The sequence below is a fragment of the Haliotis rubra genome, unplaced genomic scaffold (genome assembly GCF_003918875.1).
Source record: "Haliotis rubra isolate DU_JTF1 unplaced genomic scaffold, ASM391887v1 Scf5, whole genome shotgun sequence".
NCBI classification, from domain to species: Eukaryota; Metazoa; Mollusca; class Gastropoda; order Lepetellida; family Haliotidae; genus Haliotis; species Haliotis rubra.
In genome coordinates, this window is record NW_025767190.1 from 4,289,746 (window position 1) to 4,361,834 (window position 72,089).

The 72,089-nt window shown below is 41.2% G+C and overlaps 2 protein-coding genes across 2 annotated transcripts; one reads left to right on the forward strand and one right to left on the reverse strand.

Annotated features, from left to right (window-relative positions):
• The first annotated feature begins 7,197 nt into the window (after positions 1-7,197).
• Positions 7,198-35,397, forward strand: LOC124291684 (transmembrane protein 178A-like). Its single transcript, XM_046728735.1, has 4 exons — positions 7,198-7,517; positions 30,125-30,223; positions 30,902-31,057; positions 33,659-35,397. Exons 1-4 carry the CDS (start codon positions 7,322-7,324, stop codon positions 33,892-33,894), a joined length of 687 nt encoding a protein of 228 aa, XP_046584691.1. The 5' UTR covers positions 7,198-7,321; the 3' UTR covers positions 33,895-35,397.
• Positions 35,398-64,282: 28,885 nt separating this feature from the next.
• On the reverse strand, positions 64,283-69,318 carry LOC124291796 (achacin-like). The gene is made up of 6 exons (XM_046728865.1): positions 69,280-69,318; positions 68,587-68,975; positions 67,362-67,460; positions 66,509-66,715; positions 66,110-66,224; positions 64,283-65,441 (listed from the first exon to the last, which is right to left on the reverse strand). The coding sequence occupies exons 2-6, from the start codon at positions 68,790-68,792 to the stop codon at positions 64,761-64,763; spliced, it is 1,308 nt and encodes a 435-aa protein (XP_046584821.1). The 5' UTR covers positions 68,793-68,975; positions 69,280-69,318; the 3' UTR covers positions 64,283-64,760.
• Positions 69,319-72,089: the final 2,771 nt, after the last annotated feature.

Genomic DNA, 72,089 nt, shown 5'->3' on the forward strand with positions numbered 1-72,089 from the left:
GAACACTATCCAAAATCAAAGCGTACCAAAGGGTCGGTGGGTCATAAAATTAATTTCTGGCGAATTAAGGTCATTTAGTGCTTCTTATATGATTTTTTCACCACACTGGACTTTGTTTTTTCCACATGAGAAGGTGCCAGGTTTCAGGAAATAACACCTCAGACGTTGAGAAGACCTAGAATGAAGGCCTATCATGTAAGCTCGTTGAGGGGAATGTTTGCTTCAGACGAGCCCTCAAGCGGTTTAGTCGCGCTTGTTATTGCCGAGAATTTCTTTTTTTCATGTATTTTGCTATGGCAATTGCGCGATAAAAAAACAATATATGTTCGACTGGTTATCGTGCAACAAGACATCACCGGGCTAATAATACCGTATGTGGGCCGGAGTGGGTTGTTTTTCAAATTAAGGCTCACGTTGTGTTCTCCAGCTTATTTTGTTGGTAAATATCAATGTAGAAGCACAAAAATGAAATAATATATATACTTAAGTTCGTTAAAACAGTTCATTTTTGTTGTGCCATTACCCATAGACCTCATATCAGCAATATGTTATAGATACACGCGTAGCAATGAGTTTTTGATTTTATGAAGTCGACTCCCTTGGTTCTAATTTGGACCCGCGGTGTTCAATGGTACATTTACTGATAAACTTTGTGCCCACGTGGAGTAAAACATATCACCGATATAACCTGAGGTCACATGTAAACTAAACAGGTATTTGAGATTACGTAGAGTACACCAGGATAGAAAATTAACCTTGAGTTACCATGGAATTAAATATGCATTCGAATTTATCTTGAGTTTACACTGGAATATGACGAGCATTCTAGATAACCTCGAGTTCGCAAAGAAATAAAACATGCATCCGAGATTATTTTCAGTTTTCTTGGAAACAAATCACGCCTTCGAGGTGATCTTCGGTTTACAACGAGCAATCTAAATCACCTTGAGTTCACAGGGAATTATAACATCCATTCTAGATAACGTTATAATTACATGACATTAGTTTAATTAGTGTGACACTTATTTGAAATTGCTTGATTTTCACAGAAATATGACACGAATTTTTAAAGTTCGCCTATACAACAAATGCGAGATCTTATTTAAGTGTAGTTCGCAAGGAATCAATCAAGCATGCGGGTAGTCTGTCTCACAGTCCCTGAACCACATTGTCTTTACCCCCGTCGAGCCCTTGCTGCAATGCTAAAGCTGTAAATGAAGTCGAGATTTCCTCAGGTTCAGGCTGAACTACCCATCTCACAGAGGCTGATTTGCAATTTAAAGTGAGAGAGTCAGTGAGTATGACTTTACGACACTTTTAACAACATTCCAGCAATATCACGACGGGGGACACCAGAAATGGGCTTCACACATTGTACCCATGTGGGGAATCAAACCCGGGTTTTCAGTGTGACGAGCGGACGCTTTAACCATTGGGCTACCCCACCCCTCATTTTCAGTTTAATAGGAATTATTTGTTTCTATGAAAATTCAGAGACTAAGTGTTAAACCGGGGTTCTAGTCGATAAAAATCTGAAGCAGACAAACATGGTTCCGGTACATCTCTGAACTGGTTTGGTACATCAGGAACTAGTTCCAATACATACAAAAAGCGCTAATGTAATGCGATGATGTTGCATGCGTTCGCTGACGTCCAAACTCTTTGTCCGTCTTTTGTACTTCCGGAACTTTGAACCGAACTATGTTTTGTGGAATGAGTTTGGGATAGGGCTGTTTCATATGCAACGACTGACTGACTGAGTTTGGTTTTACGCCGTTTTTAGCAATATTCCAGCAATGTCACGGCGGGGGACACCAGAAATGGGCTCCACACATTGTACCCATGTGGGGAATTGAACCCGGGTCTTCGGCGTGACGGGCCAACGCTTTAACCACTAGGCTACCCCACCGCCCCCATCATATGCAACGAATCACAGTTTAGTTTACAACATTATGTTATACAATGCGCTGCTGATATTTTCTAATATTTATTTTTGTAAATTTCATGGCCGTATCACATTAAGATAGGCGCCCAAGGTCGCCATAATGACTTGACTGTTATGATTTACAAACAGCGTTCAGTGAAAAAGGGAAAACTAGCGTCAAGGTCAGAGTGTTCTTCAAGGTCATAGAGGTGGCGGCATCGTTCAACACACTTCGATCTTTGTAGTATTACAATAATTTGTAGTTTATCATAATTTGAAGTTTTAGAAAATGTCTTCTATAATCTGTTCATGCATTTCTTCTCTTTTAAACTGCATTTGTATTTTTTGGAGCAAGGATAATGTTGTATTTGCTGTTGTAGGAACAGAGGTGACGATCGGTCTGCTCATTGTCAATGTTCAACTGAATCTTAAGATTTATTGATATGTGCTTCTTTTCTTCGTAAATGAATCAAGTTAAACTTTGACAGGAATGCCATTTTCCCAGCCCGATTGTGATTTGTCCACGATAACGCAACATTGCTTTACACAACACAGTCTATTGGCGACTGATTACGCTTGACCTTAACTGACCACAAACCACATTTGGGACTGTCCAGCACCCATCACCTACAAAACTAAGGCTGGTTGGGTCAAAGTGAGACAAGCGTCTAGCCAGTTGTAGATCTAGATCGGCTTCTTTTGCCCAAACGGTTTCTTGTATAATAGTGTGCACTTTAAACCTTCCCTACAGGCCTGTCTTGCATGGAAATGAAAGATCGATTCAATAAGTTGCTATAAAGAAGCATGCATTTACCCTCGGAAAAAATCAAATCGACCATCCACAAATTAGGACCAAATAACACTGAAGGTAATTCAATAATGGCATCAATTTGTCTCAAATAACACAATAATTTTCCAAAAGCCCCTGCTGCGCTTCAGACGGCGATGTCAGAGACGGTAGACCAATGCCAGATCGCCCTCAAACAGCGTCTATCTACCGTTCCTGTCTTGTGCGATCACCCTTCCCTCCCAGAGGTACGGGGCCATGAGCCGACCTTTGACCTATCGACCACACATGACCTTTAATGGTGTGATTGACGTCCCCGACGTATCAATGACATTCTACGCCCCCGCGTGCGCATCTCAGCGCCTGGTGTACCTCATACGTCATAAGACGAAGGACCAATGCAATTTCGGATGAGAGCTTGCCAACCCTATTTGAGCGGCAGTACCACCTTGGGCTTGTTACAGGGCAGTTGTTTATTATCTATGTATTGCAATAGTGTTTCTGGGAAATAGTATCTGTTTTAATGTTTTTATACGTGACCTTTTGCAACCATTGTCACCTGTTCCTAATAGTACGGCGGATCTATGTCAGTAGATTCGAAATGCTTTCTCAAACAACATGCTGATATAGAACGGAGAGGTTGGGTTGTGCTCGAATATGTCATGGGGACAGCTTGGAGATGAAATGTTGTGTTTTATTGATTTTTGCTGTGTAGGATTTTGGTTTGTACAACAACCTGAATCTTGAGGAAGATAAACCCGACCACGTCGCCGTTAGAGGGTTGTTATGTTAACGCGATATTTGTTTGCTTTCGCAAGTTAACGATAATCTGTGAGAACTGCTTATTGTGTTTTGAGATATATTGTTTTCTATTCGATTTTCATGTTAAGGTTATGTGTTTTTAGAGAAAACGTAAAACCACTGGATGAAAATCACGGTTATTGCGTAGCTGCATATATGTCACGTTTACGGTTTATATTTATTTGAATGCGTACAATTCGATTAAAGCATGAACCGTGATGTAAGTAATGAGTTATATTCATATTTACGAACACCTATAATAAGATATATGTTCCGTCAATAAATGTAGGAATAAATGATCATAAATGTATCATGTCTGATTTCTGATCATGTCTGATTCTGCGACGGGGACAGGGGGTCATGACCAATCGTCTAATTATAAAGCACTGCAATTCGTTGTACTATTAGAGTTGCCTCCCTTGAGCACGCCAGGCACCTATTATCGTAGATTCGAATCCAGGTTAGTCACGGTATGTTTCTAACTTTCTAGGTTTGCCTGCACCATATTCGAGCTCGAGGGTATCACCAAAGGGGTTAATCTGTAAAACCTATGTCACATAGGGTTTCCTTAAACATCTAGCCGGCATGTCATCGTCTAACTGGAATACTGTTTAAAATGGCGTTAAAACCAATTCCCTCACTCACTCATTTTGCGGCATAACGTTACAAGCGTTGTGATGGGTGGTACAGCTGTCAATGACGCAACCATTTGGAGTGCAGGGTTTCGTCCCTTGGGCGAGACACATTTCGCTTATAGAGGATTGGAATTCTTTATGAACCCTGATGAATATTTTTATCATTTAGCAACACTATCTTCGTGTACGTAGAGTTCGGCTACACAGTTAAGACCCGCATTCTCATCAAGCTGATGATGCCGTGATATAATAGACATACTGGTCAACGCAGTGTTAGATCAAACTCACTCATTACAATCCCTGCAATTTCTTTTTAGAATATGTTTCACAATCTGTCCCTTGTACAAAAAAGCGTTCATCGTTGCCCATAATATCGACCACTGTGCTAGACAAGGTTCTCTTCAAATCTCATTGATGTGGCTTGTTTATAGAAGTGTTGATTATAATATATTATACGTCTCTGGGCCATCTTTGAAAGCAGAGCAAATAAGAGAACTGTACCGCAGAACCACATTAATCCTAGCTCAGTCAATTGGATACCTCACCCACTTTACCGCTATAGCCTTATACATGAAAACAGCTTCATAAGTCTAGGAGCGCTCATTGTACATACTCCCCAGGAAGTTTATATCACAAATTAAATGCATACTGGGACTGCATGTTTGACTATTGATATCTAGTGAAACATGCATGGTGGGTGTTCTGTCGTGTGTCTTTATTCTCTGATTGGCAGACAAACTCGAAGAACCACATCATCAACAGACGTACACAACATACTGACCAACGACGGTTAAACTATCAGTATCTCTATAGACAAATTGATATTCTTTAGTGAGTTAAAAATGATTTTAAAATGATTAATCTGAGTGAGTGAGTTTAATTTTACGCCGCTTATAGAAATATTCCAGCAACATCACGGCGGGGGACACCAGAAATGGGTACCCCACCGACCCAGATTTATCTGAATTTGATGAATCAATAAGATTCAGGAAAAACATCCTCACTAATTTCAAAAAAATAGTGAATGACTCATCTCTGATTTTCAATTGGTAAAACGTGTCAGTTCTCAATATATCAGTTCTGAGTTATGCCAGTTCCCATGCAAAGGGATGTGTCTAGTTTGTATCAAAGCCTAGCTTCCACTGGAAATGACCAAGATGAAAACTTTACTTTGCTATTGGCTCGTGGGCATTCCTGCCTCAGAAGGTGACGGATGTTCAACGGTGTCTCTCAACATTAGTATATATTTCACATCAATAATAAAATACAAAACTCTGGAACAACAAAACCGATTTCACAACCACTCGTGTTCAGTAATTCCATGATGTGATTGAACTATCTATTACTATCAATGACATGCTTGACCCAGACGTTTTAGGGTCATGGGGTACTACGGTTTGATTTCTGTGAAACATATCTCTTTGCTGAGAGTACGATGTTTGAGTTCGAATTTTCTGACATCTATATAGACGGTGCTTGTCTGTAAGACATAGATTTCGACCTTGTCGCATTTGTTTTCACAATTGAAAGTAAACTCTCGAATACTCGATTTTTTCTAAATAACGCTTCTGGCGACAGACCTTTATTGTCCTTGTAGACCTCCACTGGAACTTCTGACAGCTCGATACTGAAGGCCGATCAATAGGATCGTTCGGGTACCTCTTCATTGCGGGCTACTGATATTATATCACCGTCGAGGGTATTGTTTTAATCAAGCATTATCACACTGGTATTTATACGTGTGGCTTAAGTAAAGATTAGCGATGTCATAAAGTAACAGTAATGGACAGTAATGTCGAATTTTTGAACGGCATTTAGAAGTGATACACATAAAGGGGCGAATTCACGTATGTCAGCTTCTTTATTTTGTGTATTTTCTTAATCCTTCCTCGGGTGATGACAGTAATGTCATTATAAGTATTATGAGAAAAAAGATTTGAACCAAACCACATATCAGCACATGCATAAGAATCTCACTGACATTTTAACAGTAAGGGTTTGAGTTCTTCACTGCTCGCTCATGGTAACTGACACCTATTGAACAATGGGGAATTAACACTTATACAATCAGTGTCAAGTGATTCTAGACATCCACGCGTGTCTACATGGTAATTAGCCCTTTGAAGCAAATTTTCATTCAGAAAACAGTTGTCGTGTTGCTTTCAAAAGTCTTAGACGAATAGACACCTGAGCAGCTGAATAACTACACGTTTGCTTTTACGACTTATGTTACTCAGTAGATGAAATATAGTTGTATAGTGATGAGACTCGAGTCTTAACCAGATCTACGAGGTTAAACATGTTATTTTATGCAAATCGAAGAAAGATTAAAATATGTACAGTAGGAAATGGCCTAATATTGCTAAATGACATTTCTCCGAGAACCGTGTATGCACCCATATTAAATACTGGCTAAAAAGAAAGAAAAACCAGTTTGTTTGTGATATATTTAATATGGGTGTCATAGTTGTGTTTCAGCGAGTGTTTTCAGCCTAATATTGTTTTGATAGTATTTGATACATATATCAGCCTAATATTCATTTGATAGCAGTTTCCAAAACATCCTATGTCCATCAGTTGTCACCTGTTACTGCGTCTGACTTATCTTGATTAAAGATGTATATGTAACATTTATAAAAAAACAACTCTCAAAAGCATAAATATAATTGTATGATACTAAACGTTGTTTGTTTTGTTTTTTGTTTGCTTTTAAAAGTACATTAGAGACCCATTTATAAGCATAATCAAATCTTGTACACATTATTAGCATTATAATAGAGTAAATCTGTATTGTATTGATGCCAGTCTGTAACGTACCCAACAAGCCATGGCGAATGTGATTGCAGGTAAACACAGGCTTTTAGATGTACACAATGTAATTGTTATCGAGCCCCGTCAGTCAGCAAAGATTACTGCTTCAATAATGCACACTGCGCTAATCTAAGATCAGCTTGACAGTGAGATCGGGGCTTCCCCAGGGCTTGGTTTGTTCCGATTGTGACGTCATCAGGCAAGCGGCAAGGTGAATGGAATTCTAAAAATAGCATCAAACCGGTTACTTCTGAACAGGTTGAAACCGCGGCGCGCCGCCCGAGCAGATGTCCTTGCCACAGGAACGAAATTGACCGACATTCAACGAAACCCAGAAGCTTTCCTCATCGATACAGTTTCAAAATGACCAACCGACAATTCAGCTTTCTTATTTTTGTCCTGTTCCTTCTCCTAGCGGCTCTAACACTGACTCTGATCGGAGTGTTGACGGAATACTGGTATTATGTGGAAGCTGATTCGAACCTTAACGAGACTATGCAGCAACACTGGAATTATAACTATGGACTATGGAAAAAATGTTACACTGACATTCCTCGAGGTAGGTGGATATTTATACATGTGTCAACATTAATGTACATTTGATTTAAAAAAATATTAATTAGGTCACATGTCGAATATAGGACAGGTGCTGTTCATATAAGCTTACGAGACCGGACCTTTATATTTTCATAAGTTATTCATGTTTGTGTACCTGCGTAGAATAATCGTCAACATAGGGTGTGTTTATATGACAATACTAGTATGTGAAAGTATTAATTCAAATATGATACTGGTTATACTACACAAAAGACCACGTTTTTTCCGAGTCATGCATTCCTGCCTTGAAAATTTCGTGGTCGCCATGGCAACCAGGTAGATATCGCAACTATCAACAGGGCGAGTTGACAGTGCATATTTAACACTTATGGTCGAGGGAGTGTTATTGCTACTTAAGTACGAAGTTGATATATTCTAGAAACGTAGGTGATCGTGCGAGTATATATCGATTTGTTTACATGACATGTCTGTCCCACACACGTGACCTAATGCTTGGCTTGTACGTGACGATAAAGTAGTATTGAATTTTCTCGTATGGCCTCAATCTCGTCACTGTGTGTGTACTGTAAGCGAGGGATTTTATGCTTGTGGACAGTGTCCTGATCAAACTTTAGCCAAAGTGATAAATGTAAATAAACAAACACACATCAAATTGAATGTTTATCTTGGCATCAGTTTATGATAAAATCGCAGGCTAATATCCATTTTCTTCAGTAAGATTGAATGAAAACGAATGGTATGTTGAAGAGGTGCTGGGACATGCCAATCAGAGCATTGCTATCGGGGCATGGCAATCAGGGCGTGAATATATCCCATAAAACACGGTAATAAAATGCTAATGCATAGAATAAATATTACAAAAAATGTCAATGTACTCGTGAAAACATGTCAGTGTGTCAGCCCAGTGGTATCCATGTGTTAGCCCAGTGGTATCAATGTGTTAGCCTAGTGGTATCAATGTGTTAGCCCAGTGGTATCAATGTGTTAGCCCAGTGGTATCAGTGTGTGAGCCCAGTGGTATCAGTGTGTTAGCCCAGTGGTATCAGTGTGTTAGCCCAGTGGTATCAATGTATTAGTCCAGTGGTATCAATGTGTTAGCCCAGTGGTATCAGTGTGTTAGCCCAGTGGTATCAATGTGTTAGCCCAGTGGTATCAATGTGTTAGCCCAGTGGTATCAGTGTGTTAGCCCAGTGGTATCAATGTATTATCCCAGTGGTATCAATGTGTTAGCCTAGTGGTATCAATGTGTTAGCCCAGTGGTATCAATGTGTTAGCCCAGTGGTATCAGTGTGTTAGCCCAGTGGTATCAATGTATTAGTCCAGTGGTATCAATGTGTTAGCCCAGTGGTATCAATGTGTTAGCCTAGTGGTATCAATGTGTTAGCCCAGTGGTATCAATGTGTTAGCCCAGTGGTATCAGTGTGTTAGCCCAGTGGTATCAATGTGTTAGCCCAGTGGTATCAATGTATTATCCCAGTGGTATCAATGTGTTAGCCCAGTGGTATCAATGTATTAGTCCAGTGGTATCAATGTGTTAGCCCAGTGGTATCAATGTGTTAGCCCAGTGGTATCAATGTGTTATCCCAGTGGTATCAATGTGTTAGCCCAGTGGTATCAATGTGTTAGCCCAGTGGTATCAATGTGTTAGCCCAGTGGTATCAATGTATTATCCCAGTGGTATCAGTGTGTTAGCCCAGTGGTATCAATGTATTAGTCCAGTGGTATCAATGTGTTAGCCCAGTGGTATCAATGTGTTAACCTAGTGGTATCAATGTGTTAGCCCAGTGGTATCAATGTGTTAGCCCAGTGGTATCAGTGTGTTAGCCCAGTGGTATCAATGTGTTAGCCCAGTGGTATCAGTGTGTTAGCCCAGTGGTATCAATGTATTATCCCAGTGGTATCAATGTGTTAGCCTAGTGGTATCAATGTGTTAGCCCAGTGGTATCAATGTGTTAGCCCAGTGGTATCAGTGTGTTAGCCCAGTGGTATCAATGTGTTAGCCCAGTGGTATCAATGTGTTAGCCCAGTGGTATCAATGTGTTAGCCCAGTGTTAGCCCAGTGGTATCAATGTGTTAGCCCAGTGGTATCAATGTGTTAGCCCAGTGGTATCAATGTGTTAGCCCAGTGGTATCAGTGTCTCAGCCCAGTGGTATCAATGTGTTAGCCCAGTGGTATCAATGTATTATCCGAGTGGTATCAATGTATTATCCCAGTGGTATCAATGTGTTAGCCCAGTGGTATCAATGTATTATCCCAGTGGTATCAATGTATTATCCCAGTGGTATCAATGTGTTAGCCCAGTGGTATCAGTGTGTTAGCCCAGTGGTATCAATGTGTTAGCCCAGTGGTATCAATGTGTTAGCCCAGTGGTATCAATGTGTTAGCCCAGTGGTATCAATGTGTTAGCCCAGTGGTATCAGTGTCTCAGCCCAGTGGTATCAATGTGTTAGCCCAGTGGTATCAATGTATTATCCCAGTGGTATCAATGTGTTAGCCCAGTGGTATCAATGTGTTAGCCCAGTGGTATCAATGTGTTAGCCCAGTGGTATCAGTGTGTTAGCCCAGTGGTATCAATGTATTATCCCAGTGGTATCAGTGTCTCAGCCCAGTGGTATCAATGTGTTAGCCCAGTGGTATCAATGTGTTAGCCCAGTGGTATCAATGTGTCAGCCCAGTGGTATCAATGTGTCAGCCCAGTGGTATCAATGTGTTAGCCCAGTGGTATCAATGTGTTAGCCCAGTGGTATCAATGTGTTAGCCCAGTGTTATCAGTGTGTTAGCCCAGTGGTATCAGTGTGTTAACCCAGTGATATCAATGTGTTATCCCAGTGGTATCAGTGTGTTAGCCCAGTGGTATCAATGTGTTAGCCCAGTGGTATCAATGTGTTAGCCCAGTGGTATCAATGTGTTAGCCCAGTGGTATCAATGTGTTAGCCCAGTGGTATCAATGTGTTAGCCCAGTGGTATCAGTGTGTTAGCCCAGTGGTATCAATGTGTTAGCCCAGTGGTATCAATGTGTTAGTGAAATATGTTAATGTATCAGTTAAAGTGTGTCGACATATTAGTCATAATAGAAATCTTTCGATGTATTATAGACTAATGCTTAGTCTCTGAATATATATAATTTTGATAGTAACAAACAATCCCATTTAAATTGAAAAGGAGCCCCAGGGAGACCAGAGATCCTGAACCTGAGGAAATCTAGACTTGCTTCATTTAGGACTTTAGCACTGCAGAGAGGGCTAGGCAGTAGGGAAAATAATGTGGTTCAGGGACTGTGAGACAGACTAGATGTATTATTGAAACGGCCTGTTTCAGTCAAAAATGTCGATGTAGTAGTCAAACGTGATCTTGTGTTTGTCAAATATTGTCAATGTTTTGATGAAGCTTAATTATGGATGACACACAACGTGTAAATGTATTAGTCAGGCATGATAATGGTTTCGTGAAAACAAATGTACTTTTGAAACATATTATCAAAGACAGAATATGTCGTAGCTTTCATGTATAATAATGTTCTAGACAAAACATGTTGATGTATAAACCAGACATATTCAGGTATTAGACAAAATATTCAAAGGATTAGCCAAAATAGTTCAATGCAGTAGACACACTATTTCAATGTGTTAGTCACACAATAGTGTATAGGTGAAAACAAATCAGTACATGTCAGTTTAGTAGACAAAGTATATCAATGTATCAGTGACAACTTATAACTCCACTGGTCAAAACATATACTTCAATATATATACATAAAACCGTTCAGTATATATGCAAAATCATGTCAATGAATTTTATGCTATTTCATTAGACACTCGCCAATATTATACACGGAAGTATAACAAAGAACAAGTCTATTATGGCCAAGTATACTGCGAGGACAAAGTCCAATCGAAACACACAACAACATGTCAATTCCTGCATTTATGCCATCGAAAATGTCAGTACTACACTCGTGTTTGAGAATCTCATGTGGATGTTGTTTTCTTAAAAACTTCCTTTTCGTACAAAGTGGGTTATTATCTAAAAAGCTAATTGTTTTATTACCCAATGAACAGTAACAAAAATGTAATAAATATCAACAGAGATCTATTGCATGAATAATTACCCGTACCAAGTGACTTGTGAAATGAACCATACAGTTATTTGCGTCTGACATAGCATTGTGACGTCAAACACGGTTAAATATACGTTTCGATATGTTGCACAAAACACACATGCACCACATGCCAGACTCGTGCCTCACGCTCTTTTGAAACTTCCTGTTCACAACGAAATTGACATAAGAAGGCACCCCAACTGCCTGCTTTCCATGCCTATTCAAATAGGATCGACTAAGCGTTTTATTCGCGCATGAAATATGTAAACAGATATCACAATGAACAAGACGTATATAGTCAGTACATGAAAGAGGTATGATATTTAGCTTCAGGTAGGGCTGTTGAAGGAAACTAAGAGCCACCCGGATCTAACCGCAGAGGCGGATAATCAAGCAGCATTCTAATTCATGTACAGTCTCGTTGCCCTTTCTGTTGTGTAACTTGCTTGTCGATCTCATAATTTTTATGTACCCGTGTTTGTCTGTTGACGGTGTTTGTGATTCAATAAATCAGGATGGTTTATTATACCCCAGGGCAGCTTAAGGACTTTATTACAGTTTTGTTAAGACGATATTCTGAGCGTGAAATTATACATCGCGTGAATTGTAGGGACTGTACTAAACCGAAACCCACCTCATAACGATCGCCAACGCATTGGTCAAAAACAATTTTTGGTGACAATTTTGACATTTAAACGTTTCTGTCGTTTTCAAATAACCATTTTGACTATGGTTTCGGCAATTTTGACAATTGGTATGGCCGTTTAGACGGGTGTATGTGGCCCTGTTGATTTGTTCCCCTTATATGCGAGTTTGAGGCCAATAGGACTCTTCATTGTAGCCGTTTTGAGCGTTTAAAGTGGACAATTGCACTTTTCGGTGTGTCAGTTCTGACTAGGGTGTCCATTTTGATCTGGTCCCTAGCTTTAGGATGTGTGGCCAATTTGACCTTTCAGTGTGGACGTTTAGACTAGTATGATGGTGTCCCTTGTGACCTATTTCCGTAGAAAGTTTGTTTATACATTTGATTTCAAGCTCTCTACCTCGCAAATTGACATAAATGATCATTTGTTCTAAAAAATGAAATATGACTCATTTCGACACATAAATGGAACGTGTTTACGCATAATTTTCTGAATTCCTCATAAATGTAGGTCGCGTGTGAAATCAACAACCCAAGGAAGACATTTCAGTTCGCCATGTCAATTTCATCCAACATAGCATAGACTTCCCTTTGTTCGTTTCACTGTGATGTGAACTGATCTAGGCAGCAGTCGTTTCCTTACACAGATAATGCGGACGCTAATCTCGTGTCTCCATTTACGGGTGTTGCCTGTACAAGATGAACTTCCCTCTGCATGTTATTAGTTGAACTTCCTTTGTCGTGAGAAAATCCGAGAATAATGAGCAGGCATGATATGTAAGTGATATCGAGGAGAATAAAGGGTGTGGGTCGCGAGACTTTGATTGACTGGTGACAGGCTAGGCTTCGCATCAATGGACAAAACACAACGAAGAGGTTCGAGGACACAAATAACTGTCTTTCAGTCTCATGTTTGTACTGATAAACACGTTGTCTTGTTAAGCATTTCCTTTGGGGAACATTTTCTAACGATTATGTAATAGGTCATAGTGGGCTGAAGCTTTTGAAATGAATGGAAGCGTTCACCTAACATGATATCACGTGCTTTGGATTATCTGGATTAAATATTTGCATATCTGGTGTCCAGAGTCATGGACGTCTAAAGGTAACCGTAGACAGTGATAATAATATTTACCTGGCATAAGTTGTCAGGTTTCCGAAAAATGCTCAGGTTTGATATCCAGGGTGTACATGCCGGTCTTCACCAACGGCTTGTCAGATGACAGACGCAATCGTGCGTCTCTTTATACATATGAATAAACTCCAAATAAGTGCTTTTACAGAGCTGAATGATTCCAGCTGCTCTAGAAGGCCTGTTCTGAATGTTAACGTACACTATGTAGCAAGGTTTCAACGCTGTTTTACGATTAATTACATGGTCACACAACGTTCTAGTATAAATAGCAGTATGACAGGACTTTACTGGGTTTCTTCTGAAGTCTCCACGTGTAACTTCCCCAGCACAAGGTGCAATTCAGATTAACGATTACATTGTTTGAAAATATGTATTTATGAAATGGAACAAAGAACAAGGCTTAATTTTAGGCAAGAGATACGATAATCGAGACTTGGCAAATCGTTCTAAACAAATGGGATTCATATTTTAATTCATTTTCCTGGGCACGACGTAAAACCCAGTTTTCTTTTTCCTGGGCCTTGCATACAGGCTATAGGTGTCCTCAGTAACCCATGCTTGTCACAGGAACCAAATAGGGTGATCGGGTGGTATGTGATCTGTCGGGTTGTCAATCATGGTTACCGATAGCGTGGATGAAGGAAGTGTTTACTCCCCAGTAAGGACTAGTCATGCTGAGTGAATCATCATAAGTGTGTGCTGTTTGTCAGCAGTTTTACATCTATATCATTGTCGAAATAGCATGTTTGACTTCACAAATCAGTGGTCGATAGCTCGAGCATCTTCTGCAACGAGCCCCATATTCTGACCTTGACAAAACCCAGACCATGTTCCTGCGAGGAGCATTATGCGCCTATATAACCAACAGATCATTTTCTTTTCATCATACAATTTTGTCTGCACCAGCATAAACGCTGTGCATGTACATGTATTTCAAACAACAAACACTCCCCGTTAAGGGGCGGTGGGGTAGCCTAGTGCTTAAAGCGTTCGCTCGTCACGCCGAAAACCCGGGTTCGATTCCTCACATGGGTACAATGTGTGAAGCCCGTTTCTGGTGTCCCCGCCGTGATATTGCTGGAATACTGCTAAAAGCGGCGTAAAACTAAACTCACTCACTCCCTGTTAAACTGGACAAAATAAGGCCTGTTTTAAGCGTCGAATTGACGTTTTATGTCGTCACTGCGTAATCTGTAAAACCAATAATACTATTATATAATGATAGAAATTGACACCAATGACTCACCATGTAATGTTTAATACGTTATATTTCCTTATAATGATTCGACATGCTACTGTTAATAAACCTGACCACATGTTACTGAACATTTGTTAATGGGAAAGATTACACTAGATGCCCGAGTTGAAGGGGGGTTCACAGTGTATATTCCCCGAAACAACAACTTGGTTTGTATGCCAGCATCGGCCTCCACAGTCACCGGTTATCACTGACGGGACAGCGAACGGTGATTTATGACATAAGAAACATGTTAATTGACACGTAGTACAGCTATGTAGTTTCTCACATATGTTGATAGATAGACACTAGAAACGCCTCCAGCAGTTAGGAAAATAGCTCTCCGCCATGTAATTTATGGTGTCATGTTAATGCATTTCAACCTGACATATACTCTGCCAAAAAACGAAATGCATTTTCCCCCAGGTGTATACATCATGTATTATATAAATAATCAACAGATCATAAATACAATTTGGCACCAGTCATTGTAACTGACCGAAGTTCATGGCACACAGATGACGATGGAAAGTCAAGTTGAAGGTCACCTTTTATGTCCCCCTTGAGAGACAAGACCTGCTTTGCATCGTCTCCCCTTATGCATGAGAACCAGTCTCATTACGAACTGCGGCTTGCGGAATGTTCATCCGCCAGTCAACCGGTGGCTTGTTACGTTGAACTTCTGTCAGTCGCGGTATGTTTTCAACTTTTCCCTTGCTATACATGCGTGATGATAGACAAATGAAAACCCATGATAGTTTTCACAATCCAGCAATTCATGAAGCACGTTCATTCCATTTTGGTGTGTTTGGCCGTGACGCTCTCGTTTTCCCCCACGTTTTTCGGCCGTTTTCGGCCGTACTTTTTTCTACCAACGACTCACTCCCGATGCCTGCAGGCAAGGTACATTCACATTTGGTGTTCGTTTTTAATTAATATCCGCACCTTTGCGTTTCTTTTCTTGGCAGAGTATACATATGTTTGAAGGTATAGTTGTTCAGTTCATTCTACTCGAGCTTCTTGTTGTGAAGGGTGACTATTGGATTCGGGTGGTCACGCTCAAATATTTGGTTGATACATGTCATCGTGTCCCAAATGCGTAGATCAATGCTCATGAGGTTAATCACGGGATGTCTGCCCGCATGGCATATGGACATGGCATAACTGTCAATATTTGTAGACATTCGCGTTACACACATTAAGAAACTGCAACTTGTGCCTTTAACTTGTTTCGTCATCGTTGCTCTGAACGACACAAGCATCGCGATGGAGAAACTCTTGTAATTCTTGAAAGCATTCTGACCCGTTATTCATGCGTACGTTATTCGGTTTATGTTCTTACGTATTCACTACAAGCATAATTTGAGCACTTTCCTCTGCATTTCGTTTTTTTTCGTAAGACCGTATGAATCTTCAACCTGTTTCCGTGTTTAATGACGTACACGGGCTGTGCCAGTTGAACTTTAATATGCTATATTGATCATACAATTTACTTCAATATTTATCTACTATCATAGCAAACTATGCACATATCGTCTATGCACTCCACACTGAGTATTGATATTCATAACAGATAAGACCGTGTACATTTCTTTGATAGTTTTTCTTTAGCCATTGAGGGAAAGTAAACACTTCCTAGTGGCTGCGGGAGGTTGTATTTGTTCCCACATGAGTGATAACTGTAGCTCAAAGTGTATGGATATTGCCATAAAGACACGTGTCAAAACTTTCCCAAGAGCCCAATGAGCGCTTGTCAAATTGTACTATTAACCGGGGTATAACGGTGACAGGTTTTGGGCCTTGGGCAGATTGTGTCCCCCGCTCCCTATTGCTGGCCATGAGGTGGCTTCATTGGACACCTGTACTGATTCCGGGTATGAATTGGCCCCTAGCATCCAACATCTTGTCGTGAAGGGCGCATAAACAAAAAGCGGTCAGGTGGATGTGGTAGAACGCTGAAGATGTCAATCACTATTTTGTCTGGACCTGACCCGGTTTGCTAAAGTCAGAAGACGGGTAAAGGACCACGCGCGCACGCATACGGACACATCCGCACATACTCACGCACGCAAGATAGAACATCTGGTTCAAGTTGCGTGCGTTTGTCATTATCCCTTCATCTTTTCTTATAATATTTGTCTTTGAGTTATACAAACAAATCTTGAACATTACTGTTGAGGGGGGCGGTGGGGAAGCCTAATGGTTAAAGCGTACGCTAGTCACGCTGAAGAACTGGTTTCGATTCCCCTACATAGGGAAGCCCGTTTCTGAATTCCCCAGCCGTGATGTTTCTGGAATGTTGCTAAAAGCGGCGTAAAACCATACTCACTCACTCGCTACTGCTGAAGTGTTTCTCATGTCTCAAAATTATAAGTTTTAAATATTACATTTAAAGTATTTTCAACACATATAGAATTATGTGACTCATGAATGAAGCCGCAGCCAATTTCCTCAACAAGACTTGCATTTTGAATATGACAACAGCGGATTCCTCTTATGTGTTGTGTCACCAGCATAGACTTGAACAGCATGTTGGCAACTGTCCAATACTCACTTACTTCCGCATTCCACAAAGGGACATAACTGTTGATGTTGTAGCAGGCAATACATCAGCTGTTGCGGGTATCGCCGTACAAGGGTTGCCAGACAAGCTTCTGTATTTATGTCAGTTTCAACATTCGACATTCACAGCGCATTTATGTTCTAATTGAAATAAACACCCTTATAGATTCTCCAGGAAGGAGCGTGTTTGATATGAGATATGCTGGCGTAAACTGCCGTACGTTTGAGTGAAATTGACACGTAAAGCTGGGGAGTAAGTTTGAAGGCTTGTAATCTTCATAAAAAGAGGCGAAGATCGATTGTCTTTACATTTGTCTCACAGTCAAGGTTCGGTGTATTTATTTTAAATCTGACAGATGAGAGTCGCTGATCCTACTAAAGTCAAAGATTTGCCACTAATCGATATATATTTGGCCGTCGTTCCCGATAGTATGAGGGTATGCTCTGTGCAAGTGTATAACAAAGGGTATGAAAATAGAGGATTCGGTCAGTAAAGGATTCTGCCCGTGTGAAAGTGATACAGGCATGTGTATACATTTATCGTCGTGTTTGATAGTTAAATTGGGACTGATTGATTTGTTTTTATTCGATACGTCTGTGAGATGTGATGCAGCTGTTTGACTGCGCACTGAGCCATTGGATGTTTGGAGCAGTTTGGGTCAATTGCCATGGTAGGAGATTCGTAACAATGAATTAGTGTTAGTGCATAGCTGCCCAGGGTTACTCCCGGATTCAAAGGGCAGTGGGGTAGCATAGATACACAGGAGGCTCAGGTTCGTTTTTCACAAGGGTATAATGTGAAGCTCTGGTGTTCCTACCTAAATACTGCTGGAATACCGCGGTGTAGAACCATACTCACTCATTTTGGAGTGAGTGAGTGTAGTTTTACGCCGCACTCAGCAATATTCCAGCTATATGACGGCAGTCTGTAAATAATCGAGTCTGGACCAGACAATCCAGTGATCAACAGCATGAGCATCGATCTGCGCAATTGGGAACCGATGACATGTGTCAACTAAGTCAGCGAGCCTGACCACCCGATCCCGTTAGTCGCCTCTTACGACAAGCATAGTCGCCTTTTGTGACAAGCATGGGTTGCTGAAGACCTATTCTACCCCGGATCTTCACGGGTCCACTCATCTTGGAAGCGCCATTGTTCAAACATTTCATTCTGAAGTGTGATTGGGAAATCACATGCTGAAAACTATTGCCTCATCTTCCGAATTTAAACAGGTTGAAGGATGAACGATTCCGTCTAGGGCCCAAATGTCATCTGAATGATTGTCATTGTATTCCGAAAACACTAGCACTGTGATTGAGTGAGTGAGTTTTACACCGCACTCAGCAATATTCCAGCTATACGGCGGCGGTCTATAAATAAACGAGTCTGGACCAGACAATCCAGTGATCTACAGCATGAGCATCGATCTACACAATTGGAATACGATGACATGTGTCAACCAAGTTAGCGAGCCTGACCTCCCGATCCCGTTAGTCGGCTCTTACGACAAGCATTGGTTACTGAAGATCAATTCTAGCCTGGATCTTCACGGGTCAGTACTGGTATTGAGGGACGAGTGTCACACTGGGGCTACCAAGTGGATGCTATCTTTGAGCTACCAGGTGGCATCAGATTGAATGATGGCATACGGTTGAACGATCTCCTGGTATTCTGGGGACACATAGATTGAAGGACGGACACATTTGAACTACCAACTGCCATCTGATTAACTGCATGTAGGTCTTTGAGCGGCAGTTTGTTCCACTGAGGGAACATATCCACACATCACTTACATAACGCCACATACACGCCTTCTGAGACAGGAAGAAAGAAGAACAAGTCATCACGTAATTACGTAAGCCAACCAGTGCTGCTCAGTATTGTAATACAACCATGGTCTGTGTACTGGTTCGCTCCTAATCTGTTCTACCTGAAGAGTAGGTCACAGGTCGAGAACAGTCATCTTGTCATTGTGATCGAAAATATTCCAAAATATGTTTCTCAGTTTCAATTCCTCTATTATAACACGTTACGCATATGACGATATACGCGGTGAGGTTTCTTTGCCTTGGATTGAAATAACCCCCATCCTAGTTATGTAAAATGCACAAATTATTTGAAAGGTATCCTAACGTCATCAACGGTCGATTCATCATTCTTTTATAAAATTATGTAAAATTTTACATTCTAAATCATATTTCCCCTAACGAAAATCAATACCAAATCTCAATTCGTCTTTTTTTGCGTACTTTATCTCAAAATCTGCAATTTAGAAATAAGCTGAGCATATTCTTCCTACATAATAGCCTCGTTTTCGGCCAAATCTCGTCCATGTGACAAGTCACGGGAGATTTCACTGCTAACTTCAATTTACTCGCAGAGTAACTGGTCAAATTTATTTTGGCGTCGACCTCCTCCGTTACATCCCAAGAGAACATTGATGATCGATTTTACACGAAAAATGATGTATTCTGAAATGTAATTTCAGCACAGTGGGATCGGGCGGTCTCCGCTGGGGTTTGCGTCTCATCTCTTGGACGGTCTTAAAGTAGGACCGACCTCGCGCAGACTCCTTCGTATCACATACAGTTCAGAGAATTCCTTGTCTGGCGGTCTTGGAATGGTTCATTATTCTTCACTGCAACGGGACACGTGGTGCCGTGACGGGCGGAGTATGCTTGTCCACTCCTCCGTTTTCGTCGCGGGTCATTCAGGTTGAACTTAAAGGTTATCTCCCTTTGATGATCAAAACTTTCAGTTGATGCTGTGGGGTTGTATTTTCATTCCGATTTTACTCATGATAATAAGTTATATATCTTAATTGTCTTAGATCAACGTATACAGTGAGTGTCGCAATACGTACAGTTCTATATGCATACTAGTCAAACACAGCTGTGTCGAATGCGTAAATACTTCGAGTTACCCGAGGTTCGAGACAACCGCAAAATGATGACTAAAGAAAGAATATGCAAGGACCAAGCTTTCACTTCGGGACAATCGTAAGTTCGACTCATCGGTATTTGGCAGTTTACTTCGAGACATCCGTCGTATAATCGATAAAGGTTCCCGTAAGTCGGTGATACTAAAAGACGTTAAACTATGGTAGATATTGTTACTTTGCCTAGCGGTATTTAGGTCATATAACATGGAATAGTCGGGTCGGAGTCGGTATATAATGCCTGTCGTATCCATGTGAAACTGTGGCATGGTATCTCAGTGGGCTAGCACTACCCAACTTAGCTGGGGTTAGCACACAATTACTCGCATGTTATACCCTTGAACGTAAAACCCAATTTCACCTCGCGTCTTTGTCTGTTACATTGGGGTTTTTTCATAAACAGCGTCCAGCATGCACATTTCAACCCAAATGATGTTCCTCTGATATCGTGTACGTTGTGATCCCACGGTTAAGTAATTGCCAGATTGGATATCTTATAATACAAAGGAAACTGCTTTCTTGTCATCAGCTGCGCTAAATACTCCAAAAACCTAATTTTAACCGGCATCGTATAGTGGTGGGTATCTTCTTGGTTTACACAGCTTGTAAGATGGAACTATTTTCCGATGTCGTAGAAGCTTTATTTCGAGCCTCCGATTCCGCAGAAGATTCGTGTGTCAAAAAATATCTTATTGGCATAATATCGTAACTGTATCTTCTCAGCACTAAAACGTCATACATGTACCTCACAAATTAATGGAAAGTGGCAAGTTTATATTTGGGCAACTGTTTACTTTCAGTACCGGGTTGTTTTAGTTCTGTCCGGATGGTTTTGTGCAAACATTGATGTAAATCTGGTATGACAAACATATAGATCAGTATCATAATTCGGAAATCACTTTCGTAAAACGTGACTACATATTTTATATAAACTACAAATATCAATGGACAAATTGTACGTATAAAACCAATAACACTACAGCTTCTACAAGAGCCATGGTGGATTAGCTTAGCATTGTAAGCGTTCGCTGGCCATTCCGAAAACCTAGGTTCGAATCCCCATGTAGGTACAGTATGTGAAACGATTTCTGGTTTTGGAGTCCCGCATTGTGACATTGCTGCAATATTGCAAAAAGCTGCACAAAAGCATTGTCACTCACCTCTGAGATCAGTGACTCCGAAACAAAAAATAACTCTCTTGGAAATTCTTTCGTTGACCTGGCCAAATTCGGTTAATGTGGAATCCCAGATGATTTCGGTGCATCACTACGAGGTGCTTCCACGCATGCCCGATCTTATTGATATCATTTCTAATCTTATTACAGCCGAAATGAATTATGCAAATGGTTTTGCTACGCTTCTGCGGACTAATGAAATGCCTTAAAGGAAATTATGAGTTGAAGTTTCATCCGTCACCTGTCAGGCTAAGACTGCTGTCGTTCAAACACAAATCGTGTCCCAGGTTCCCGGTTTTATTGAATCAGATCACAAGCAGACAGAGGGATGTAACACATTTAATACAATGGCTTCCTTTTTTCATATCAAAAGAGCATTATCAAACACGAGGCAATCATGCGTCAACTGATTTAATTCGAATTTGCCATCAAGTGAAACTGATTAAAAAACTATGTCAATTTCTACACAAAAACTGTCGATTTCAGATATTTGTACATTCGCCTACACACGTGATTACTAGGTCGCCCATTTTCGGAAGATAAACGGCGAAAGATTGAAAGAACAATCGTACCCGTGTTTTGCCACTTACGCACTAATGTCAAAACGTGGTTCGTCTAGGATTACTACGAAGCTTGAACAACCTGTCAGCATGGGATGTGAAATTGGTTTGCAATTGACACGAGACGTCTGTCATCTCTGAGTCATCGGCAATGAATAGAAGAATGAAATTGACGATAGAGTGAGCACTCTGTGTTCAGGAAACAACACCATTGTCACCGACCCATTTTCCCGGCCATCAAACACATAACCAATGTTTATTAGGGGATGCTTTTATCTCCAAGAGCAAATATTCAATTCTCTTGCCTGATCAGACAGCGAGAAATCCGAGCTAACAGACTTTATGATGCAACTGACAATACTAAAATGATCCAGACAGGTGCTTGTCTTATAACGAGGTAGGACAACGAGCGAGGTTGTGTGCGTATTGATCGTTATAATGGGATATCGACACACTACATCTGTATGAAAACAATCGCGTCCTATAAACCTAAACATTGAATATTTATATTGAGAAACATTATTATTTAACCTAACTGTAATGAAAAAACTGCAATAAATGTTTATTAGATTTGTGGAAACCCGCTGTGATTCGCACTCATCGTTGAGGTGGAACATATTCGTGTCTATCTACAGCTGACCTCCATCTCTGTTGGTTGGGTGTCGGAAGGTCGAATAAACCAACCCAAATAATCATAGATTTACAGGTAGTGGTACTTACCATACTCTAGCGATGACGTTAAATGTAACCCGTGATATCCCCAACAATGACGTTACCGGTAACCTGTGATATCCCCAACAAGGACGTTACCTGTAACCTGTGACATCCCAAACAATGACGTTACCTGTAACCCGTGATATCACCAACATGACGTTACCGTAACCTTTGATATCACCACCACCACCCAACAACGGCGTTACCTGTAACCTGTGATATCCCCAACATGACGTTACTTGTAACCTGTGATATCCCCAACAAGGACGTTACCTGTAACCTGTGATATCCCAAACTATGACGTTGCTTGTAACCTGTGATATCCCAAACAATGACGTTACCTGTAACCTATGATATCCCAAACAATGACGTTACCTGTAACCTGTGATATCCCCAACCAATCCCAAAAGGACTTTAACCTGTGATATCCCAAACAATGACGTTACCTGTAACCTGTGATATCCCCAAACAAGGACGTTACCTGTAACCTGTGATATCCCCAAACAATGACGTTACCTGAACCCCCGTGATATATGTTCCCCAACAATTTCGTAGGACGTTACCCCCAGCGAGAACCCTGCTTTGCCTGGTACGGATTATGCAATGTTCAACCCGCTGAGTATTTTCGTAGTTTTGTGTAGTACTGACATATTAGTTTCCGTTCACTTAAAGTTCAGCTTACAGTTTACCATCGATGGAAGCGCCACGCGTACAGGAAGCGAACTAGCGTTTGGAAGTCCTGTGCTTAAGTGATAGCTTTTCAAGCCGCACATCTGAGACAGGGTGCTTAGTGATGCCTCGCCATAACAAAGTTGGAATAGTGACAAACACACTCACTCACTCGTTCACTCAAGGCATTGTAGATGATCACGTCGAATGTGATGGTCTGTTCCTTTCTTTGCTGATGTTCTTCATCGAATTGGACATACTTCTATTGGGAGTTTTGTTTTTGGTTTTTGCCTTATATCTATCGCTTCAACTGTGGTATGCCATCTGGATGTTATATTTGACTTTCGGTGATATTCTTTGTCGCGTTCATTGTATCTGTGTAATGAAAGGGAATGCGTTCCTTCCGTTCCCCTACTTCTTTCCTCCGCAGATTAACAGAGGTAACGCAACGTGGTTCGACCCTATATTTTGTAATTAATAATTAATTTTTGGGCTTTAATTATTTTTGTGAGTTATCTAGTAATTGTTGTGTTAGGTTTTGATAATAATTTTAGTATATATCAAATTATGAATATTATTTGGGATGGGGGAACGGGAGGAACTCTTAACCTCACTCACAGTTGAAAGGCCAAGTCTGGTGGTTCTATGCACTGCAATCTGTCTTCGACATCACACGTGAGCAACTGTGTGTGAAATGTTTGCATAATCTCCTTCAGTGACGCTGAAATGAGTACATTAGTACCCAAGAACCCAACTCAACCAGGCAAAACATCTCACATTTTTCTCTCAGTGACAGTAGATCGGAAATCATGCATGAAATGTATTTGCTTTTCATCTCGCACCTCAGCCGTACACCACCCGGCACCTGAAATGAACAAGAGCATGCTGCATGCACGTGGTTGTTGATTGCAATCAGCTGACAGCAAGATCACGTCAGCTCGTGACTCACGCTCGGCTGTCTCGTGTTTTTACGCCTGTTACTACAACAACTATTCCACGTGGTTAGAGCCACTCATCTGCTTTCGACTTGAAAGCCTCCGCCGAAAGTTCACATGAAGATTTGGCTGCATGTAAATCAATAATTGGAATGACTATACTTCTCGACACTCGTCAGAGTTCTGGGGCATGTAGAATGTATGACATGCTTTTTGACCCAGTTGCTTTGAAGAGTGATCTCATAGCCTCCCTCTGGTACGTGAACATGCATTGAACCTTTAGTTCGAGTCGGGCTTGTTCTTGCGGTAATTATTTGCCAGGGACATATTTTGGAATTATGGAATTAGTGAAGAGTTTCTTCACTGATCACATAAAGTCCGTTTCCTGAATCTTATTGTCATGAGTGGATGCTGCTGGTGAGACAGTGCTTAAGTCCAATAAAATAATTGGCGGTGGGTAGCCTAGCAGTTAAAGCGTTGGCTCGTCACGCCGAAGGCCCAGGTTCGATTCCACACATGGGTACAATGTGTGAAGCCCAATTCTGGTGTCCCCCGCCGTGATATTGCTGGAATATTGCTAAAAGCGGCGTAAAACCATAATCACTCACTCAATAAAATAATACAAATCTTATTCCTTGCCACAATATTATCCTCCGCCAGTAGATGACCTCGAATCCACTGTGGGGTGATTTGGGTGTTTATTTAAATATACAAACCCACCATTTCACGGTACTTTTCTTATGCAGGCGCTTTTCACTGATTTGTTATTTGAACATTTTTCAGACAATACACGCCTAAAAGGACGCGACTATATTTATGTTCCGAAATTCTGCGATGTGCTGCTTGGCATCTCTTCTTAATTTGATATTGACCTCAGTTTGCTAAAGTCTATAACATTTTCGAAACAATGATGGTATGAATACCAAGATGGTGACAGGAACCATGCCATACGACGCAAAGAAAAAAAGCAGCAATCATAGGGGTAATCAAATCACCCCTGGCGTGGAGTACTTTCCAAAAAAGTCATTTCGAAATCGATTTCTGCTTCTGTATTACAAGATACAAGAAATACAAGATACTATTATTATCAGTATTTGTAATTTTATATTGAAATGAACTATGTTATATAACTATGGGCTGTTAGTAAGTAGCACGTTGTTATATTTGGAGTGTATGTTGATATGTGGGCCTGACGTCATATTTAGTAATCAATTCGTGATCACCTGAATATTATCAATGTTACTGCAAACCACACCAATTGTACTGCAAGCTTGACAAATCGTACTTTCCATATATGGATTTAAGCCTGTCGTACAAGGGGTCCCACCAAGTTAGCTAACTGATACGTTTGAAATACGCAACCGAGATTCATGAACACTTTTAACGTTGACCGAACGCAAAGACATGAAATGTTTCCTTTAAAATGGTATCCAGTTCAAAGACCACGAAATTGTTTTCGGTCCTTTTAAAAACAATATTCCCATCGGCATATAAATTTTCTTAAACAAAAGGCTTTTTGAACTTTTTCAACTTGGGCTTCGAATCGTTGTCATTTTGTAACTGCTCCTTCCACGTAAAGGTGTCCTGCTCACTACTTTGATGCTGAGCAGTGGGTACGTTGAAATTACTTGAAAAGCTTAACTCTCTAAAGGTTTTGCCTTCTATAGGTTAACGGCCGTTTTTTAATTGCCTCTGTGGGTAACTTTCGTCCGATTCCTATTCAGTAACGTGACCGCGCGTGACCGAGATATCGCGAGATCTTGCGTCCATTTTGCCTATAGACCCCTGGGTAATGGATCGGTTAGGATCAAAGCAAGAAATTGAAAGATGAGGATGAAAGAATGAGGTGTAATGGCATTCGACACGTGAGATCGACATAGTAGCGTCGAGTTCACCGTTTGTATCCCCGGGAGCTTTTATCTTTAAATAAAATCACTGGAACTTAACCATTAACAATGACGTCGCTGAGCTAGTTATGGGCCCTGCGTCACACCGACACACAACTTTCATGTAATGTACAGCGAAAATAGTCACCCAGTTTGGTCATCTGTAGATCATTCTGGAAATCAAGAAAACATGTTTTACAGTCTTTTATGATGGGAGATACCAACGATTTGGGTCGAAATGGGGTTGAAAGTCACCACAACTGCACGCACGTGTTTTTTCTATCCAACAGGATATACGATGCGCAGTTTTAACATGACTACCCTACTCAATATCATTGTATACTGTGTCAGTCTTTTCAAACCTTCGATGGTAGGTCTCAATCCCTCTCCATGGAACACAGATGGAACCGGGAACTCACTGTGATGAAGTGATGTGGTTTGTTCGTGGTGTTGTCATGGTGGATGATGTGGTGGTGATGATGGGGTGTGGTGAATGATGTGGTGGTGTTGGTTGATGTGGTGTGTTGATGTGGTATGGTGGTTGATGCGGTGTGTTGGTTGATGTGGTGTGTTGGTTGATGTGGTGTGGTGGATCATGTGGTGTGGTGGATCATGTGGTGTGGTGTGTTGGTTGATGTGGTGTGGATGGATCATGTGGTGTGTTGGTTGATGTTGATGTGGTGGTGGTGGTGGATCATGTGGTGTGTGTGGTGATGTTGAGATGTGGTGTGGTGGTGTGTTGGTTGATGTGGTGTGGTGGATGATGTGGCGTGGTGGTTGATCTGGTGTGGTGGTTGATGTGGTGTGGTGGATCATGTGTTGTGGTGGATCATGTGGTGTGGTGGATCATGTGTTGTGGTGGTTGATGTGGTGTAGTGGATCATGTGGTGTGGTGGATCAAGTGGTATGGTGGTTGATGTGGTGTGGTGGATCATGTGGTGTGGTGGATCATGTGGTGTGGGGTGATGTAGTGTCATGATCCAACTGAGTAATATTTGATGTAATGTTTATTAAACAGCCCAGCACCACTTCACAAGACACGACCGGCGTATTTTAAGTCAGGTAGCAATTGAATGTTAATGTCTGTGATTGAAATCGCTTTTCGCTGCAAGACGACTTTTTGTGCCTCCCAGACATGCGCAGTGCAATAACTCATAGCTGTCTCCCGTCGACCAAAATTTGGAATATTGCCCCCAACAAAAATAATTCGTTTCTGCGGGGAAAACAGCAACCTCTGTTCTGATAATCCAGCGTCATGTCTTCCCAACGATCTTAGATCAATTTATCAACGTTTCGCCGCTAGTTATTAGAAAGATACTGCCTTCCTTTGGAAAGATTGTCTCATAATTTAGCGATTTCAAAGTGGGCAGAAATGCCCTTCCGTTTCGTCTCACTCCGCGCCGTCTATGTAACCAACATCTTCGACTGCCTCCACGGATCATTTCGTCATTCGTTTGTCCTTGTCAAAAACCGTTGCCATAGTAACGACCGATTTTACGTAACGTTTCTGCGGGCTGATTTATGGGGCGTTAAGTTGGGTGTTTTATCGCCCCCGCGAAAGAATCCTTACCGACAATTTGAAGAGAAATAACTGGGAGTAACATGATTCTGTACTTTGACCTCTTCCCCATCGTCAGATTAACTCGGTAATTCGGAGACAAATCTTGATATTGCATTGCATGAAATTGCTCAGTCAAGCGTAATGAACGCATTGCATTGTGCGTAGCGCTTGTTCCGCGCTCCGTCCTCTAACAACGTTAACCTCTCCGGTGATGGCGAAACACGAGCGGGATTGTACAAACGGAATAAATCGTCCATTTTGTGGACGTTCCTTGGCATGTTTTTGCTGCCGCGCCCCATCAAACTCGCTTTTATTATGTCAGATTTTTGCCCTGGGATCTCGTTAATCCAGTCAGTCCAGATTCTGACAATTATCCACATAAAGTATTCTTGGTATATTAAATCACAGCACGGCGAAGTGACGATGTATGAGCCTTAGGTTTAGGGTCATGATTTAATATGAGTGAAGTGTAGTATTTTAGATGTTACAATGTTTTGAATAGACTTACAGCAGATGGTAAGTCACCTCCTTGTATTGTACACATACCCTGGGGTTTTTCCTTACGTGGGGAAATATTCACTTATGAAGTTATTTGCAAGTTGAGTGAGTGAGTGATTTGGATTTAAAGCAACATTTAGCTATATAATATATTCCAGCAATATCTGGGCGGGAACACACATAGTACCAATGTGGGAATCGAACCCGGGTCTTAGGTCTGGCGATCTGCAGTATATATTTCAGATAGAGTCATATCTACAACTTTAGTAAAATTGTTTATCTCATAGACATATAACTTTCACATCAATTGTAATTCGTTAATCTGGAAATGTGATGAGGGGGTCGATCCCTTACTCCGTCTGGAATGGGTTAGATATGGCCTATTCTGTGATACGACCATTCTTCAGTCCATTTGGGGTTGCCGTGGTGCCATTCCGCGTGTTCAGTGTCATAGGCAGCATCTACTACGTCACTTGTAGAAATTGTCAATCAGTATCACAGCAGAGACACCAGAAAAGGGCTTCACAAGTTTCTTGATGTTGGGAATCGAACTCAGATCTTTGGCGTTATAGGCAAACGCTTTAACCATTAGGCTTCCCCACCGCCCCTGAAGGCAGTTTGAAGTTGTGGAACATATATACAAAAGAAATTGCGTAGGCGAACGTTAACCAAGTACAAGGGCACATAAATTTCAATTTAGTGAAAGCGATGACATCTTTATGTCCCGAATGTTCCGACTGGTTGCTTCCCTTCAACGTATGGCTTGTTATACGAAAGTCAAAAACAAGCCGGAAACCGACGTCTTGATCTAATAAGTGTTTGGCACGCAACAAGTACATTTCAAGCCTGTGATCGATGTGAAATGTGCAAGCTGAAAACCTGAATTTGGGATGTTTGACAACGGAGGAATGGATTCTGATTGCCACAAGGAACATGTATATGTTCCTGTGAGTGTATGTGTGTATAGGTCCTTGTACATTTAACTTAATGTCATGCAAACAGGTAAAGGCCATATGGAGAGGGATGCATTTCGTTGGTGAACTGGGTAAATATAGCATTGCTTCCCTAAAGGAAACGGATGGTAAAATCTGCGTATCTGCCCAATGTTCAATAAAAGCGATAAAACCAGTTCCGCATACACGAGAGCGAGCAGAGTCGATGATACGATTTCGACTTTATCATGAACGTGTATTTACGAATCACTTGTACATTGCTATGATACCACGTGGTTTCTGAAAGGTATATATTTACAAAATGGACTTCGAAAGCATTCATAATTACGTTAAATATGTGATCCCAATTGGCAGCATGATGTTCACCATATTTGTGTTCCGTATTTGAATAACTTATGAAAGTTGTTATTGTCTACACTTTTCGTTGATTTGTTTCAAATTTGATAACTGTATTGTCAAATATTTTAAAATGTTGTCTGGTGATGATAACGTCGAAAAACAGTTATGTGATTATAACATATACATAAGTTAGTCTGTCTCGACTTAGCTTGCCGACCGCGTCATACCAAAAGAAGTTAAAATATGGTACTTGTTGGTCCCTGCCTGGCGCTCGGCATTGATGGGTACAGCAACGACTGGTCGGCTCGGAGTCAGTATAATGTGTCTGAGTGGGGTATTCATGCTTCACTGCGGCATGGTATCTCAGTGGGCTAGCACTATAAAACCAGCATAAGTCTGGGCTAGTACAAGCAGCCGCACATACACATACACACCCATGCACGTCGTCATATGAGCGAAATATGCTCAAGCACGACGTTAAACCCAATTTCACCTCACCTCACCTCGACTTAGCTTGAAAATAGTCCTGGAGTGCATTACAAACATTGCTCTTCTGGATAGTCTACCATGGCTATTCGCCTAATTTGGACCCCTGTCTGTTACCCTACTCTATATCGCGTTATATCAATCAAATGATTGTACTATATAAATCAGATAATTTGTATTCAATTTGTCAGTCCTTTTCTTTCGTGTATCTTTCAGATATCGTGAAGAACAAGGTTGGAAGCTGTGTCACCATCTACCAGGACCTCATCAAAAGGGATGAAAGCAGTTTGGACAAAGATGGCCAAGTCTACATGCGTACGTATTTCAGCAGATTGTATTGTAGACGGGGAATATATTAGCACTTCAGCCAGATGGTACTGATCGGTGGTCGTGCAGAACATTGGTGCCCAGGACACACAGCATTGAACAGGAGCCGATTCTAGGAGTACTGGATGTCCACAATGTATGACGTTGGTATAATGGTACCCCGACGTTGTAGATGCTCATGCTATCATCCCCTGGTTTGTCTAGTCCAGACAAGATAACAGACAGCTATCAGAAAGCTGGGATGATTTGGAGCGTCATTTCACTGAGGGTGATAGGTTCTCGCTACTAATGTCTGAGAAAAGTGGTGCACGAACTTATACGATCCGAGAACTACATGGCCTGTCGTTGAAGATCTGTTACTGATACAGCTGTGTTGGTAACTGTGTATAATTTAAGTCACTAGTATATCTGTTCTGAAATTTGAAGGCGCCCTTGACATATTACTGAATAACATAGGTCAATGAAAGTGAATATTTTGCGAAGTTTATTTAAATGTGTACGATATTTTAAGATATTTCAATGATCCCTAATTTGTTTGGTTCGGTTTTGTCGGGGTGTGTCTGCCTGTTATGTGAAATCATTCTTACTCTGATCCCAAGCGTTCCAACACCATGTTGTGTTTATAGTTCTTGTAAACTGACATGTGATATATGTCCTGTTCCCTAGACCTGTCCCGATCTGTTGTGGGTTTCGCCATCGCCATGGGAGCTGTCCAGCTCGCCGCTGTCTTCACGCTTATCTGTGGCAACTGGCCCGGTAACTGTAAGACTATTCGGAAGGGCAAGTTGTACCTCAGTGCCTCCCTCATCCTGCTGTTTGCCAGTAAGTACAACTTAGGTGTGTCACGCTATTTGCCAGTAAGCACAACAACGGTGTCTCACGCCAGTAAGTACAACATAATGTGTCACGTTGTTTGCCAGTTAGTACAACTTCGGTGTGTCACGCCAGTAAGTACAACATAATGTGTCACGCTGTTTGCCAGTAAGTACAACATATGTGTCACGTTGTTTGCCAGTAAGGACAACATGTGTCACGCTGTTTGCCAGTAAGTACAACATATGTGTCTCGCCGTTTGCCAGTAAGTACAACATATGTGTCACGTTGTTTGCCAGTTAGTACAACTTCGGCGTGTCACGCCAGTAAGTACAACTTCGGTGTGTCACGCCAGTAAGTACAACCTAGGTTTGTCACGCCTGTAAGTACAACATAGGTTGTAAGGAAACTCTCCAGTGTGTCAAGCCTTGGCACCAGAAGCCCTCTCCGCACAACAGTGAAAGGCCAATGCTGCGTTTGTTATCTTCCCGGGAACAGAATGCCAAAGAGTTCTTGCCTCTTGATTAATGCTTCTGTCTCATCAATCATGTGTTATAAACACCACATACACTGTTTACAGATATTTTAAATCAAAACATCTAGCCTAAATAGATATTTAAGAGACAACACCTGCAAGAATATAATATTTAGCCAAAAAATTTCATTTTGTCGACACTCTGAAGCTTTTTTCATTTCTTCAAGCATTTTCTGGGACAATGTATTTTTTGGGACAACAATTTAGTCTTTTCTCCCACGTGATCATAACCTAATTTCAAAGAGGTCGTGAACGTGCTTCACTCACTCATGCATCGTAAAACTTGTCGCTAGTGACGCGTGGGTTCGATAGCCCACGTGGATACAATGTGTGAAGTCAGTTGCTGGCCTTCCCGGCCAAGATACCGCTAAACGTGGCGAAAACCCGTACTTACTCATTCGAAATGATTGTGTTCTCAGTTGTTCCGTAAACGTGTATTTCATCCTTGTGTGTCGTGTCACTTTGTATTAAGCATTTTAATTCTTCAACCCGTTTGGAATGGTTCCATTCCAATGTACCCTTACAAAATCAATCGTTATTCAATTATACGAAAATCCATCTTTTTAAATGACACATTGCTTTCATCCCGAACGGCGTCACATCACGTTGTAAAGTGCGCCATTAGCGCGTGAGCAGGGGGCACAACCTCGGATAAGTGCGATGAATGGAGCTACTTTTTTAGCTTATAGATATTCATCTATGTCAAGACTTCATTTGAAGTGTGGCCACTGTCCTTTTGCATTTGCTCAAACCAAATGTACTTTAAAATTCTAACCTTAAGAGGTTACAGCAAGATGGCAATATATGTCTTAGTCTGAATAACATCTGTGCTGTCATGGAAACGGGTTATGAAATAGTGAACGATGCTTAATGACACGAGGATATCTGTTATCAGTTTAAAGGCACAGTACAAAGCCATGTTGAAATGGAACCATGAAAATATTTATTGTCCGTCGGGGGATATTCTCACGCAAATATTCTTCATTTTGAATGTAAGTGAATACATTTTGTAAGACCCTTGTAATATGACGGGTTGGCATTTTCCTGATATTCTCAAAAAGTAATGTTACATTGTAAGATTACACACGTAGATTTCATATGTCCGTATTACTACTTTTCTTGTAACTTAATTACACTTCAGAAACGGCTTTACCTTTGGGATAAATTGTTGTATTTTCTTACTATCATTAATAATTATGTAACCAGGAATTATATTTGTCGCTAGATTAGCCCACTGGTTCATGTGTTCGTTGTCGCATCGTACTTGGTTCATCTAAATAGTAGGAGAAGGCACTTTACGAGTTTCTGTCTGTTTGTATGTGGTGTTTTCTGTACAAGGCCCGCTACTCTGTGCGCCAGGCCGGAATGTCAGTCAGTCCCCTGTTGATGGACAGTAGCATTACAAGAAAGCGTTATGAAACGTGTGAATCTGTCTTATGTCTTGAGATAAGGGATAAGTGAATGAGTAAGTTGAATTAATGTCGTTTCTAACATGGTCTCAGTTAAATCACGTTATATGTTTCGTGAGAATATAGAACACCGGTGCAAAGAATACCCAGTCTTGCCTATCCTCTGAAAGGGGCGGGTAGCCTAGTGGTTTAAGCGTTCACTCGTCACGCCGAAGACCTGGATTCGATGCCCCACAGGGGTACAATGTGTGAAGCCCATTTCTGGTATACACCGCCGTGATATTGCTGGAATATTGCTAAAAGCGGCGTAAAACCAAACTCACTCACTCACTCACTATCCTCTGAAACACATTAAAGGAGAAAATAGCTGTGAAAATCACCCGAACAAATCACCAGGTGTTCGCGAAAAAGTAAGTATGTCCTGCCCCACCGATAGCACCCGCTGTTTAAAAGAAATTGTCTCAAAATGGAAGTATTTTTACCCTGACTCTGCACATCAATACTTCTGCCAATCAACGGCAGGGATATAATGCTTAATCGACGTGAATCTGAGATGCCCCTCCAACGATCAACGGTTACTGGCACAGCAGCGGACACAACTACAGAATCTGTAAAATGAGCTATTCACGTTTTAAGCAATACAACTAAAACTCTTCTTCTTTTCAGCAATGTGTGGCATCGTGAGTGGTATCAGCTTTATCGCCCTTCGTGACCTTGACCGGAAAGATCGTGGTATGTACCCGTATGGCGTTTCCTCGCAATATGGTTGGTCATTCATGGTCACGTGGATATCCGCCGGCCTCAATATCGTGGACAGCTTCATCCTTCTGTGTTTATTACGGACTGTGTATGATGACGTCAACGAAGGAAAAAAATACTACTACTATAACATGGGAAACTAGTTCCAGGCCAGAATATGCTTGCCATATGTATACATATATACGGTCCGTTAATAGCAATATATACTCTGATGGCCACGTGTATGTTTGACTGTATGCTATCGTTGACATACGACGTGCTGTCTCATTATATACCAGGTTCAGAAACACGAATGGGATATTTGTGCTTGTACAAATTAGTATTTATTATGCCATGACGTTTTAACAGTATTTGTAAGTTCAATAACTATCTGGTAATTTGGTCGTAGTGTGTTCATGAAGACGTCGCGATATCCGCTAGGACATTTTGGCTCAACGCGTAGCGTTTTCCTTCGTGTTTTGACTTAATAAACGGACACTTCGCCATACACACGGCACCACTCTTCCTTTGAATTGAATAGATAAAGAGATATATCTTTCGTTCATTTTGGCGTCCATTCGTCATATGTGAGCGTACATTGATTGTTCATATATCCATCAGTCCAACGGGTTCACCTAAACTGGCACTCTCCTGAAATACGTCAACATATATTATTCTTCGTCTCCTAGTGTGGGTGTTTTAAAGAGTAATACGGTAGCGCGTTTTTTAAGCAAAGCGTAAGTACACTACACCGTAAAATCTCCATTTCATGCATTCCACTATCATACATTATTTTTTCTTTATGACATATTTTCAGATGATTCACGACTCTTCTCATGTATTTAGTTATAGGATATCTTTGCCACAGGCGATCAAGACAGTCGAACTATATATTCGTTTCTTTTTCAGTTCATAGTTAAATGATTGAAGCGTATTCATTTTTCACAGAATGTTGAGGAAATCTTTAGATTTATACTTTAATATTTTTACATAATCGATTTGATCTCTACTTAAGACGGATTTGCTGACGCAGTACGTCATCTACATCGTGCTAAGTTATGTAACCATACATCAAAGAAACTCCCAGAGTTACCGTTATCCTTTGGACAGCTGAAATAATTGCCTTTCGGGTACTGGAAATATATGTTATCAATTTCATATTAGTAAAATGCATAGTGGAAGTAATTTATCTCTCATTTTAATACCTCTCCTTTGTAAATAATGAAATGTATCATGCACAACAGCTTATTGTTTTTAAAAATACATGTTTTTTAAATACCATGTTTTAAACAAACGTGAGAGCAATAGAATATATGCAAAATGCATCATTTCCCTCAGCATCCTATAAAGGTGAACTTCAGAACCTCGACCTAGTTCCATTTGCCATTGTCTGTCGGCAGCTCCAGGAGGATGGAACACGGGCGTAAACTCATGACCCAGATACAAACATAATATTGAGGTCACAGTAAAAAAATGGAAAATATTTCTGGTCATGTGGCGAACTGTCTAGACGCATGTGTGTTTCCATGGAAAATGTTGTCACGTTGAAGGACAAATCAATATCCATATGTACATAGAAATCAGATATTCATAGTTTCACATTTCGCGTCGATGGATTTGTGTTCAATGTGTCGATAGATAGCAACCAAATTGTATCCACGAAAAATCGTTAACGATATCACACGCAATATTTTTTTATGCTAACAGATCAGTGTTAAGCCTTTCGTCAAGACTACTGTTTCCAGATACTGTGTTTGGACTGAGAATCCCAGTTCTTCAAATCATTCCACCATGACCGTTTCGAAGTAGGTTAAATGAAACTTTGTAAATAAACATGTTCAATTGTTGTTTCTTAATATCAACATGTTATGTATCCGGGTTTTGTAGACAGGCGAGTTGTTATAGGAGATGGCCCGTATTCATCGGATATATACATGCTCAATAAGACATCCCACTGAAGTCAGACTTTTCGTACGTGTCGGGTGGTCTCATGTTCATATTGGGTGTTGATGCACTTGATGCCGTTAACCTGTACTAACGTCAAGCGTGTTAGGAAACAATCCCATAAGTTTGATTAGGCATATACCGAATACGTGACGTTTGAGATTGTAATACGACGTCGCTATACGTCTTGTGATGTCATTGGCGTTACTCTCGGTGTAATGTCATTGTCGTTTCACTCGGTGTAATGTCTTTGCCGTTCCACTCGGTGTAATGTCATTGTCGTTACACTCGGTGAAATGTCATTGTCGTTACACTTGCTGTAATGTCATTGTCGTTTAACTCGGTGTAATGTCTTTGCCGTTCCACGCTGTAATGTCATTGCTGTAATGTCGTTGTCGTTACACTCGGCGTAATGTCATTGTCGTTTCACTCGGTGTAATGTCGTTGTCGTTACACTTGCTGTAATGTTGTTGTCGTTTCACTCGGTAATGTAATCGTCTTTGCCGTAATGTCTCGGTGTAATGTAATGTCATTGTCGTTGTCCTGACACTCGGAGTAATGCCATTGTCGTTTCAAAAGTTGTAATGCTATTAAGTGCCGTTGCCACGTACAATGTAATGTCATTGTCGTTACACCCCATGTAATGTTATTGCCGTTAGATACCTTGCAATGCCATTGTCGTTACACGCATTGCCCTGTCAGCATGTCATTTGTTCATTTTAGAACATCTCAGTCGTCTCAATGTCACTGACAAAGTGTAACAAAATTCTATTTTACAAAGAGAGAATAACCTACCTGTGTTATCTTTGTGGATTAGCTTCTCACATACATAAGAACAGATCAGCGCAATAGTAAAATCTGCAGTATGTTGTACCTAACGTCCTGGAATAGACATTAGGTAACAGCGACATTTAATATTTTGAGATGCAGCAATGTTTGAAAATTACCTGTAATTATAATAATTGTCGGGATTTTCGTAATATGGTTATGATCATTTTAATATACTCGAATGTGATATATGTACAAAGGTGTGTTTTATATGAAGTCAAATTTGATCCTCCGCATTAATCATTTGTTGCCATTCATTGCCATTTTAACAATCACATTTTTAATGTTTATGTATGATATATTTGTTATCATGAGTGCATAATAATACCTGTCATTTGCAATACAAAGTATAGTCAATAAAGGTCTTAATTTTTCGTGTTTGTCTGTAGTAGTTTTGGAAAATATTAAAAATTGAAAGGAAGTTATGTCATGAAAGAGTTAGTGCGTTTAGTTTTACGCCGCACTCAGCAAAATTCCAGCTATATCGCGGCGGTCTGTAAATGATCGAGTCTGGACCAGACAATCCAGTGATCAACAGCATGAGTATCGATCTGCACAAGTGGGAACCGATGACATGTGTCAACCAAGTCAGCGAGTCTGACCACCCGATCCCGTTAGTCGCCTCTTACGACAAGCATGGGTTACTGAAGATCAATATTCTAACCCGGAACTTCAAGGGTCTGTCATGAAAGAAGTGAGTGAGTGAGGAAGTTGGGATTAAACCGCTCTCCAGTTATATCGCAACATCTTATGATCAACTTGATGTGATGCAGGTCTTCGATAGTTACGCTTTGATGGCACGCACAGTGACAAACCTATTTAGGCGTATGGAAATTCGACTTGCCATCATATGTTCCTGACGCACCCAAGGAACGCAACTCTATGCTACGTTTGGCAACGCTTAAGACGATTTGGTCACCTGTGTCTTTAAAATTATACACAAACACAGAGCTTCGGGGTGAAGTTGAGTTAAAGGAAGCACACAAGCATTGTGTAGAATATATATAATCCACATACTGTAGACCAGGGGTGGCGGGGTAGCCTAGTGGTTAAGCGTTCGCTCGTCACACCGAAGACATGGGGTCAATTTCCCACATGGGCGAATGTGTGAACCCCATTTCTGGTGTTCCCCGTCGTGATATTGCTGGAATATTGCTAAAAGCGGCGTAAAACTAAAACTCACTCATTGTAAAACCAGTGATTGGTCCTCTTGAAGGCAAGCTGTTGTACAGGCCTACTTCCGTTTGATGGGTCATCCTCCCAATTCGACTTGGTAACATTTCCAAGGCCGTGGTAGATGTGTGTGATCCAAAGGACCGCCTTGTGCGCCATCAGTTTTGTGTCTTTCCCAGTCTTACCAAACAAACGAAACATACATTTACCCAATGTAGACAGTGGTATGGGAAGTGAGTGTGTGCAATGTCTAGAGTCGACCAACCGATGGTCGATATATGAGCAGATACGTGTACAAGGATGGAATGTCACACAGTCACCATTGAAACGTCCATATATCTGCTTTCCCTTTTTATGAACTGTCATATGGTACTGGTCGTTTCAGGATGTGCTGATTAAACGTCTGACAGCAGTCTGTAAGTGGTCGATTCTGGGACAAACAATCCAGTGATTGAAACCATGAACATCTATGTACGTCACCGGGATACAACAAGCTGTATCGCAGGTGTTTGTAGGTTGAAGCCATATTTCCATGATTATATGGGCATGGAAAACTGAACTACAATAAATTCATTCTCAATATGGTACAAAACAACATAAGCATCAATTTCACAGAAGGTCACGTGCCAACATTGCCTCAGTTGGAAGTATTCATAAAAACATGACACGTGTCACGACATAAACTATATAATTCAAAGTTTCCAAAACGGCCACTCAAGGTTCAAATGAGATAGTTGTGGTCGGAGCTCTTTGGTGGTCTTGGCGTTTTTAAAAAATAGTGTTTACAGTGCTTGGTTTCTTTTCTATCATGAAAAGTTCAGCCCAACAAGAAAAGGCTATGCCTCGGGACTTAAAGCACTGCGTTCAATCACCTACATGTAATTCAAATCTGAAATCCAATTTGACTTAAGACTTCTGGTTGGAAAGTTTATATTAGATATCAAAATTATGACTAAATAATTTCGATATATCTTTTGATATTACCAAAATTAATTTCAGAATTTGAACCATTCACATCTGCCCGTATCACCACCAACTTCCTTTGGTCTGCTTCTTCAACCAACCTGATCCAATTTCGTTTTAAGACGTCTTTCAGACGCTTATATAATCACAAAGTTCGACATTCCCACTTTTGTGAAAATCGATGGCGGACATTAGAGCCTAGACTCGCGCCATCTTGGATTGAAGGTGTTTCATTACCCGAAAGCTAGGAGAGGAAGATTTAGTTATCCGAAAGTGTCATTTCATTTTCTCGGGGTGTGACGGATCTTATTTTGCTCATCAATAATAAACCCAGCAATTTTTCGAATGCAGTGTATTCTGACCCATTGCTAAGGTAACGGGATCGGCACAGACAGAATAACAAACGTTAAAATCATAACCAAATTAAGATAACGATGCACAGAAATTGTGAAGTCATCATTTATACAGACCGGATACTTTAGGTTATCGAACTTCTCACCATGTCTATGCAATCAGCTGTACGCGGATAATCAAAGCCGGAATTGTAACCTCTATCTGTGGAAAAGTCCGATTTGATTTGAAGTGTTGCAAACGTTTCGCAAATCGTTATGGGCTTATTAAGGCATCACGTTTTTCTCTGTTGATGTGATTGAAAATATTACACCAAGTTTGTCGTTTTAGGAAATCGTAGTGATATGCAATTGCTAGCTGGCCGTTTTGTTTGTTGTTAGACTTCGTTAAGATTAATGCTGTGGTCGACGTTTACTTGTCTTATCGTTTAATACAGGTTATGTTAACACTCACACGGACATGATAAAAGTAAGCTTTATGTGAGTTATTCACTCTCCGGCTTAACCGAACTAGAGGATGCTAGAACCTGGAGATAAAGTATGCAATAGTAGTTGTAATGCCGGTTTCCTGGGACGATCCGGGTTAAATTGATTCTTAACAAGCCATGATTGTTGAAAGAGGCGACTGATGGGATCGGGTGGCCAGGCTCGCTGCATGTCGTTGTGTCCCAGTTGCGTTGATCGATGCTCATGGCACCAGTCACTGGATGGTTTGATCGAGACCAGTTTTGACTTACGGGGACTTCTGGTGCAGGAGTTGTGTTCCTCGGAACATTTGGTTTCTCTTCTTCAAAGTACCGATTTGAAAGAAAACATGAACAACAAAAAAATAACAAAACAGATGTTATTGAACACAAAAGTCAATTGTATTGCGGAGTGGGCAATATGAATACTTTGTGCGGACGTTTTTCGTACGTCTATATATAAGATCTACGTGGATCAGCGAGACAATCAAAACAGTTGTCTGTCAATGTTATGAAAAGGAAATTGACCCAAACAAATCAATAATCATGAGACATCTCTATTAAAAGCGGATACCATTGTATCATTCCACTAATGACCCGTGAAGATCCGGGTTAGAATTGATCTTCAGTTACCCATGCTTGTCGTAAGAGGCGACTAACGGGATCGGGTGGTCAGGCTCGCTGACTTGGTTGACACATGTCATCGTATCTCAACTGCACAGCTCGATGCTCATGATGTTGATCACTGGATTGTCTGGTCCAGACTCGATTATGTACAGACCGCCGCGATATAGCTGGAATATTGCTGAGTGCGGCGTAAAATTAAACTCACTCATTCCAACAATGTCATCAGTATTTGTTTAGTAATCACTGAGAACAGTGCTGACACCAGGTGTTCGGTGATCATATCCTGGCATGCATTGACACATTTACACAAGAAATACATCTTGTTACCTCATGTCCAGAAACAGACCGCCCTTCACAATATGTTGGAGTTTCATCACAGCTACTCTTTCCAATAGAAAATTTGCCACAATTTTGTATGATGTTTTAACCTTCCGTCGTTTGACTAAAATATACAAATATTTAGAGAAAATGTTTTCTCTTCAGCAAAGATTTGAGATGATTTCTGGGTCATGTCTTCATTAATGTTTTATCACTGAAAGACCCATTTCATACCCGTTGTTTACGACATAATATTACATGGACGCTGTAGGCGCTGTAAATGGATGTAATATGTGAAGAGATATAAAGATGTACGTTTGACAGATTCAGATCTGGGTTATTAACGCCAAGCAATATCGGTCACCAACAGTTTCCGTGGAGGTCATGACTCTTCTCGAGAATATCGGTCATGTAAACACAACATGGCAGTCTTACTATCACTTGTCCAAACCGACAGAGATACGAGGGATGAAGCTACTAGGTCAGTATCACGTGTGACCACATTTACCGAAGTGGCAAATCAATGTTAAGCGACGATGCAGGACGGTTATTCCACTGTGACCATATTATTTCAAATGTCGTTGTGAAATATGTTTTTCTCTACGGATTGTGAATGAGTAGGGCTTTAGGCCGCTTTTGGAAGTAAGCGATAGAACCACCGTGGGAACAAGGTTTTACCAAAGCGTGGAATCAAACCCGGGCCTCCGACGTAACCAGCGCACACTGTAACCATTAACCTACCCTACCGGTCATGCATATGCAGATTATGGGGTGAATGTATTCATATGAAATAAATTCCTTCTCCCAATACAACAAATTAGTTATAATAACTTACAGAGGCGACCAACGGGATCGGGTGGTCAGGCTCGCTGACTTGGTTGACACATGTCATCGGTTGCCAATTGCGCAGATCGATGTTCATGCTGTTGATCACTGGATTGTCTGGTCCAGACTCGAATATTTACAGACCGCCGCGATATAGCTGGAATATTGCTGAGTGCGGCGTTAAACTAAACTCACTCAGACACCAGGTGTTCGGTGATCATATCCTGGCATGCATTGACACATTTTACACAAGAAATACATCTTGTTACCTCATGTCCAGAAACAGACCGCCCTTCACAATATGTTGGAGTTTCATCACAGCTACTCTTTCCAATAGAAAATTTGCCACAATTTTGTATGATGTTTTAACCTTCCGTCGTTTGACTAAAATATACAAATATTTAGAGAAAATGTTTTCTCTTCAGCAAAGATTTGAGATGATTTCTGGGTCATGTCTTCATTAATGTTTTATCACTGAAAGACCCATTTCATACCCGTTGTTTACGACATAATATTACATGGACGCTGTAGGCGCTGTAAATGGATGTAATATGTGAAGAGATATAAAGATGTACGTTTGACAGATTCAGATCTGGGTTATTAACGCCAAGCAATATCGGTCACCAACAGTTTCCGTGGAGGTCATGACTCTTCTCGAGAATATCGGTCATGTAAACACAACATGGCAGTCTTACTATCACTTGTCCAAACCGACAGAGATACGAGGGATGAAGCTACTAGGTCAGTATCACGTGTGACCACATTTACCGAAGTGGCAAATCAATGTTAGGCGACGATGCAGGACGGTTATTCCACTGTGACCATATTATTTCAAATGTCGTTGTGAAATATGTTTTTTTCTCTACGGATTGTGAATGAGTAGGGCTTTAGGCCGCTTTTTGGAAGTAAGCGATAGAACCACCGTGGGAACAAGGTTTTACCAAAGCGTGGAATCAAACCCGGGCCTCCGACGTAACCAGCGCACACTGTAACCATTAACCTACCCTACCGGTCATGCATATGCAGATTATGGGGTGAATGTATTCATATGAAATAAATTCCTTCTCCCAATACAACAAATTAGTTATAATAACTTACAGAGGCGACCAACGGGATCGGGTGGTCAGGCTCGCTGACTTGGGTGACACATGTCATCGGTTGCCAATTGCGCAGATCGATGTTCATGCTGTTGATCACTGGATTGTCTGGTCCAGACTCGAATATTTACAGACCGCCGCGATATAGCTGGAATATTGCTGAGTGCGGCGTTAAACTAAACTCACTCACTCACTATAATAACTTACATACCAATTACACATATAGCCCATTGCATTACATGTATGTTCACTTTTAATTTTTCTTTAAAAAAAGTGAACATTAGAGATTAGTTTCTCTGTGTGTTTTTATACTCCTTAGGCTTTAATTTCTACAATAAACAATGTTTTTAAATTTTCACTTGCCTTTAAAGTGAATAAAACAACATTATATTTGGCACCCTGAAGTTCCTTCCCAGTTATGGAAGCATGACTAGTTGTAGGAGATTACCGCTGATATGAGTTATCTCCCTTTGTGACCCTGTCGTATGAAGTCAAAATTGGGCTTGATGTTTAGGGCTAAATGTAAAATTTAAAGTGTTTCCAGCCCGATCTTGCTTTTTCCGTAAATTCTGAAATATTTTACTCTTGAGTACACACACACCACTCTGTCCTTCCAGCCTGTCTGACACAAACGTGTGAGTGCATGATTGTAGTCCGTGCACTGTCAGATTGCGTTACTGTTACTTGATCGTGTTTGTGTTGATTTCCTAGCAGAAACAATTAGTTAATCAGAAATCTGTCTATAATGGAATTCAGTGTGAAAACGACAAACAACAAAGAAATGTTATACAATTGTATTGAAACATCAAGGAAGTTTACAAATCAATACAAATTTCTTTCCGGGAGTAACAATGGCAGTGCAAAATAGAGCGGCAGTTATGAATTAAATGACGGCACATTTACAGGGGCAATATGATACAGAGGCAGAAATTATACCAATAAATATAATAATACTGATATTCATCTATCTGCTACAGATATAATGTGAGATGATAGAGACAAGAGTGTGAATTTCACACACACTGGGCTGGGTTAGACTGCACCGGTATACACCGGTTGTTTCAGGAGCTTCATGACCTTGACTCATGATCTAAATACAGTAACTGACCCTCCCTGAATCTTAACAGAACCAATTTAATACATATACCACATTGTTTTATGACGAACACTGCCATTTTACGCCGGGTTTAGCAATATTCTAACAAACGCACGGATGGGACGATCATCACCTGAACATTGACAGGCATCAAAAAGCACCATTTTGTAAAAGCTAAACTGAACACATTGAATGTTCCTCTGTGGTACATGATCGCCGCTGTACTGCGTCTTGTCATACGATAGCCACGTGAACGAAACTACTTACGTACTTCAATGTTTGTGTCCGAGGTGATCTAAGGAACGGATATGAACCGTCTAGTAAGCATACATGATAAGATAAGACAAATATACCAGTTTTGCATAACGTTGATTAAACCCGGGCTAGCGTCTATTGGCACAGACATTGTCAATACATGTCGCTTAAAGCTAAAGACGTACGTGGTTCTGTCTGTTTGAAGACCCTAGCTGTCTCGGGAGTTGCGCCCCTTAGTCGTGCCAGAAACCAGTGATCACTGTCCCCCATACACACTGACCATGTGACCCGGTTTGTCAGACCAATACACATACTTGTTGGTTTCATCAGAGCAATAGACCGCCTCCGTGGTGTAGTGGTTAGAGCGTCCGCCCGGAGACCGGAAGGTCGTGGGTTCGATGCCCGAACGCGTCATACCAAAAGACCTTAAAATATGGTACTTGTTGGTCCCTGCCTGGCGCTCGGCATCAATGGGTACAACAGGGACTGGTCGGCTCGGAGTCAGTATAATGTGTCTGAGTGGGGTATTCATGCTTCACTGCGGCATGGTATCTCAGTGGGCTAGCACTATAAAACCAGCTTAAGTCTGGGCTCGTACAAGCAGCCGCACATACACATACACATACACACGCATGCACGTCGTCATATGAGCGAAATATTCTCAAGTACGACGTTAAACCCAATTTCACCTCACCTCACATCAGAACAATAAATACAACAGACAGCACCCCCTCCATATTCATAAGAAATCCATGCTTGAAGAAATGTCGATTGTGCACTGCTCATCTTATCAGAAGCATGTGTTTATGAATCATTCTCAAGTAGTGATGGCAACAGGAGTTAGCGAAAAGATAAAGGTATCCTGCTTCACCGGGGACATCCGTCACATTCATGCAAAGGCAAGTTTAATGTTTACACACAACACGGCGCATGACCGTCACTTTGCCATCATTCGGGATTTTGTGACACATTGTCATAAAATATTGAAGGAATTACTGTTCCATGTAGTGTTTTACTCACTCACTCTTTCATTCACTCACTCAAATATTTAATATATGAAGATGATAAACTCCGTCGTTCTTAATCATAGTACTACTACAGAGCGTTTGCTCGTCACGCTGAAAACCCGGGTTCCATTCCCCACATGGGTACAATGTGTGAAGCCCATTTCTGGTGTCCCCCGCCGTGATATTGCTGGAATATTGCTAAAAGCGGCGTAAAACCAAACTCAGTCAGTCAGTCAGTCATCGAACAACCACGGTCCCCTCCGCCCATGCAGTGCCACTATATCTTTAACACTATACAATTTTATCCCTTTCGTGATCGCACGATGATATTGCTGTCATCATCATCATCATCATCTTCATCATCATCATCATCATCATCATCATCATCATCATCATCATCATCATCATCATCATCATCATCATCATCTTCTTCTTCTTCATCATCATCATCATCATCATCATCTTCATCATCATCATCATCATTATCATCATCATTATCAGGGGCGGTGGGGTAGCCTATTGGTTAAAGCATTGGCTCGTCACGCCAAAGACCCGGGTTCGAATCCCCACATGGGTACAAGGTGTGAAGCCCATTTCTGGTGTCCCCTGCCGTGATGTTGCTGGAATATTGCTAAAAGCGGCGTAAACCAAACTCAGTCAGTCAGTAAGTCATCATTATCATCATCATCATCATCTTCATCATCAATAGTAATCATAATGACGGTGGTGGTGGTGATACTTTGAATTAATTTATATCAATACAGTTATTATATATGTGAATTCTCTGTCCCTTTTTACACTAATGTGATTGACAAAACATAGGAGAAACATTGCAATACGTTGACTTCACCGACGAAATGCACCACGCAATGTGCTGCCTGACATTGGAGGAGTGCCGGGTTTGCTGCAAGGAACAGAGCCTTTTTCCCACTCATGGTAACGCAGCTTTGGGGAGTCTTGAAGTTCACGTTCTCCGAAACTTTCCGAGTGGGTTCGACAAGGCAGCACTTGTCGGCTTTGTTTGTTCTACGCGATATTGGTCCTAACCAACGTGACTGTGCCAGGATCACCTGTATGTGTCTAGATTAATCTGTAAATGATACTGATGATCATCATCATCATCACCGTCCGAAGCTGAAAAAAACATAGGCAAACGTTACACACGTATGCAGTTCTCTCCCGTCAAATATATACATAAATATTGATTTGCGTAAATACACAAGAGTGGTTCAGTGTGTATGATTTGTAGAAAGAATATTCATATGATTTATAGTTCTTGTGTATGCACAACAAGTACGGCATTATATCAAAATTGAACAAACCTTATCTTGTCCTATATATAACGAGTACATATAACAGTACTTTTGACATCGTTTAATGCAATAATCTAATTAATGATAGCTTGAAAATAGAATTACTTGTGTAGCAGCTTTAAAATGTTTTGCCACCTTATCACAGAGTTTCTCAGCTTTCATAGTGATACATGTTGGATGCAGAGTTTTTGTCAGGCAATGATATACACTACAAACAAAAAATATGGGAAAACCTTAAAATTTGATAGTCATTTATAAACTTAAACTTGGTGAGGCCATTTATACTCTAAGGTAAATGAAACCTTTTGTGTGCTTAAAGGGCACTTTAAACGACAAGTTAGAACATGCATTGAGGCAACTGGTTCAATATTCGTTGAGTTTGAGTGAAATGAAACATTGTCAAAAACAGCGAAAAACAGGGGGTATTGAAACACACCAGCACCATGTTTGATTCAAACGCCCAAATACAACAGCCTAGTGCATGTTGAAGACAGACTTCCCACCACGTGGCCTCACCACGTTTAAGTTTATACATGACTTTCACATTTTAGGGTGATCCCATACTTTTTGTTTGTAGTATATTTTGGACATTCTGTTAAATACAATTAATAGAGCCGTGAGTCAGTACAATAGAACTGATCATGACAGATCAATGTTTGTCTCAGTCTGTATATAATATTACAACGTCTGACGCCATTGTTATACCTTCATCTGATGCGGAGACAGCTTGGGTTATATATGATGAGGTATATGTAGCCGAAGACTTGAGTTCATTATCCTCATCTCTCCACTACAAATATGTCCACTTGCAACTTCCTCCCCACTTCAACTTAAGCAAATCTATTCATCAGGACGACATCCGCCAGAACTCCAGACATAATTTAGGTCATGATTTTAGCTCTGTTTGCCGGCTTCAGCTACTATAATGATACTACAACTAAATTGCCTAAAGATGAGTAAATCAGTTTTAGTCTACCGTGTACCACTCTATCCCATACTGCAACATAATCTAATACCGAAATCTATTCACTATCTCATAAACTATAACCCTATTTACCACAACAACATAAACAGATCTATTGCTTGACTACCCACCATAACCCTTTCTACCACTACAACATCATAGACTCTACATTGGATCTATTCGCCATCTACCGCAGTGAATAGATCGCCCAAGACCACTACAACATACTATCACGAAAACTGAATCGATACGACTGTAGCTGGACACTTCATTTTTATTAGACCTGAGTTTATCCACCCGTTCCAACTGAAGCCATACACTACCACTAAAGCTAAACACTACCACCAAAGCCAAACACTCTCACTAAACCCAAACACTACCACCCACTAAAGCTAAACACGCTACCACTAAAGCTAAACACTACCACTAAAGCCAAACACTACCACCACTAAAGCTAAACGCTACCACTAAAGCTAAACACTACCACTAAAGCTAAACACTACCACTATAGCTAAACGCTACCACTAAAGCCAAACACTACCACCACTAAAGCTAAACACAACCACTATAGCTAAACACTACCACTAAAGCTAAGCACTACCACTAAAGCTAAACACTACCACTAAAGCCAAGCACTACCACTAAAGCTAAACGCTACCACCAAAGCCAAACACTACCACTAAAGCTAAACACTACCACTATAGCTAAACACTACCACTAAAGCTAAACACTACCACTAAAGCCTAAACACTACCACTAAAGCCAAACACTACCACCACTAAAGCTAAACACTACCACTAAAGCTAAACACTACCACTAAAGCCAAACACTACCACCACTAAAGCTAAACGCTACCACTAAAGCTAAACACTACCACTTAAAAAGCTAAACACTACCACTAAAGCTAAACACTACCACTAAAGCTAAACACTACTAAACCACTAAAGCTAAAACTAAACCACTAAACACAACCACTATAAAGCTAAACACTACCACTAAAGCTAAGCACTACCACTAAAGCTAAACACTACCACTAAAGCCAAGCACTACCACTAAAGCTAAACGCTACCACCAAAGCCAAACACTACCACTAAAGCTAAACACTACCACTATAGCTAAACACTACCACTAAAGCTAAACACTACCACTAAAGCTAAACACTACCACTAAAGCCATACACTACCACTAAAGCGAAACACTACCACCAAAGCCATACACTACCATTAAAGCTAAACACTACCACTAAAGATAAACATTACCACTAAAGCCAAACACTACCACCACTAAAGCTAAACGCTACCACCAAAGCTAAACACTACCACTAAAGCTAAACACTACCACTATAGCTAAACACTACCACTAAAGCTAAACACTACCACTAAAGCTAAACACTACCACTAAAGCCATACACTACCACTATAGCTAAACACAACCACTAAAGCCAATCACTACCACTAAAGCTAAACACTACCACTATAGCTAAACACAACCACTAAAGCCAATCACTACCACTAAAGCTAAACACTACCACTATAGCTAAACACAACCACTAAAGCCATTCACTACCACTATAGCTAAACACAACCACCAAAGCCATACACTACCACTAAAGCTAAACACTACCACTATAGCTAAACACAACCACTAAAGTCAATCACTACCACTAAAGCTAAACACTACCACTATAGCTAAACACAACCACTAAAGCCATTCACTACCACTATAGCTAAACACAACCACCAAAGCCATACACTACCACTAAAGCTAAACACTATCACTAAAGCCAAGCACTACCACTAAAGCTAAACACTACCGCTAAAGCCAATCACTACCACTAAAGCTAAACACTATCACTAAAGCCAAGCACTACCACTAAAGCTAAACATTACCACTAAAGCCAAGCACTACCACTAAAGCTAAACACTATCACTAAAGCCAAGCACTACCACTAAAGCTAAACACTACCGCTAAAGCCAAACGCTACCACTAAAATCAAAGGCTACCACTAAAGTCAAACAACACAGCCATAACACAATTTACGGATTTATTCACATGTTACACCTGAAACTAAACACTACTGCTGGGATTTTGTAAGGAGACGTTTTATGACGCGGCTGCAAAACCAAACATTGTTTTAATTTAAACTATGAGCCTCAACATTTTTAACATAAACACCATGCAACAATGTAACATTCGTGGCAGCCAATTTCGTTTTTTCAACGGTCTGGAGCATAAATAAACTCTGTCAAAAAAGAAACGCAACCCCTGTCCTCAGATATGAAAAATTCGTTTGAATGAAGTTATTGCTTCCAAACTAAATGTTATTCGAATGTATTGAAATTATACACGTAATTAATGAAGATTACCATCCAAACAACTGCATTTGTACGCATAAGTGTATTTTATTGCTTATTCCGTCACAACGCATGAAATGACCCTCATGGTGACTTCGCACAAAAAAAACACATGCAAATCATGAAAATGGCAGTTAATGTAGGGGTGTATAAAAGCCCATGTGCTTTCGTATTATATTCATTCATTTGTCGCCGAAAAGCTGTGTGAAAATGCCACGATTGAGTGCTGCCGACCGAAATATCGCCATTGGTCGTGTTCAAGCCGGAGAAAGTTTTGGAACTGTTGCACGGCACCTAAATGTTCACAAAACAACGATATCCCGACTTTGGAGCCGCTACAACAACTTCAATTTGACCAACGATCGCCCGAGAAGTGGAAGGCCAAGAATCACGACCCCCCTTCAAGATCGGTACATCCGGGTCCATCACCTGCGTAATCGGCATGCCCTACCAACCGTGACTGCCACACAAATACCAGGTTTGAGGAGAGTGTCAGCTCAAACGATTAGGAACCGTCTGAAAGAAGCGGGTTTACGTGCCTGTAGACCAGTTGTTGGACCTGTACTACGCCCCTACATCTCCGCCGACGACTCAGGTGGTGCAACAACGTAAGGATATGGACTTTACAAAACTGGAGGCGCATCTGGTTTTCTGATGAATCCCGTTTTCTTTTGCAACATCACGACGGAAGAAAACGTGTGTATAGGAGACGTCATGAACGTTTTGCGCCCATCTGCGTCCGACAGGGGACAGATTTGGCGGAGAAAGCGTTATGGTTTGGGGATCCATCTCATACAACCAGAAATCAGACTTGGTGATCGTTGAAGGGAACCTGACAGCCCAACGTTACATCAACCACGTATTACAGCCTCACCTTCTCCCGATTATTGACCAACAGACACAGATTTTTCAACCAGACAACGCCCGGCCTCATACTGCACGTGCAACAATGAACTTTCTGCAGAATTCCAACGTCAATGTCTTGCCATAGCCCTCTAAATCACCAGACCTCAACCCTATTGAACACCTGTGGGATACTCTGGGTCGACGCGTACGTCAACGTCAGCCGCCGCCACAGACGCTGCAACAGCTCGGCGTTGCACTGCAGGAGGAGTGGAGAGCCATTCCCCAGGAAAGAATCCGGCGTCTTATCCGTTCTTGTCCAAGGAGATGCCGTGCAGTGATTGCAGCTCGTGGTGCTCATACGAGATACTGAGAAAGACGCCCCCCCTGGTGACAAACTGGTGTCTGTGAGATGACTTTTGAAATGACAATTTTAAACATGCCCATCTTGGTTATTATTCTGCCAAATTTCAGACTTCTGTCTTAAATAATAACAATGCTGTGTCGTCTTAAAACTTCAGATCAAAATCTCTAAAATACAGGGGTTGCGTTTCTTTTTTGACAGAGTTTATTTTTTTGCGCATTTTCTGCTTTGTGGGACAATGCAATGTGCTTTCAATAAACGTGTTCCAAAAGCATCATTTATCAGTTACCGATCAGTTATATATATATTTTACAGGGAAAATGTCTTCAGATTCGTTGTAATGAGGAAACGTTTTTACTGTAAACAAATTGTGCGTTACTGAAACTGGATTAATATACGCTGTATGGTCCGCGCAGTGAATGAACTGCCCTTAGCCTTACAGGAGTTACCTCCCTGTAACCACCACGCTACGTCATGGTGTGATAAAAACATGAAATATGAATATAGTTATTACCTTCAGCACCTCGTGGCGGCTTCACGCTAATGGGTTGGCAAATACAGTGTTCAATGTCCGCAATGCCCCATTCTTCTCACCCAGAGCGTATTGCCCTTCTTGAGGTGTTCCATCCTACCAGCTGAACACAGAGCGTGAAGGGCAAGAAAAGTCCCATACTGCCTCATGCTATAGGCAGATATATGGGGTGTGCGGGAGTTAACCATTAAGACCTGGTTCAGTGTTTCCAGTCACTGAACCTCGAGTGTGTGTGCTCATGGTGTCAACCTCTAGTCTGAATCATAAAACTTGAAGAAATTATTTATCCTTGAATTCTCTGTCCCTTTTGACATGAATGTCATTGACAAGATTCAGGAGAAACATGGCAAAATATATGCGAACCTCGTTTACGAAACGTGACGTTTGCATCCAGAGTACCAAGTTGTCCGGCTCCCCATTGTTGTCGGTTCCTTATGTTTAGGACTTCCCAGGTCCTGACAGTACCCGGGTTTCCAGCCAGGAACACAGCTCATCTGACACTCAGATGCAGGAAGTTGCAGTGTTGCATCCTCCGAAAATGTAGCGGCGAGTTTCGACTGGGCAGCGCTTCCTGGGAGAAGTGACCCGTGAAGATCCAGGTTAGAAGTGATCTTCAGTAACCCATACTTGTCGCAAGAGGCAACTAACGGGATCGGGTGGTGAGGCTCGCTGACTTGGTTGACACATGTCATCGTATCTAAATTGCTCATTGCTGTTGATCACTGGATTGTCTGGTCCAGTTTCGATTATTTATAGACTGCCGCCATATAGCTGGAATATTGTTGAGTGTGGCGTAAAACTAAACTCACTCACTCATCCCTGGGAGAAGTCCCATTCGCTCGCTGGTCTGAAGGTGTAAAGAGGGCAACGACGGTGAGTTGATAATAAACGTAACCAGCTTGACTGTGCCAGAATCACCCGAACTTCCATTGCTGCATTCATTTTAATCTATAAATTATAATGTCGATTACTTAAACTAAACATTTAACACAAAGAACATCATTACCCCTATCAGTGGATCATCGTATACTTGGGCCCGTGAAGATCCGGGGTAGAATAGGTCTTCAGCAACCCATGCTTTAAGGCGACTAAAGAGGCGACTAACGGGATCGGGTAGTCAGGCTCGCTGACTTGGTTGACACATGTCATCGGTTCCCAATTGCGCAGATCAATGCTAATGCTGTTAATCACTGGATTGTCTGGTCCAGACTCGATTATTTACAGACCGCCGTCATATAGCTGGAATATTGCTGAGTGCGGCGTAAAACTAAACTCACTCACTCACTCACTCACTCACTCGTACACTTGAATTCCATTCTCAGCTTCCCTAGGACTACACATGCCAGCTCAATAAGAGCAGGGTGGTTAAAAAACAATACAACCTGTGAGATAAAGTTCCATTCCACTGATGTACGTTATCAATGCTTAGATACTTCCTACATACCTTTAAACTCGCGACAAATGTAGGTCATTATAGACACTTGTTTTCGGCAAATAAACGAATAGTCATTTATTGTGAAAGAAGCGCCCATACAATCATTATTACTACTCCACCACTGCAAAGCGATAGACAAGACCAACTGCCTTTGTTGGAAGAAGTACCTTAATGTAAGTGGCCGGGAGTATATCTGTCAAGATGCTCCTATTCCGTCACAGTCCCAAAGATCACTGCGTGTGTTCAATGAACTGCATCAACTCTCTGTTCCGCATATTATATTCTGACATATTCCAGCGTTTCGAATTCTTACCAGAATGAGAACGTTTCGTGAAATTCAAGAAGATTGTCCTCGAAGAATTCTGGGGTTTTTTTGCGAAAACGTGCCATGATGGCTATTTTATTGAAACGAAATATAACTCGACTACATTCGTTAACACCTATCAGGGCCGGTGGGGTAGCCTAGTGGTTAAATCGCTGGTACGTCCCGCTGACGGTCCTGGTTCGCATCCCCACATGGGTACAAATACCTTCCGCCGTGGTACTAGTATATTATTGCTAAAAGCTGCGTAAAACCATACTCACTCACTAACAGTTATCATCGGATAGAATTTTCAGATCGTAACTCAATTATAAGAAAATACCCATGACTGCATTCATCATATAACATATACTACCCATCAAAAGTTTAAACTCACTAGTGTAAATGTAGCCACTTACTTCAGTCAACTGCTGTGAACTCGATTTTGCAAAATATTCCATACTGTTTAAAGGTACTGTTTACACATGAACTGATGTATTGTAAACAAATTAGTAATGTTGATAAGATTATTGTCATAAGTTAAATAAATGATGAAACTCAGTGAAAATTAGCGAATTCTTAACAAAACGTAACACTAAAACGCAGCTGTTGACGATATTTGCACATGCTTTTCAGCAATTTGATGCATGATCCTCGTGCAATTTATCTGCATAAAGTTTGCAGTTGGTTCCCCTCAGTTAGTGGAGAAATTCATCTTCGATTTAACCACATATATATACATAACTTATAGTGAGTGCTTTAAGTGAGTCTAAACTTTTGATAGGTGGTATATAAATGCCAGATGTTCCTTTATTTGGTTCACAGATTTTACGCCCTAGAATTCAGGTCGGTGGGTCACTGAAGAAAACAATCAGAATTAGGTTATTAAAACACCTGACTCACTTATGGTTAAAAAATGAAAAAAAACACAGCTTTTCGTATCTTTCCCTATTTCATTTTTAGAGACGGTGAACACGTTGAAACATGATTATCCCAGCTCTATGAGATATAAGAGTGATAGTGATACCAGCAACATACAACCAGTTCTATGTTAGTACAGCTAAACGCCAGGTACTTGTAGTGAGTGAGTGAGTTGGCTTTTTACGTCGCTTTTAGCAATATTCCAGCAATATCACGGCGGGGGACACCAGAAATGGGCTTCACACATTGTACCTATGTGGGAAATCGAACCCGGGTCTTTGGCGTGACGAGCGAACGTAAAATTACGAAAATGGTAAATAATCGAATCTGGACTAGATAAACCAATGGTAAATAGTATGAACATCTTCCATCTGGCAACGATGACATTAATTTAAATCACCAGCCTGAGCACCGATCCATTTCATCGAGTCTTACCACCTGCTTGTGCTACTTAGAGTATAGACTAACCTAGATCTCCACCGGAGACAAGTACACACGCGACTCAAGAACAACTATGTCACTTGAAACCGTCTAGTCATTTCTGCGGTCAGGGATTGAACCGACCAGGGCTCTAATTACTAGAAAGCTGAATCTCTCCTCCGATCCCAAGGTGCAGCTCACCGGAAGTTGATCGATCAATGACCTTGAAAGACTGCGCTGACGTCATACTGAATAGATGAACGGTTGTCAGACGACCAGAAATAGACACTGCTTCTAATATTAGATTGGCTTCTGACCAGATTGAACGATTAAGCGCTCCAAATTAGATTTTAGTTCTTCTATCGCAGCTGTATTGAATGGTTGCTATTTTGTGTCTTGTAATGGGGTGAACATGTAATGCCTGTGCCCCGATCAAAAACCACACCATGGTCTAAGTGTTTTTACTCGCTGAGGGTGATCCCTCCTCATCTAGTTGTATGGAAACTTAGACCTGGGTACTGTGCAGATTCAACGACGTAGCGAAGCTTAAAATGTCATTTTCTCAACACCATCTGCTAAAGGATTGCATACAAATTGTTGTTCGTGATGTCTCTGAGAAAATTCAACCCTCCGTGATCAAGTCATGCTCACACAATTACAGTCACGCAGGGTTGGACGGGAGATCTAAGGCGGATTACAAGTGGTTCGTTTCGACTAGGCAGCGCTTCCTGGGAGAAGTGACCCGTGAAGATCCGGGTTAGAAGTGATCTCCAGTAACCCATGCTTGTCGTAAGAGGCGAGTAACGGGATCGGGTGGTCAGGCTCGCTGACTTTGTTGACACATGTCATCGGTTCCCAATTGCGCAGGTCGATGCTCATGCTGTTGATCACTGGATTGTCTGGTCCAGACTCGATTATTTACAGACCGCCGCCATATAGCTGGAATATTGCTGAGTGCGGCGTAAAACTAAACTCACTCACTCACACTCAAACATGTCTGTGATACCGTATGGGAAGTTTAAACCTAAATCAGAAATGGTTGTTGGTAAGATTAGTCTGCCAAGCAGACCCTGAAGCAAATATATCGAATACAGCGCATGTCTGCTGGTCCAGGTTCTCACAATAGATGTGTTTATTTTCTGCATATTTTATTAAGATAATTTATCTTGCGTTTTTCCTATAAAATATTTTCATTTCAGAAAATATGCTCATGCCAATAATGGTTGTCCCCCAACCCCACACACCACAAACCCCACCCACACCCCTCTCCAATAAAAAAACTTGAAGGGGGTGACAACCATTATTGGCATGAGTATAGATGTTATCAAAGCATTAAAGGACACTGTCAATATGTCACACCTGACATCGTCTCCACATTTCACACATCATAAAGCCGGAATGACTCTTGCAGCTGATAAGAGACATTATAACATGTAAGAAAAGTAAACTGTTTTAGAGATAAATAATCTACATAAACATTAATTGTGTTCTTGATCACAAATCACAAAGACCGAATGGACCCGTGCAGATCCAGTTTAGAATTGCTCTTCAGCAACCCATGCTTGTCGTAAGAGGCGACTAAGGGGATTGGATGGTGAGGCTCGCTGACTTTGTTGACACACGCCATCGTATCCCAATTGCGTAGATTAATGCTTATGCTGTTGATTACTGGATCGTTTGGTCCAGACTTGATTACTTACAGACCGCCACCATATAGCAGAAATATTGTAAAACTAAATTCACTCACTCACTCACTTACTCACAAAGACCGAATGACTCTTGCAAATGACATGACTTCTTGTAACTGGTCAGATGCATTCTGGATTATTGTAGACGCAAATTATCCACCCTGTAATGACAACGAGCAGTGAACTTCGCCATTTGACATCTTCTTCATCTGCTAACTTCAAATCCCAATGTGATGACTTACCCATCCCAAATGTGATGACTTCCTGACAACTTCCTTATCTAAAACTTCAATTCCTCATGTGATAACATTCCCATCTGATAACTTCCTTATCTAATAACTTCAATCCCTCATGTAATAATAGTCCCATCTGATAACTTCAATCCCTCATGTAATAATATCCCATCTGATAACTTCATTCTTCATGCAATAACTTCTTCATGCAATAACTTCCCCATCTAACAACTTCCTCACCTGATAACTTCACATGTGATAACATCCACATCTGACAATTTCCCCATCCGATAACTTTAATCACCAATATGACAACCTTCATTTTCCACCGTGGGCGGTGGGGTAGCCTAGTGGTTAAAGCGTTCGGTCGTAACGCCGAAGGCTCGGGTTCGATTCCCCACATGGGTACAATTAGTCTGTCTCACAGTCCCTGAACCACATTCTTTTCCCTACTGCCTAGCCCTCCCAGCAATGCTAAAGTCCTAAATGAAGCAAGTCTAGATTTCCTCAGGTTCTGAATCTCCCATCTCACTGGGGCTACTTTTCAATTTGAAATGGGTTTATTTGTTACTATTAAAATTACATGTATTCAGAGACTAAGCATTAGTCTAGGGCACAATGTGTGAAGCCCATTTCTGGTGTCCCCTGGAAAAGCGGCGGAAAACCAACTCACTCACTCACTCATTTCCAACCTGGCAACGTATTTATCCACCAAATCTATCGAAGCTGCTACAAGAGCCATATTAGGATATATATCTAGATATTTGTACAGTCCTATCAAAACACAAACTTGTCTGGTTTAGACGTGTGAAACAGATCCACTGAAGCTGAGAAAGTGACAGACTTGAGACTGTTCGTGCCATTCAGACAGTACATTCCTCGTCCACTCACTCAAGCTTATGAACACAGTTCGATCTAATATTAACTAATGAGATAGCCATAGGGACGCTTAACCAGTGTGGTTCCACGTGTTCTGTGTCGCAGAGTCTAGGCCTCTTCCACTGACGGAGATGTAAGTACGAATATACCTAAGGCACCGAGTTTTAATTCACAATGCCACGCACAGACTTAATTACTCTGTCTGGTGAGAACCTCAGTATCATGACTTTAGTCCCGCCTTCCTAGAAATGTAAACATAATGGCAGAAGAAATCTTATAGCTTTTCCTTGTTTGAGGTGGTTATCTTAAGACGATAACGCTTGTACGATGACCGTTGTCGATACCGACGTAATGATATCCATCGCATCGACGTCGAGTTCAATCGTCGATATATACACCAAATAAAATATGTATACTCATTCGAAAAGGTGAAATAAACATTTGAGAGTACCGAGGAAGTATTTCGACTGGCGTCAGACCACCGTAAGGAATGGTCAATCTCAAGAAGGACAATGGAGTTAGCGAGTGAGTGAGTATGGTTTTACGCCACTTTTAGCAACATTCCAGCAACATCACGGCGGGGACACCAGAAATGGGCTTCACACAATCTAAATATGTGGGGAATCGAACCCGGGTCTTCGGCGTGATGAGTGAGTGAGTGAGTGAGTGATTGACTTTAATTTTACGCCGCTTTTAGCAATATTCCAGCAATATCACGGCAGGGGACACCAGAACTGGGCTTCACACATTCTACCCATGTGGGAATCGAACCGGGTCCTCGCTGTAATGCGCAAACGCTTTAACCACTAGACTACCCGACCGCCCTGAAGGGCTGTGGAGGTGATGTAACAAATGTACTAGATGTAAGCGACACAATCGATTTTCATAATCTTAAGGAATCATAGGTTACGAAAGTTGTAAAGAATCTTGAAGAAACCAAATTGTGCTGTTCATAAAGTTGTATGTTTTTCTCTTTACTCACCAACTTCTGAAACGGCAATCAAAATATTACGTACATATATTCACTTCAAAAGCCGCGGTCTAAGCGATTAGCTCAGTAATACCACACTTCTGTATTTCATTGCTTGTTTCGAGGTTCGCTTGTAAAAACATGCATGCGATAAATTCGACTCTTACTTAATTATAACCATGGACGATTTTCTTCAGTTGATACCATAACGAATAAATGATGTTTGAATACCCAGTCAGTTGATCGAAGCAAATATTGACTGTCTGTTCGCCTGTAATCTAGAATCATTGCAATACAAGCTGTAAATTGTCTAATTTGGCAGTTGGTGTGATATCCGATTGACGACAGTTGAATCAATACTCGTGTCTCAATCAGAAATAACAGGTTCTACTCGCTTCAACTACGCAAACACGAGTAAACGCTGTAATTACGTAAAAATACACACACTTAAGAATACTGTTTGCAAAGTGCAAAATAAACGACCACGGGAAGCCGTCTGAATATCTGTAACAGCCCGGGGCATTGTCTGGTACGTTCTTGTTAAACATAGATGCTATTTTGACGTTATTTATGCAGCTGAGATTATGGTGAACACGGTGAATGAAAGACAACTAGGTCTTTGATAAGAAAATGAAATACATTTGGCATGAATATCAATTTAGTTGGATCAAAATTCAAAATGGAATACTTTTGCTCAATAGTGTGTTGTAAATCATGTGCCTACTTTATTTATGGTTTAATAAATAAGTTGATGTGAAAAAGGTTAAGGTCGATGAATATCCAGAACGGTTTAGAATTATTATATAACAAAGGGCTTGCGTTGCATTTAATACAGTTGGTGTGCGTGAGCGTTTAAGTGCAAATGTGTAATCTTTTCTATTTTTAACAATGCTTTATCATTATTATGGATAATCGATGCTTCTTTGTTGCTTAAAGCCGCACTCAGCAATATTCCAGCTATATCGCAGCGATCTGTAAAAAAATCGAGTTTGGACCAGACAAACCAGTGATCAACAGCATGATCATCGATCTACGCAATTGGGATAAAGGTGGAGAATCCGATCCAGGGCCCCGTTCCTCAAAGCGATCGTAGCGCTACGACGGTCGTAAGTCTATGTTAAAGTATGGGATTTACGATCATCTTAGCGCTACGACGGTCGTAAGTCTATGTTAAAGTATGGGGACTTACTGACTGACCTGAGTTTGGTTTTACGACGGTTTTAGCAATATGTTCCAGCAACATCACGGGGAGTTACGATCATCTTAGCGGGATTCGACGGTCGTGAAGTCTATGCTTTAACCACTAGGCTACCCCACCGCCCCTAAAGTATGGGAGTTACGATCTTCTTTACGGTCGTAAGTCTATGTTAGAGTATGGGAGTTACGATCTTCTTAGCGCTACGGCGGTCGTAAGTCTATGTCAAAGTCTTAGCGCTACGATCGCTTTGAGGAACGGGGCCCAGAAGTTGTCTCTTACGACCAGAATCGTTGCTAGGGAACTGTAATCCCGCATCTCCACATGACTCTACGCTAGTCTAGAGGCGAATTACTCGTTAGAACAACGTTCCTGGTCGACAATACATTTTATTTAGTACGTGGTATATGTACAGATCAGATATACGTTTAGTTGTAAGAACAGGACCAAATCATCTTAGGCGATGCAGTTTGATGTGTAGAGTTGCGTCCCTTGGAGAAGCAAGCCGCATGAGATATTACAATCGTGTGTTCGAATCCCAGTTCGTGAATGTTATTGTATCTGAGTTTGTCAACGGTATACTCGTGTTTCCCGTCTAAGAAGATATGAGCGGAATACGCTGTTAAAACTCAACCCATTGAAATTGTAAAAAACGGGTGTGTTTCTATTGTGTGTTGTTGATTTTACGTGCGCTTTTATTTGTTGCATTTCGAATTCGTAATTTGCTAACTTGCCACTTATACATCTTCGACGATAAATCTCACAATCAATCACCTCCACTTAGTACGCTAATCATAGTTCCACCATGACATGAAATTACAATAAGCGTTGTTAGGCACTTATCTTTGTATATTTTCGTTTCGTCCATCTATTTAAAACGTTTCATCTTACATAAACATTTACATTAACACAAATCTCTTACGACAATGAACTTCTAACGCGATTATTCTGATTTGTATTTATTAACATGGCTACAATGTTTGAAGCCCATTTCTGGTGTTCCCCGCCGTGATATTGCCGGAATATTGCCAAAGGCGGCGTAAAACTAAACTCCCTCACGTACTCATCCACTTAATGCCGAACGCGAGCAGGGTGACAACAAGTGCAGTCTTTGAACGTCTTTGAATCAGCCGTCAACCATCGACCCTCGTCTCCCCTGGCAGACGCACCATCCTCTGGACCAAGATGATGTTCACTGTTGGAATGCACACAGGACATCATCCTCGATAATCTCCAGGGTATTTGTTCCGATAAATCTCCAGAAGTACCCTGGATGCATCTGTGGCTTGGCCCGATAATTTTATTACCTCCCTTTGTTGGCTCCGCCTTCTAACAGTACCCAGTCAGCTAAGCCTCCGTTACAACAGAGCTTGCCAGTGTCAACAAAGATAGCGGTCGTAGTCGCGAAGGTCTGTTGGCAGTGCGACTCAGATTTTGAGGAAATCATACAGACAAATCGACAGGTCTGAAACTTAAAAAAAATGTATGCAAGAACTCCTTCTACCTCTTTCAGAGTACCTCTGTATCAATTGTGTTGCCAGGTGTAATCGGTTAGATAATTTAAGAAGATCAATTTCCCAGCGAAGACACCTGAATGGACTAAAACGCCAGCCAAGGGAGGTAATAAAATTATCGGGCCGAGCCGTAGATGCATCCAGGGTTTAATGGAGATTTATCGTAACGTATACCCTGGAGATTATCGATGATGACAGGACATATGATTCAGAGAGATGTCAGTAAGGACAACTTTGTAAAGGTCTGACACCATACCATAATTATGTTGGCAATTATAATTTTGTGCAAGAGCCTTACTTCAGATCTATTAGCACATCATTTCTGTGCGGATGTGCTGAGCCGATAACCTCCAACCCTAAATCTGCAGCCTTGCGTTTCTGTCTGAATCCGGTTCGCCTCTAGTGGTCATGTCGAAAAAGCATAATCATCTACACCATACCTAAACACAAATCCATGTTTACGGATGCACTTATACACGGTGACTATTTCACCAAAACACATTTCACTTGATTAAACCTCCCGAGATGATGTATCACTTCTCCATCACTGAGCGTATTACAGGTACAGATAACAGTAAACAAACCAACTTGGCAAGCTGTACCGTAAACAGCGATCTCAATCATATAAACACACTTTTCGGTGACCATAGATGCGCCTTGTCTGTTTATATTTTTTCCATTTTTTAAAATGCCAAAATGAAAATGAAATGAAATCCAGTATATGTGGTTTGATGACGGACAGAGACGTTTTTACGTACAAGCAAGTCAAACAAAGGGGGGTAACTCTGTCTGCCATGTTTAACGCTGGACCCGTACTCCGGTGGTTTTAATCATATTACGTCATTATATTTATTTTATATGTTATTACTTATCTGTTCCTTTTGCAACTCACTGAAGGAATATACGTGGAACAAAGTTCAAATATTCTACGGCAATAGATATATTTTCTTTACTAAACTACCCTTTACTACCCAGGTTATCTCATGGAATGTAAACTACATAACGAGAAGATGGAGATGTAATGTGAAATCAGTAGCTTAATCTCAAGTCTGATTTTGTAATTCATCTATAATGATTCAGCATTTGGTACTCAGGTATACAAACTTGAAAGCTCGCCAGAGTGGCGCCAGGAGTCTCATCATAAGCATGTTATCAACCTTCCAATGAGTAATCATTAGGATTCATTCAGTTCACGTATAGTCTCGCACTGAATTTAAGTAAATTTAAATTTAAATTTAATCTGTAATAATCATGAAATGAACTTATTTTAAGGTTAATTATCAAACTTTTTAATTAAAAGATTTTATATCAAACCGACTTGGTGTTTGTAATCGTTTTAATCTCATCAAATTAAATAGGGATCAAATTTGATATTTTTGAGAATCTTAGGAGGGTATATTTTTAATAAAATGATATCAACACAAGTCCATGACGGTTTAAGTTTAAAACTCATAGTTTTCCTTAGAGGTTTTGTGTTTTATTGGCGAGTGTTTCTTTCGACAGATACTGTTTTTTCATTCAACACCATTCATCCAACCATTGGGGTTTGCAAGTACTAATAACTGGAGTTTGAGTCTTGAGATTAGGGAAGATAAAATATTATGTTGTCAAGGTAACCGGGGGCGTCACAATGGTCTCTGACACGGGCGAGGTCTCCTGGGAAAGCCAGCTTTGTTGATAGAGACGACGTATACAATTTCGTTGGGTCACATGTCATCGGACGTCAAACGGCTCATTATGTCCTTTTTGTACAACCTGAAACTACGTTAATAATAAGTTGCAAGTAGAGAAAATTCTGAAGACAGCAGACAATTCAAACAGACACAAAAATATTCAGGAACCCAAGGAGAAGTGGTATGTTGTCAGAAACGGAGATACCGATCAAGTTTGCCCTTAATCTCATCATTCAGGTAAAACTTTACACAGGGGGGATACACGACTAACACACAATTCGCGTCCTAGGCCATCATCCTAGACTAACGCTCTCTGAATATATATAATTTTGATTGTAACAAATAAACCTATTTAAATTGAAAAGGAGGGCGAGATTGGGGAAATCTGGACTTGATTCATTTAGGGATTTAGCTTTGCAGAGAGGGTCAGGCTGTATGGTAATATGGTTCAGGGACTGACTAGTGAGTACCACCATCCTTTCGTTGTGGAGGCAGATGTCCCTTAACCTTGGTGTGTTGGTTATGGATTTCAAGGTCATTTTCTCTTTTGATACGGTCCTTGATTTGCCGACATTATTAACGTGCCAACCTGTGTTAGTTCGGATTTCACAGTCAGCTGACCTAACATTGCTGGACACATCGATAAACCCGCCACATTAAGTAGTTCACAGTACTATTGGAGAGTACGAATAAGGACATATGATCTGTGACTACTGTAAAACTCTGTTGACACTTGCAAATCGTGAACTGTGACAGGTTTCTGTACAAGTAAGCCTCGTTTATCCGCACTGTCCTCTTGCAATCCCACATTTCACTGAACAGGTCACAAAAAGGTCAGTAAAACCAGCGAAGTGCCAATACAAGCGTTTTCTATTTTGCTGTAGGACGAATTAAAGTCCAATCTGACACAGGTCCGTTTATCCGTTAATTATAAGCGATTGTTTGAGTTTGGTATACGCTTTGGTCAATCATTTGGTTAAACCATGGTATTTCGGCAACTATTTAAAGCCCCACGGCATGCAGTTCTTAGATCATTACCATTTTGGTGAATTCCAGGCGTACCAATACGGTGGTGACAGATCAACGATCTTAAACCGGACAATGTTCACGGTTCCAGCCCATGATCTGCACCTAAGAGAGACAGATCCGGATTAGAATAGGTCTTCAGTAACCCATGCCTGTCGTAAGAGGCGACTAGGATCGGGTGGTCAGGCTCGCCTGATACATGTTATCGTATCCCATTTGCGTGATCGATGCTTATGATGTTGATCATTGCATTGTGTGGTCCAGACGCGATTATTTACAGACCGCCGTCATATAGCTGGAATATTGCTGAGTGCGGCGTTAAACAACAATCAATCAGTCAATAAGACAGATAATATCCTGCCCGATGTCATGTGACAGTAAGTAGATTATATTTCAGAAAAGGACATGATATGACGAACTACTGTTCAAAATGGCACTTATCACAGCCAGGTGATGGTCACCTGGATTATAACAAAACACCGGCATTACACGTTGTGTACTCACATCACACACGGACTTGAATATGTAGATGGTGACCTGTATTGTGTGGTCAGCCTGTGGTGGACAGTTGGGTGGCCTAGTGGTTACAGCGTCCGCTCGACACACTGAATCCCTGGGATCGATTCTCCACATGCGCACAATGTTTGGAACCCATTTCATTTGTCTCTTACCGTAACACCGCACGAATACTGCTAAAAGTGGCGTAAAACATTACTCATTCACTCGAGTTAAGTTGTCGGTGGGATTGCGCAACCGAGCTCGAAAACGTCTACTCTACTCGACGTCAGACACTGCAATTTGTTCCAATGCATCTGAATATTGTCAGCATATTTTACAGGCAAGAAGAGCTTTTGTTGCCTGTGATCGATTGAAGAACTCGCTGCGAAATACATTGAAAAAGATTAATAGAGAGGAAAAGATTAAAAGAAAAATCCGCTGTCTTATATGTTTATATGACAAGCATCGTGGCACTTTTCAGACTGAGGGCGCTAATCATAAACACAACATAGAGTCGAAAAATCATGACAAGGATTAACTTCATCTCCATCTGGCCTCAACTTTTCAATTTTCAGTGAACACATTCTACAATAGAGCCCCCTCTCAGCAATCCACCATACATGGAAAAAAACGTAAGAATTTCAAACTCTATAAATGTTAATTTGTTACTTAAAGGCTGACAGTATCGCTGCGTTACACTTAGCAGTTACATATACTAACCAGTTGTTGATGAATCAGAAACGAAAACATTACTTCTTGAATGTCAACATTTGAACATCATCGCACAATATGAGCTACTATTGCGATAGCACACAATTCACACAGGGGGAATATGGACGAAATGCATCACCAGGAAAGAAGACGCTTCTCTGGCAAACAAGGGTTACCGAAAATATCAAATTAACAAAATACCTAACAATTGACCATCCTTGGGAAAAGGAACTGAATGTGAAGATAGTGCTATACGTTGAAATATTTAGCCAGCACCCTGTCAACAGTGTGTAAAGTTCCTTCTGCCCAGTAACCTAGATCCCCCTCTACCCATGAGTTGCTGACCACATACACGTCATCTGAAGGCGATGGCTTCATCATCATTTCAGCAACCTCATCATCTCTGAAGCCGGGCTTGATGCAGTGGAAGGCAGCCTCGTAGGGATAGCTATCCCACAGCATCATACCGCCACCAAGAGCCTCTGGAATATCAGACTGGCTGACATCGTAGATGAGGCTCAGATACTTCTCAACTCTGTCCTTGACGACGTCTGTAACAGCGTTAGCGCCAGGAAGACTCCCCGGAATGGGTTTCCCGAACTGACTCAGTTCTCGCCAGTATCGAGTGGTTTCTCCGATGTGGTAAGAGGCAAGTATGACCGCCACACCGTTGTCTCCAGTAAACCAGTCTAGTGTGTATCTGGGTGGAAGATCACTGTTGGCTGTGCCAGAGTCGGGATAAACGGCCTTCCACCACTTGTAGGGGTACGCCAGGAATATTTTTCCAGCTGGGTAGTCAAACACAGAGTTGATACAATCCATAATAACAGGACTGTTTCTGAACGTGGGAAAATCCACTTTCGCTAAGCAATTCTTTGGAATTGCCAGAATGACTCTCCTGGCGCAGATCGTCACCTCATTGCCGTCCGTCTGAAAAACATAGTGTCCCCCGTTAGCCAATATCCACTATTGACCAGTATTTAAATATTATATCATATATATTATTCACCATTTCATTATCACACATATCGTACACTATGTGACTTTCTTGTGACGTGATGTGACGATGTGACGTTAAATATTAACTCACTCACTCACTATGTGACGCGAAGATCTGATCAACCCTCAATAGGAGGGTTTAAACAACTGATAGTATAAACAAAAACTACGTTCTTGAGTCAACCGTTGACAGACACCTGGAGTCATTCAAATGATTTGGCAGATATTTTGTCTTTACTTCCTATGGAATATGTTTCTGTGGATAATCGAGACTGAATATTCTTTGACGTTGACGTGTGGGTTTTCTTTCTGAAACCAAGGGGGTGGGGGTTTAGGGTAGCCTTGTGGTTAACGCGTTCGCTACGTCACGCCGAAGACCCGAGTTCGATTCTCCCACATGGATACAGTGTGTGAAGCCCAATTTCTGGTGTCCCCAGGCCGTGATATTGCCGGAATATTGCTACAACGGCGTAGACCTAAACTCACTCACTCTTGCTCTGATATACATGTAAAAGGCTGTTTTATATCTTACTGCCGACGGTATCGACCCATTTGAGTTCTATGATAATTGATAGCTTGAGTGAAAATTGCCCTGGTACCGTAACAGGTGTTGTGACACCATCGTTTGTCTGGGTCTTCCTGAATCTGAGGTTGTAGCCTCCAGCCTGCCTCCTCTCCATCCTCACCAGCTGGTGGTTCAGGCGGAGACTGTGGCTGAAGTTTAAAATATAATACAGTTTATTTATTGACCACTTTGGGAGATACGTCCTCTCCATCCTCATCAGCTGGCTGTTCAGGTGGAAATTGTGGCTGGAGCGTCATTGGTAGTACAGTTAAGTTATTGAACATGGGGCCATTTGGGAAACAATTGTGCTTCACTTTGAATGAAAGAAATATAATGTCATATACAGGCGTGAAATTCGCTCTCAAAATGTAAAACTGGTAATACATCTTGCCACTTGTGCATTGTCAAGTTTTAGTTTTTATACAACATTCACCTTTTGCTTGTTTGTAAGAATCTATCCATGAGCGTTGTGGGTAGTTTCCCCATTCCACCCTGTATTGTTTTAACAGATGACGGGGGCTCGTTTGCGAATTTCAGTCCGAACAGCGGCGTCCGTTGTTCGTCAATGCACCAGTACATAGTTCCTTGTAAATAACGGAATGCCTCCATGGTAGCGTAACGGCTATAAAAGTCGGACTGACTGAAAAAAAGCAAATTATATAGATATGAGTTTTTGGTGCAAATATATACGTGTCAATAATTAATGACGATCGACAGTATCGAGAAGTTTCTCATCGAGGTACAATTGAACGTGATTTTTCTGTCGATATTCCAAAGAGGGTCGGGCGACTCTTGTACAGAAGTTGCTTCATCAAGGTTACAACATTCAAGACCCCAGAAATGTGGAGGATATTTTTTTATTTTGACGCATCAGCGACAATAATGATGCATGATGCTACTCCCAATTTTGACTTTTATGTACCGTGTGTTACTGTATTTCCTTGCCCTTGCATGTGTTTGTTAAGAGAGCAACCGGTGGGGCAGGATACGCTCACCTGTTCGTGAACAAGTGTTCATCCCTCTAAGATAGCGATACATGAAGGCTGGCCTATGCTAGCGGTCCTGCTTTGCACAAACATATCTGTGGAATGGGCGTTGTTGCTTGTACATACGAATCGCAAAAAATAATTGTATCCTACACAACATGTGCTTAAACACAAGCGACAAAACATTTCATAATCATGGAAAATCTCTGCTCAACACAGAGAACGTTCAGTTCTGAGCATGTCATGACCATGTTCAATTAATGTATACCGAACGTTTATTTTACATTATCTACTACAGACCTCATCTTGTACACTGGAACGTCGTCATTAGTCGTCAACGTGTACATCTCGTCCGGATACTTGATGCTGGATACGTTGGTGTTGTTGGTGAAGATGTCCCTACGTGCGAGACAACGCACTATATATGAATAACAAATCTATCCATTCTTTTTGTAGAAGTACAAATACTGCAAACAGTATTATTACTATTTCATGTGTTATGTATTTCGTACATTTCTTTGCCAGCTGTTATGTTTGAAAGGTACACTATTTATCATGACACAACCTCAATGCAGTGTAAATCTTTCCAGGTTTATGGTGGTCTAGACTTTATACTTCAGTTAACGATTCGGAATACATATGGCTGATGTGGCGGCCATGCTTAATGTGGACTGGAAACGTATTAAACAAACCGTGGTCACGACTGGTTGAAACCAGGGCCTAGGTTTTCGAAGCTCTCTTAGCGCTAAGATAGTCGTAAGTGCCATACATTAATATTAACTTACGACTATCTTAGCGCTAAGAGAGCTTCGAAAATCTAGGCCCAGGGCGCCGTTGCACAAAGCACCTGAGATAATCCTAAGATACAGTGTGACAGTTATGATCACCTTGTACAACGACACCCACATATAACTTGTCCAGTAATATCTGACCAGGAAATGTCCAGGCTGCACAAGATGGTTGGTTGGTTGGTTGGGTGTTCAACGCCCCACCCACCATATTCCAGCTATATGTCGGCGGTCTGTAAATAATCTAGTCTATATCACACAATCCAGTAATCAACATCATGAGCATCGATCTACGCAACTGGGATACGATGACATGTGTCAACCAAGTCAGCGAGTCTGACAACCCGATCCCTTTAGCATGGGTTACTAAAGACCAGTTCTAAGCCGGGTCTTCACGGGTCGCTGCACAAGTCAATAAGTAAAGGTCAAACAAAACGCCAACATATGAGACTTGCAAAAGCAGCAGTGACTAGAACAGCAAGTGAGAGAATGGAAGATACCGATTTCATCTCCATTGTCCTAGCGGTTTCAGACGCAGTGTCATTAGATTTGTCGAAACACAAGCAGCAACCAACAAACAGTTCATAGCTAAGGTGAGCTAACATGAAAAAACAATGTCACAGTTTCCATTGTGCATGCGAATTGTTTTTCGGCAACTAGTTCAATTGCTTGGTTGTTGTTGTACATTTGAAAACATAGCAGAACCATATGTGCAAATGTATTCTCCTTCATCTTACCGTATGAGGGCTTCTGGAGATTTTCTTTCATCTGGGTTTAGATTGTAAGGTGTTTTGCATCCTCCCAGATCTGCTTGACCCAAGTGTGTCTCACGCAGATACCAGTGAGTATGGCCCCTCTCGCCATGTACATCAAATGGAATGACCTTTAATCCCATCGCACTTGCTGCATCTAAAAGAATACTATGCTTCTCCAGAAACCTCATCCCCCCCGAAATCAAGATACGTCCCCGGGGCGACAGGCAGCTCGGCAGTGAAGAGTCTCCCCCCGACTCGGTCCGAGAACTCGAACACTGAGATGGAGAGACCTCTGTCCCTCAGCCTCCATCCCGTGTAGGCGCCCCCGATACCGCCGCCGATGACGGCAACGTCGATACAGTCGGTGGTCTCTAAAAATACACAATTAGTACATGAATCAGTTTATTCATTTCTTTGTTCAGTGTCCCCAAATGAAACGAAAATGGAACCATGAATTTTGGTTGCAGGTTAATACCTGACCTACATGATCCAAACATGTTGCAGATTTCAATAAATGTTGGAATTACAGTGACATGTCTTGTTGACATGTGCGTCATACACATGTGATTGTAGGGCAACTATATACAACGGTAAACTCGGTCATAAATAATTGTATGAGGATACAATTCTGGTAGCAACAAAATATTGTTAAAATACAGTCTGTATAGAACCTACCGTCTTCTGCCTTTGTAGAGTTTGTGGTTGCCATGGTATCTGTAAACAAAAAGATGATTTTAAGTAAATTGATTTGAAACCCAATGACAAATGTGCTGGTCACCGTACTTACTGGAGCAGATTATTAATTTCATAACCACCAAAACCATTTCCCCCACGGAGCTACTGACAAAGGTCGACTCTTTCTGATGCATATCGTACGTCAACAGAAAACGAAGGTACCCTGACAGAAGAGGTCGACCCTTTCTGATGCACTTCGTACATCCACTGAACACGGAGGTACCCTGACAGAAGAGGTCGACCCTTTCTTGATGCACTTCGTACGTCCACTGAACACAAAGGTACCCTGACAGTGGAGGTCGACCCTTTCTGATGCATATCGTACGTCAACAGAAAACGAAGGTACCCTGACAGAAGAGGTCGACCCTTTCTGATGCACTTCGTACGTCCACTGAACACGAAGGTACCCTGACAGTGGAGGTCGACCCTTTCTGATGCACTTCGTACGTCCACTAAACACGAAGGTACACCTGACTGAGTGGAGGTCGACCCTTTCTGATGCACATCGTACGTCCACTGAACACGAAGGTACCCTGACAGAAGAGGTCGAACCTTTCTGATGCACCTCGTACGTCCACTGAACACGAAGGTACCCTGACAGAAGAGGTCGACCCTTTCTGATGCACTTTCTGATGTACGTCCACTGAAACACGAAGGGTACCCTGACAGAAGAGGTCGACCCTTTCTGATGCACTTCGTACGTCCACTGAACACGAAGGTACCCTGACAGAAGAGGTCGACCCTTTCTGATGCACTTCGTACGTCCACTGAACACGAAGGTACCCTGACAGAAGAGGTCCATCCTTTCTGATGCACATCGTACGTCCACTGAACACGAATGTACCCTGACAGTTGAGGTCGACCCTTTCTGATACATATCGTACGTCAACAGAAAACGAAGGTACCCTGACAGAAGAGGTCGACCCTTTCTGATGCACATCGTACGTCCACTAAACACGAATGTACCCTGACAGTGGAGGTCGACCCTTTCCGATGCACATCGTATGTAAACAGAAAACGAATGTACCCTGACAGAAGAGATAGACCTTTCGTTATCCACGTATTGCAGCAAAAGGAAGCTAGATACATTGATAGAAAAGGGTTGCCTATCCTGATTCACCTGTTTCATCAACAGCTAGGGTGGCCAGTATGTCACATGGAAGAGTTATATGTCGCGTCCAAAAGAGTGGCAGAAGAGATAGACCTTCCATTTTCCGCACATTGAACCAGCAAAAAGTGTATATACTTTGATAGAAAAGGGTTACCCATCCTTATTCACCTATTCCATCAACAGTAAGGCGGGGCAGTGTGTCACATGGAAGAGTTAGATGTGGCGTCTAAAGTGAGTGTCCCTACTATTAAAATGGAACAGATCCTTTATTGCTTCAGACAATACCTACATCGAAGGTACAATAACGCAGTTACATATCAACAAGCATGAATGGGACACGTGTCCATCTGCGATATATATGAAAACAAACTGACTATACCAGGTTCACTTTCGAAAAAAGAGACACCATGGACATTATTAAAACCAGTGTTGATAAACATTGTGAATGTTTGGATACGCAACGATACTAATCTGTGTTTGGGATTTCGTCAAGTCTTGCATATATATGTACATTTTCTCATATATCAAACCACCGTTATTGGAAACTCACATAAACCGTTCAGTCAGGTGGAATGCAGTAAATTGAATTTTCCGAATGGCATTCGCGAAACAGTATCATTACTAATAGTCTGCTATATTACATATCACTCAGTATTTGCAACTGAAGTTTGCGTTCATACATTGATTAACGCGTGGAAACCAAAAGCTTCTTTGCATGTCAATAGCGGAATGTGTGTTTGTGTATGTTGACGAGTATTACTAAGTGAGAGTGAGTGAGTTAGCAATGTTGCATCTATTCCCAGAAACGTCACCATCACTGACGCTGCACCGTTAACATATTTAAGTGTGTGTGTGTGCAATTGTAATGACCACATTGCATGTATTATTGACAGAAGTTTCTTGTCAGGAAATAAACAGTGTAGATGTATTAATGAGAAACGTTGACTTTTTCAAAAGTGCATGAATGTCATTAAAACGTAATTGTGGAATTAAAAAAGTGCATTTCAGCAAAACGAACATATTTAGTTTCAAAATATGTCTGCGATTGCACCTCGTGTTTTGTCCTTGGTATGGAAACTATTCCAACTTCACCGTTCAGTGAGTAAACAGTGCAGAGTTTCTTGCAAGCACAGCATGTTTTCAGTACCCAGAGCATTCTGTCACAAAGCCTTGTCGTTGAATCTGGAATGTTGAACAAATACGATGTAGCAGATATCTGCCAACTGTTTCTCTTATTGTTCAGTGATTGGAGGTGAGGTAGGAAGGGTGTTGGGTTTGGATGGTCGATGGATTATGTTGAAGATGGACGAGGGATGGTGTAAGGTGTTTGATGGGTGATGGGTGTTAGATGCTCTATGGGTGGTGGGTGTTCTATGGGTGGTGGGCGTTAGATGGGTGGTGGGTGTTTGATAGAGGGTGGGTGTTCTATGGTTGGCAGATGTTCTATGGGTGATGGGTGTTCTATGGGTGGTAGATGTTCTATGGGTGATGGGTGTTCTATGGGTGGTAGATGTTCTGTGGGTGGTCTGTGTTAGATGTGTGATGGGTGTTAGATGGATGTTGGGTGTTCTATGGGTAGTGAGTTTCGATGGTGGGTGTCAGATAGGTGTTTGGGTGTTCTACGGGCAGACATGGGGTA

What these genes read in the sequence shown, in the direction of transcription:
- LOC124291796 (XM_046728865.1), bottom strand. Translation starts at nt 68,792, where the DNA reads ATGAGGTTTCTGGAGAAGCATAGTATTCTTTTAGATGCAGCAAGTGCG. An exon ending in TCTCCAGAAGCCCTCATACG is followed by an intron (nt 67,461 to 68,586) that starts GTAAGATGAAGG and finishes TCTCGCACGTAG; the next exon opens with GGACATCTTCACCAACAACA. An exon ending in GTGTCACAACACCTGTTACG is followed by an intron (nt 65,442 to 66,109) that starts GTACCAGGGCAA and finishes TATGTTTTTCAG; the next exon opens with ACGGACGGCAATGAGGTGAC.
- LOC124291684 (XM_046728735.1), top strand. Translation starts at nt 7,322, where the DNA reads ATGACCAACCGACAATTCAGCTTTCTTATTTTTGTCCTGTTCCTTCTC. An exon ending in TTACACTGACATTCCTCGAG is followed by an intron (nt 7,518 to 30,124) that starts GTAGGTGGATAT and finishes TGTATCTTTCAG; the next exon opens with ATATCGTGAAGAACAAGGTT. An exon ending in CCTCATCCTGCTGTTTGCCA is followed by an intron (nt 31,058 to 33,658) that starts GTAAGTACAACT and finishes TCTTCTTTTCAG; the next exon opens with CAATGTGTGGCATCGTGAGT.